The sequence below is a fragment of the Miscanthus floridulus genome, chromosome 8 (assembly GCF_019320115.1).
Source record: "Miscanthus floridulus cultivar M001 chromosome 8, ASM1932011v1, whole genome shotgun sequence".
Taxonomy (NCBI): Eukaryota; Viridiplantae; Streptophyta; class Magnoliopsida; order Poales; family Poaceae; genus Miscanthus; species Miscanthus floridulus.
In genome coordinates, this window is record NC_089587.1 from 94,938,737 (window position 1) to 95,010,825 (window position 72,089).

A 72,089-nucleotide genomic window follows, 5' to 3' on the forward strand; every position below is an offset into this window, starting at 1 on the left:
TTTCAACTATGAAGAGATCACTATTTCCAGCAAGTTCATCTAACGAGTGCATTAGAACAAACTCATGAAATAATTCAATTGATATCACATGTGGAGAACCAGAGAGACACACCGACTTTGTAGAATACCTTCAATAAATAAATGGCATGCCTAGCATTACACCAACAATTCTCATTTGGAGGAAGACTGCCCTCAAACTATGTTTTAAAAATATTTGTTCTCCTTATTTAGCCTTGCAAAAGCCTTCTCAAATATAATTGCATTATCCAGCATGAGATATGTAGCATTCCAACTTGCATCTTTGTCTAAAGACAAAGAGTATTTTCCTAGAAATCTTTTCCTTCTTTGCACGTTTCTTGAATTGTTGTAGCCTCGCTGAGGAGAATCTCACAAACATGTGACTGCAATTCTAATTCCGTCAGTTGAATCATTGGTAACCTCTAATCCACTTTTACAATCAAATTTACTATGTGTGCACAACATCTCATGTGTATGAATTCATGCCGCAACACTGTCCCCTCCCATGATTTACTCAAATCCTAAATGTAGTTGATTGCACCATCATCGAATCTAGCATTGCCGACTGTGATAGTGAAAATATGATCTACACCCCACTCAAGCAAACATTATATTCTTCATTTTCTACCTAGGATCTTTCCTTTGTTATCGTCAACCAAGAAAAAGTTTATACTCCTTTGTAACTGCCACCTATCATCATTCCAATGGGTTGTGAGAACCATATAGTTGAGGCTTTTATTTGAACTCTAAGTATTTGTCGTGAGGCTAACAAGTTTCTTCTTTAAAAAAGATTTATCTTTGCATTTTTCTCTAGGAAAATATGCATGGCGAAGGATTTATCAAATATTCAAATACACTCCAAATATTCCATCTAGAACCACAGTTGCAAGAGACGTCATGCGTATTTTCCTAGAGGAAAAGGCAAAGATGATTTTTTGAAGAAGCAATGTGTCAGCCTCTCCACATATACTTGGAGTTCAAATCAAAACCTCAACTATATGGTTCTCACAACCCATTGAATTGATGACGGATGGCAGTTAGAAAGAAGGACGATTGTAAACTTTTCCTTGGTTGACGATCACAAAGGACAAGAGAGACCTTAGGTACAAAAATTTAAAAATCTTTGCTTGAGTGGGGTGTAGATCACATTTTCACTATCACAGTCGACAATGCTAGCTCCAATGATGGTGCAATCAACTACATTAAGGATTTGAATAAATCATAGGTGGGGACAATGTTGCGGCATGAATTTATGCACATGAGATGTTGTGCACACAAAGTAAATATGAATGTAAAAAGTGGATTAGAAGTTACCAATGATTCAATTGACAGAATTAAAATTCCAGTCATGTTTGTGAGATACTCCCAGTGAGTCTACAACAATTCAAGAAATGTGCTAAGAAGGAAAAGATTTCCAGGAAAAGACTCTTGTCTTTTGACATAGACACAAGGTGGAATGCTACATCTCTCATGCTGGATAATGCAATTATATCTGAGAATGCTTTTGCAAGACTAAATAAGGAGAACAAACAGTTAAAAATATATTTTGAGGGCAATTTTCCTCTAAATGAGAACAATTGGTGTAATGCAAGGCATGTCATTTATTTATTGAAGGTATTCTACAAAGTCACAATGTGTCGTCAAGTGGATTCTTTCATGAGTTTGTTCTAATGCACTCAAAGTCAGATGAACTTGCTGGAAATAGTGATCCCTCAATAGTTGGAATGTCTGGACGTATGAAGAAGTTTAGTAAACATTTGGAGGACAAGAAGGATATGAACAAGTTACTATTTATGCGCTCATCTTGGATCCTCGTTACAAGGTGAAGTTTATTAGTTTTTTCCTTCTTGGGGATTTATGGTCCAAAACAAAGACAGTAGAGCTTATTGGTAAAATAGAAAGTCATCTCTTTCCTTTTATTTGATTGCTATATATGTTGAGTCCGCTGCATGGGCTAGTCATAGCAATTACAATCAACCACCACTACTCATTGACCTGGATATGAGGTGAAATCCCTCTCTTGTTAGCATCTCATTTCTCTATGCACTTGGAAGAAACTGAGAGTAGAGAAAGCAATACAGAATTATCTAGATATCTTGTAGAGAACTGTGAAAAGATTACAAATGATTTTGATTTACTATTGTGGTGGATGTGTAACTCAACAAGTACCCCATACTGTTTAAGTTAGGAAAGAATGTTTTAGCAATTCATGTTTGTACGGTTGCTTCAGAATCTTCGTTTAGTATAAGAGAGTACTCTAGATTCACTTTGAACTTCACTATCAGCTAGCATGGTTGAAGCTTTAATCTGTACACAAAGCTAGTTGTGTTCTTCATGCATTGTGGACATTAGAAAAGTTGTGGAGGAAATTCAAGCTTATGAGGAAATTGAAGAAGGTATTGATGTATGTTTTTATAGTGGAAAATGCTGGAGCATAGGAGCCATCAAAATGATGCACAATTTATGACCAGAGTGTGATGCACATTGTATGAACTAGAAGCATATGCCACGTGTTGCTGTGGGAATTGGGAATAAATTGTAAAGAAATTAAACTGCATATAATTACTTATTTGAAGGGATAAACTATTATAGATTAATGTCATGGTATGGTATTGCTGATGTGGATAAATAAATGCATGTTAGCGATGAAGTGTATTCCTAACGTGTATATATCATAATTGCACTAGTGGGCTATAATTTCTTCTCAGGCCCCATTTGACAGAGCTTAGCTTCACTAGTGAAGCTATTTTTTTAGGTTTCAGCTTCACAAGTAGCTTTCTCGGTAAAGCTAAAGCTATTTTAGAGACTCGTTTGGCAAAACAGCTTTGCATGTAGATTTTCTTTAAACATGCTCTCACCATAGTTTTTACGGCGGCGTGGCGAGGCGCGGCGACCCACCACCTTCACACCTTTACAGCGTCTATGGCGCGCGGCGTGGCGACGCCATACACACATCGGCATGGCGAATACATACATTATAGTCTAGGATATTAGGAAATTATATTGACAAATGGTAATGCAAATGTAGCTTAAAAGGTATAGTCTACAATATTAGCAAATCAAAATAGCAATGTAAATGTAGCAAGGAATTTTAATTACAAGTACATGGGGATCAATAGAGGATAATGGAGATCGATGTGGCTTCACGAAATCGCAGGTAAATATGTTATTGTAGATATATAAATATATAGATTATGTGCTAATTTGTCAAAATATGTAAGAAAGAAAAAAGAAATGAAAAAGAAAAGAGATGGTATGGGCTTTTATTTAGTGGCCCATCTAAAAAAGCCCACGCACCGTCGCATAGTCTTTACCCTAGCACTAAGGCACACAGCCTGATAGCTGCCGCCGTTTCTTATCTTCCTCGCAGCGACGCCGCTCCATTCTGCTCCCTCCCCCACTCGCGCTCGGCATGAAGGCGACGCTCCATCTTCTGCTCCGTCCCCCACTCGCGCTCGGCATGAAGGCGACGGAGGCGGCGCTCAGGCTCGGGCTCTCAGCGACGGCGGGGCAGTCCCAGGCTCGGCGGCAGCGTCAGCGGCTCCTCCTCCCGCCTCTCGCTAGTCACCTGGCGCCCTCGCCTCCGTCCTCCGCACACCGGCTGGCGACCCTGCGTACGCACCTCCCTCTCCCCTCCCGCCTCCGCTGGACCGTCGACGGCGCACGGCCCCTACAAAAGGGGGAGGTCGACGGAGGGCTGCTTGCGGTTGCATCTCGGGCTCGGTCACGGAGGGCTCCAATCGGCCACTCGGCCTATACAGGTACCCTCACGGCCTCACCCTCACCCTCACCGTCTATTGCGCCCGCCACAGTGCACAAAGGCGCCACAGGACGCCAAATCGGCGCCACGGGGATGCCACGGCGCTATGGCGGACGCCATACACGTCGGAGCCGTGGCGTCGCCGTGGCGAGAGCCAGAAAAACGCCACGGCGATATGGCGTCAGTATAGCGACGCCTTAACAACTATGGCTCTCACATAGTCCTACACATGGTCCACAAGTGTGAGGTGAAGCTATGAAAAGCTACTATCACTACGTAGAAAACGTTTTTTAGGGGTGGTTGGTAAGCCTCTGTAGGGGCGATTTTGCCAGCCGCCCCTATAAAAGGGTGGCTACAAATCGCTGATTTGTAGGGGCGGTTCCCAGACCGCCCCTATAAATCGATTTATAGGGGCGGCTACAGTACCAGCCGCCCCCTACAAATCGATTTATAGGGGCGGTCTGGGAACACCAGCCGCCCCTACAATTCAATTTGTAGGGGCGGTTACAGTACCAACCGCCCCTACAAATTATTTTTCCGCTAATTTTTTTTTAAATTTACAATTCAAATTGAACCATGTGAAACTTCATCACAGTAAAGATGATTAAATGAGGCAAATGCATTAGACTCTGTACAAACTGTTTACAAGGCATCAAGGAACCTAAAATAATGAAGACAGGGCCAGATAACATTGTTTGCATTAGGCTCTGTACAAACTGTTTACAAGCATGCTAAACCAAGTTTGTACTCACTTTATCTTGGATGAATGGATTTGCTGAGTTCCTTAAGAGATAGCTGATAATAGCAGCCTTCTTTGAAAGAATTGCTTTGTGAATCGTTGGCAAGCCATCCTAAGGAAACCAGCAAAAGGTCCAATAAAAAATAATGATCTAAAAAACAAAGAAGCCATATAGCTATTTTATAGTCAGGCAGTGGCAATTACCTTATCAAGCGCATTTATGTCCACATTATGTTTTAAAAGACTGTCCAATAGATAGAAATCTCTAGATGCAGCAAGGGTGTGAAGCGGAAGCCATTTACTCTGCAAGGAATAGATACTCGCATTACACCGGAAACTAAACTTGAAATAACAAAGATCATCATAGACAAGTGAAGATACTCGCATTACACCGAAATATAGAAAATACTTTACATCTTAATGAGTTGATCAGCAAGATAAACTATCACTTTGAAGAGAATCACGATAATAGTGTTTGCTTGATGGGACTAACTGGAAAAATAATCAGGCACGCCCCACGCTAATAATTCAGCCAACATTATGTGATATGAATCTACTCAAGAATGTCAACTCAGGAAAAGAAATGTTTCTGCAGCAAAGCAAGAGCTAGCTGACATGTATGTCATATTTTACCTGCAACACAAGATCTGTCTGTTGTTGTTCCCTTCACTGTTAGGTATATCTGCATCAAGTAAAGCAAATAAGAAAACAAAGACATGGAAATATTAGACTGATCCTTGTGATGCCATTTGGTTTGCTCCAAAGCCAACCAAACCCAGCAACAAGTTATATGAACAATTATAGGATAAATTGAATGAAGCGAGCTAGTTCAATGCATTTGTTGGGCACTAGCTCGTTCAATCAGCACAATCTATCAACAACAGACATGGAAAAAACTCGTTCAGTGAGTTCACTAAAACTGGAGTTTAACTACTGCAAAGTCTTGTATTCACATTTCAGAAGGCACCATATGCAAAGTTGTAGACAGAACTTTTCAAAGGCTCTCCTAGGTTCAAAGTTCAACCACCACAATACAGCAATGTCCAGTCTATATGTCTCACTTGTACCATTGCATGACTATTTTTACAAGAAATCAACCTGCTTGACAAAGTATGCTAGCTTACATTGTGAAACTTGAATAACAGCAAATAGCCAATAAACATGTTAGCAAAACACAGTGAAAAACTAGTTTGCTTGTGCTTTCAGACAAACAAATGAGCGCTATGCACATCATAACACTTCCTGAGGTTACAACCCATATGTTTATTATTAACAGGTTTTCCAGCATCATTTTGTAGCTGATCATTTACATGTATATAACAAGCAGAATGGAAAATGTGTACTGGAGACATACAAGATAGAAGTGCCAGACCATGACAACAAATAATCAATAAACATGTTAGCAAAACACAATGAACAACTAGTCTGCTTGTGCTGCATTCTAGACAAAAAGAAATAAGCGCTATACATATCATAACACTTCCACGAGTTACAACCCACATATATTTATATCAATAATAAATGTTGTTGGCGCAAAGCATATACAGATAAATCACTGCATCATCAATTTGCGAAATACAAGCAAACAGATTGTTATACTATCAACCAGAACATGCCAAATAAATATCAACAACAGAAACTAATAGGATAGAAATGCAAAAATGGAATGTGTAACGTCAAGCAAAAGATCATTCAGCACTTACAGGTTGGTGTAGCAAGCTTGAGCGTGCGGAAGCAGATGTCATAGAGAGCCTCATTATCGAGCACCATGCACTCATCTGCGTTCTCAACAAGCTGGTGAACTGAGAGCGTGGCGTTGTAGGGCTCCACGACAGTATCAGACACCTTGGGCGACGGGAAGACAGAGAATGTCAACATCATGCGGTCAGGGTACTCCTCTCTGATCTTGGAGATGAGCAGGGTGCCCATTCCTAAACTAGTACCTCCTCCCAGCGAGTGGTAGACCTGGAACCCTGCAGTATTAAGGGAGAACAATGCATCATAATGGATCAGTAAGGCTGTTAGGCGTCTAGCGCAACAACCACCGAGAGGTACGAGAATTCTACGACAAAATCCGGTCAATTCGTCGAAAATGTCACAAACCGCTTAGATCTAGGCGAAATCGATTAGATCTACAGGCACAACGCAAGTGCAATGGCTCATAAACCCTAGATCCAGAAGGGCTCGTGTCTCCATAACCCCGGAGAGGAAAGGGGCGAAAACATCAGATCCGGTGGGATAGATCAGATAGACAAGACATACCTTGGAGACAGTCGCAGTTCTCGGCCTCCTTGCGGACGACGTCGAGCACGGAGTCGATGAGCTCTGCGCCCTTGGTGTAGTGGCCCTTGGCCCAGTTGTTGACGGCGCCAGACTGGCCGAAGACAAAGTTGTCGGGGCAGAAGATCTGGCCGAAGGGCCCTAAGCGCACGGAGTCCATGGTGCTGGGCTCGAGGTCGATGAGGACGGCGCGCGGGATGTAGCGTCCGCCGCTGGCTTCGTTGTAGTAGACGTTGATGCGCTCAAGCTGGAGGTCGGAGTCACCGGCGTACTTGCCAGTGTGGTCGAGGCCGTGCTCGTCGCAGATCACCTCCTAGAACTTGGCCCCGATCTGGTTCCCGCACTGCCCGCCCTGGATGTGGAGGATCTCCCTCATGGCGACGGGTCGGCGGGGGGGCTGGCTAGGGTTTCGGCGAGGCGAGGCGGCGGGTTTTGGTTGGGGGGATTGGGGGAGGCCGAGCGCGGAGACGGCGGACTGGCGGAGGAGTGTGTGTGAAGAGGGGAGAGAGGGGTGGGGAGAGAAGGCTCTATGCGGTGGAGGAAGGCTCTGTGCGGAGGGGGTACTTCGGATAAACGGCTGCAATTCGCACAGTAGGGGCGGTTCGTGATTGAGCCGCCCCTACAAATAGAAATACCAAGGGCGGCTGATGATTGAGCCGCCCCTATAAATCCGACCCATTTGTAGGGGCGGCTCGTATCACCAGCCGCCCCTGCTGTTCTATTTGTAGGGGCGGCTGGTCTCATGGCTCTCGAACACGCCACTGTAGGGGCGGCTCCATCACCAGCCGCCCCTACAAAAAATTTATCCCGTTGCTAAAAATCATTTTTCACGTAGTGTATTTTTCGCTTCATCCCACCTCATTCTCATGTGAGGCATACATGATAAGATAACGTCTAAGCGTCAGTACTTGACTCTTACTATTAGAGATGTCCTATAAACTGTCGGCTCACTTTGGCCAACTCAGTGTAGGACAAAAAATTATAGTCATGGGTCATAAGATAGTCTTCAACGCCGAATAAATTGCTGAACGACCGCGCTAACCACGTGGCCTCTTTTTACCCGATAGAAACACTGTTCACCCAAACTTTAAATACTTCCCAGACACTATTCATCCCATAACTTTACTGCCAACTTCCTGCTTTACTGTTCACGCAATAATATGGGTGCAGCGGAGCGCGCCGTCCCGTCCTAGTCATGACAAGAGCATCCTGAAGTCCAAGCATAAGTGCCGATGGCACCAGCCAACCAACAACAAAAGCTAACCCAATAATGGGTAACCCAAGAGAAGAAACCCTTGATTTTTCCAGTGCAGAGACCTGATTTTTTTTTATTTTAACCCTTTTTTGAATATAATTTTAAATCTAACACTATCGGTTTTTTTAAAACTAACACTTTTAGCCGCGCCTATTGCCCTGGCGCGGTCAAATGCCTGTGCCGCGCCATGTATAGTGGCGCGGCAGAGGGCTAACGTGGCGTGGGCCGGCCTGGGGGACCGATGACGTGACAGGTCCTGCCGCGCCACTGACCTTGGCGCGGCAGTGCCGCACCCTGTTGCGTGGCGCGGCTGGACCAAATATACCGCCTGAGCAGCCACACCACCTGGCCGCTGCGCCTGCCGCCCGCACGGGCTACCTCGATGGTTGAATTGAAACACGTCGCGCCCGTATTTTGTTGAGTTTTTTTCACGATCGAATAGAGAATTTGATAAGCCAATGATTAGTTTTTCGTCTTTCATAATATGATTATGCACCATTTTAACTAATCAATTACGAAAAATTGTCACTGGCGTCCAGATACGCCGGGACTGCCGGTTCCCGAACGCAGGGTACTTAATCTCGTCGGCAGTGCTGCCGCGACTCAAAGAAACGAATAAGAAGCAAGTTGACAAGCTGCCACATAATATATTCATTGTTTTGACATAAGTTTGAGATAACATAACCAAATAACCTCGCAAGTTTTGGATGCCAATATTCATTTGACCTAACAAACTAAGACCCAGGAGTGTAAGGATCTCTCGGACGCCTCTGTCTCTTTGGATTTATTGGCAACACATTGGGAGTGTAGCCAACGTCGGTATGGTCGCGTCGACGGTGCGTACGGCTCGTACCCTACAGGTATATGATACGCACGATTACTTATAATTCTTTATGATCGTTAGTTCATGGAGCCTACGTATTGAAACAAACTATCTTTGTTAGTACCTGTGAGGCTCCTTGGGTGCCAAGCGGGGCACCATCTAGCTGAGACATGCCGATCTCGTCTTGCGGCCATTCGTCCCACTGGTCGTGCTGTCCGTGGAAGCCCGGGGGTTCGTCGTCGTCGTCATCGTCCTCCTCCTCGTCCTCGGTTGCAGGGTCCTTCCTAGCGCTATGATGTGGTAGTGTACGCACAGCGGAAGTGGCACCCTGTGTCATCGGCTGAGAAGAGCCGGCTGGTGTCCTCAAAGAGGCTGAAGACATGCCACCCGACCGCACGGGGAGTGGCGGTTCCTTATAAGGAGTGTCCATGCAGCTCAACTTCTGAGCTAGCTTCCTGCAGCTCTTCTTCACCTTCTGCATAAATAGACGTTAAAGTTAGTTCATTACCCAAACGCATATACACTAAAGAAACATTTTTGAAACGAACAAGTTTATGTTTACCTCCACAAAAGCCGCGAGAACGCCTGGCCCCTGCCCTCTAGACTCGTGAAGCCGGAACGCTGCTTCGTTGGACAGCCTTGACAATTGTGTCGCCTGGGTACAGAAACGCGGTTGGACAATTTTAAGTACACATACTTAATACCAAAAGATAACAAATTGTACCATTCAAGTATCTTACCACGTATCTTTGAAGCGGGGCTCTCTGTAGCTGTGTGTCCTCCCTAGTGGTAACGTCGTACACATCTTCGATGACATCTTCCTCCGAGTCCTCGTCAATCGCCACGTTAGTGTACGGAGGCTTGATATGTGTCCTCGTAGACCTGTGAAGCCACCGCAGGTACTCATCGAAGGTGTGCTGGTCGTGTGGAGGACCCGTAAGGACCGCATATGGTACCCTGGTCTACCATAAATGGATGTACGAGCTGTGTGTCACGCGCCAATCCTTGGTCTTGTACCTCTTCCTGTGGTCAAACCTGCAACAAAACGATGTTAGTTGTACCAAACACACCTCTGAATTATAGCATTGTTATTAATCGATAACGCACCCGTGCAATTCTTGATTGGTGGAGTAAAGCGGTGGTGGGCAGCCTGTCATTCTTCCAACCTGTCTACAGACCCGGATGGGCAAGTGAATCTCGACCACATGGAAGAAAATAAGAGGGACGTCGCAGTGATACTCGTGTGACTCGTCCCTAGTGACAGGACTCAGATAGCCCTAGAGCTCCAGAGAATCCCAAGGACACCAAAACACTTGAAATTTTGTAATTGTGTTAGGTTGTGATATAGTGTACATCGAAGAAGACACTGCTACGATAGTATAGAGAGCGTAGCCTGGTGCTATGTCAGGACGTCGAGACCGTCCGTATACTCCCTGTACTTGCGCCACGCATTCCCTCTAACTAACTGTGCTTCCGTCCAGATATATAGAACTGTAGAGAGTGTATCATGCCCGTTCCATCGCTGCATTGAACACGATAATGAATTAGCAACAAATAATCTCATCATATCTAACTGCCTGGAAGAATATAATGAACCGAAGTACTTACCGGTAAACCATTATTAAGGGGCCTCCCAACGGGCAATCGTTCCCAACACCAAACCTTGGAGTAGGTAGGAGCAACCCCTAAGGTTCGCATGTCCTGAGGTGCGACGGTAGGCAACGCATAGCTGTCGATACTGTCCATGTCAGGACTGCGCTGCCCCAGCTGTACCCCGCTATGTTCTCCCACGGCTGGCGAAGTATGTCAAGGAAGATACAGCTGATGGTGTTGCCCGAGGCGTCTAGGAAGAGGAAAGCACCAAGAAAGTGCCAGAGCCACACTTCGAGCGAACCTGTCGATCTGTGCCTCCTCAGCTTGTGGGTCCAAGTACTCAAAGCGCTCTGTGATCCAGGACGACGAAACACCGAAACTTTTCCTGTAATTGATCAAAGAAAATGAGACCCGATGCCAGCTGTAAAGCAATGCAAGTATTAAATAGGCTTGAATTACTCACTTATTTTTTTGGAAGCATCGTCGTTCGGTGGAAGAAAGCCAGTAAACTGAGCCACCAGCTCCCTCCAGTGATCGTTGTCAACTATCTCTATCACTAGAAGTCCCCCCAACCGAAGGCCTAAAATAGCCTTCACGTCCTGCAACGTCAAGGTCATCTCGCCACTAAGGTAGGTGGAACGTGTGGGTCTCAGGGCCTCCACCTGTTATAAGAATAGAACGACTGTTAGTTGCCTCCAATTTGTTACAAGAAAGTTTACGTACAAAGAATACACTCGCACCTGTCTACAGCTACAGTAAGTAGTGCTAGGGTCAAGGGGCGGAAGACCGTGGTTGACAACACGGACAAGCTCGAGAAAGCCGGCACGCCGTATGTACGGCGTATAACGCTCGTCCCACTGATGCGTCCTGGTGTGAGTGCGGGGCCTCAAAGGAGGCAAGGACACCTCTGCGTCATTGTTAGTCAAGATGTGTGCTCGGTGCTGGTCGTCGTACTCTACCTCAAGAATAGGGTACAACGGGTGCTGCGTGGGAGGGGCCATCCTGTTATAAATTGATAAACAAAGCGTTAGAGTATTCAAATTAATAAAATTCAAGTTAACATTAGTAAGTTCACAAACAAATCACAAACAAATTCACTAACCTAACTAGCCTAAATCCCTAAACCTAAAATCCTAACTATACTAGATAATAAATACATAATCAATCCATATAAAACTTTGATTCCAAAATTACTAAGTAATCCCTCCGTCTCAAAATAAATACACATCTTGCTTCTCGAGTAGTCAAATATGTTTAAGTTTGATCAAAACTAAAAAAAATGGTATCAATATTTGTATCTCCTAATAAGTTTATTACGAAAGTATACTCCATGCTTAATGTAATAGTACCTATTATGTATCATAAATATTAGTACGCTATTATATAAATTTGGTCAATTTTTTTAAAAAATTTAACTTCAGGAAGCGAGATGTGCATTTATTTAGGACGGAATGGGTACTTCCTCCGTCACATAACAATAGTCGTTCTAAGATATCGCAAAGACACTAATACTCAATGAAAATAGCTTCGATGCCCCTACATGCTCCTAGAAATGCTAGCACTAGCAGACCATCATCAACTCTTTTGCTTCTGCGCCGGCCGCTCGAGGATTGCGAGGGCACGGGGGGTAACCGTAGGGATACAAAAAATACTAACTATACTAGATAATAATAATAAAAATATGAAATCGAGATAGAGGTACCTTAGGAGCGGACGGCCTTGACGCGCCGGCGTTCGTGCGCGGCCGGCTAGGGCGCTGCGCGGCAGGAGTGGCCGGGCGCGGCGTGGGCGAGCGGCCGAGGCCGGGGCGAGGCGAGGTCGGGCGAGCGCGGGCGCGTGCGGCCGTAGGCAGGGCGCTGGCGGCGGCGGCGGCGTTCGGGCGGGCGGGCAGGGCAGGGGTGCGTGCGGGCGAGCGGGCTCGCACGCGGTATATATTTGGTCCAGCCGCGCCACGGATCAGGGCGCGGCACTGCCGCGCCAAGTTCGGTGGCGCGGCAAGACCTGCCACGTCATCGGTCCCCCAGGCCGGCCCACGCCATGTCAACCCTCTGCCGCGCCACCATGCATGGCGCGGCATAGACATTTGGCCGCGTCAGGACAATAGGCGCGACCAAAAGTGTTAGTTTAAAAAAAATCCGACCGTGTTAGATTTAAAATTATATTAAAAAAGAGTTAAAATTAAAAAAAAAAATTCGAGACCTGCAGGGTGCCGCGTTGAGCTCTGCACTGCACGGCATCCCATCTCTTGGAGTGGACGTCTTCTCCGATCCACCTCACAACTTAGCTAGTACCTCTCTTCGAAGCATTTGCACGGCATCGTCGTGATCTGTTTTTTTTTTTTTGAGCAACTCGTGGTCTGTGTTGGTAACATGTACTAGTACGTATGGGTTAATTGGGCCGTTCAAGCGTCGCTTTTGCTTCATGGAACGGATAAAAAAGGGATGAGGAATAATGGATCGTCAACGAAGATGGGTTGGGCCGTGATGAGGTTGTCTTTGAGTTATAATGGGCTGTGAATTTCCATGGGTTTCGTGCTGTGCTTTTCCCCACGTAAAAAATGGTACTGCGCTCTGCTTTCAGACTAGGAATACCACCGCCCTGGAAAATTCGGCTTTGGCTGTGTTTAGTTTTTCCTAAAAAGTGCTACAGTAGCCATCACATCGAATCTTGCGATACATGCATGGAGCATTAAATGTAGACGAAAAAAAACTAATTGCACAGTTTGGTTGGAAATCGTGAGACGAACGTTTTGAGCCTAATTAGTCCATGATTGAACACGAATTGTCAAATAAAAACGAAAGTGCTACAGTATCCCAATTTCCAAATTTCACGAACTAAACACAGCCTTTGTCTATCACTCTCCATTGACAGCGTGCAGCAATAAGGCGAAAAGGATCGCTAAAATGATCGATGCATGGGCATGCATGGCCCAAGAAGATGGGCAAGGTCAAAGAAGGTCTCTGCTAAAGTAGCTAGCCGTCAACACTCACCAAGCTGTCCATCTGTGTTCCTAGCCTGGTGGTGGTCCTGTCTCAACTCAGACATGTTTTTCTAGTGTACACTAGTAATATACAAAAACACGCTTATCATAAAATTAAAGGAAATTGTTAAATGTGAAAGCATCGCGCTTGGCAGTTTCCTGGCTAATCGAGATATCACCATTTATTTCTCCCACCTGCTGCCAACGATTTGCTGCGCTCTAGGAACCATGGATTTTGGTATGGTTAACTCAAGCTCCACGTAATCTCGAAGAAGCAGAATGCAAGTGGAGATCATCATTTCAATTCTCTCTTATTGCTGCTAGTTATATTTCGGTTCTGGCAGAAAAAAAAGGCTAAATCAACCGGCATGGCGCTACCTTGATCACTCGTTGTTGATTGCTAACCTTTACATTTCTTAAGAGGCTGCACCATGGGTCATCTTGATGAGTGGCCGCCAAAAGGCTCGGTGATGCTACCTCGATCAATATGCACAACAGAATATATAATATAATATAATATATAGCAGGCTACTCCCTCCATCCCAGAAAGGATTAGTCACCGACTCACCGATCGTTCTCTGCGCCGGCACGTCCCTAGCTGCAGCAGCTAGCAGGAATCCATGACATAAGATCCCAATCTTGCAGACAGGGCAAGGCTCTCTCATGGTAGGGTTGGTGTTCTTTGGTGGACGAACCATGAATAACCCAAGGTTGGAGTGGTTTGTTGGGTTTTCCCAAAACCCAAAGAGAATTTACTGGGTAGACTGGGTAACCAAATCTGACCCACTTAGGTGCCCCTTTGAATCAAGGGATTCTGAGAATCCGGGTAAAAATAATCCAACAATTTTATTGGATTTCAGGATTCTTAAAAATTGTGAATTAAAATTCCTCTAAAAATTTGAGCTGTTTTGGATGAGATATTAGATATTGTGATTGTGAGATTTTTTCTATCCAGATTCTCAAAAATAGGATTCAAACAGGGCCTTATTACACCCCTACCTGCCCTGTATGATTGTGTGGCTGTGTGTGTGTATAACTAGATGCGCGTATGTGACCTCTTTCTTGGGTCTCTCCTAGCCTCCAAGTCTCACTGCCTGCTGCTGCTGGATAGATTGGACGCACCACCTGCAGCGCACCATAACACTGCTTATCCTCTCTCTTCTCTCTCTAGCTCCCTGAAGCAAAGAATCAAGCGTACGTGATCGATGATGTACGAGTACGACAGCATGGACGCGGCGAGGATCATAGCGTATTTCAAGGGCAAGAGCATCCTCATCACCGGCTCAACTGGCTTTCTTGGGAAGAGTATGTTATATGCCGTCTCTCCTGCAAACTATTAATTAAAGGAGTAGCTAAGTGTAGCTTGCATTGTGTTGTTGTTGAGTTTATCTTGTGTTTTGATTTGCATATGCATACATATAAGTGGCTTGTACATGCATGAATGCAGTTCTTGTGGAGAAGATACTCCGGGTGCAGCCTGATGCAACCAAGATCTATCTTCTTGTACGAGGGAAGGACGCGTCATCTGCAAAGCAACGCGTCCAAGAAGAGGTCATTACTTCACTTTGCTTGCACTTCTCTCTTTGCTTTACAGCGCCTGTTAACCGCGCAGCAGATGCAGTCCTCACTCCGGTCAGGCGGAAGCGGAGGGAGTGTTACAATTTTGAGCGCAACTACGTGGTCTGACACACAGTCACTTACAGGATCGGAATTGGATTAGCATTGCCGGCGTCATTTTCTTTTGAACGAACTCTGCCTTTCAATGGCGCATTTTCTTTTGAACAAACTCATCTGCCTTTCAATTAAGAAGAGAGGTTTTATAGATTTATATACACAAGTGCCAAGGACCAAACATCCGCGAGCAACACACAGGATGGGAGAGAAAAAAACATACAGCTCACAAAATAAAATCCCAATTGTGACTAAGGAGGATGCAAACGGTGAGCTCTTTTATTTAGGTCTAGATTTTCCTTGATCCTTCCAGCAACTTGGGGACCGTGGCATGAGTTACGTCGAAGATCCTGTGGTTGCGCTCCTTTCATAGGTTCCGCATGGTGTAGATAGCTAGGTCGTTGAACGCTCGCTCGCGTTCTTTGGGCACCGATAGTAGTGTGTTCTCCCACCAATCTGCTAAGGTGTCAGAGTGCTCCCAAGAGAGAACGACTTGAAACCATACTACTTGCGCAAAAGGACATGCCAGGCAATGGTGGTAACTGCTCTCTAGCGGCCCGTTGTACAGAGCACAGGTCTCATGGTGAGGCCATCTCCGATGTGAGAGGTCGTCTGCCGTGAGGATTTTGTTTTAAATAAGATTTAGGTAAAGATATTGCATTTGTTTTCCATGTGTACCCGCCGAATGATGTATATTTGGTACCGTCGACAAGAGCCTTAGAATTGTGCCCGCCAAATGCACTGCCAGTGCCATGGGAACAAATGTTTAGCATGCAACCTCGTAAGCTCTATTGAATTAATTATGCTAGCTAGCTCTTCGTTCACTACATACGTACATATTGGTTGACGACCACTACTCGTTCTAAAAAGATAAATTCTAGAATAACAGTACTAGATAAAAAGATACAATTATAGAATAATATTTGGTCAAATGATCTGAAGTTTTGATCAAATTGATATAACAACGTAATAAACTTTATCAACAAATTATTAAAGTATGAGCCATTGTCACTCTCTCCATCAGGCTGTCCCTCACTTCCACCCTTCTTGTCTCTCTTGGTTCATGGCTCTTCTCTGTCTGCTATCTCTCACTTTCATTCCTCCGAAACCCGAGGTAGACTGTACGTATCCTCCTTCAGGAGGACGACGTCAGTCACAAATTGTACATCTAGACTAGAGTTACATTTTTAAGCTCACTACAATTGGCATAAGCAGGTCCAGATGACCGCACAACAATTTATGCATCCACTGCAACACACAAAAACATACCTACTAGTATATATCATTAAATTTGATCTACGGAAAATATATTTCCATAGCATACATAACTGAAGTCATACATGTCGTTGATAGTATTTCCTATAGACTTAATCAAACTCAATTTACTATCAGTGCATGTAGAATATATTAGGGCAGGCCAAAGATATTTCCAAGTCTACAAGACGACCAAACACGTTTTTGCCATCATATACTATCAGTGCATGTGCATGCATTTCATCCCTAGTCACTGCACCCATACGTAGGCCGGCATCTCCATCATGTTCCAAAAAGGCGCCACCAGTGACCAGTCCTCTCCCTATCACTTTCTCTCACTACTAGAACCAACCGTCAACGCTCCTTGGACAAAACCAGTTAATGGCCTATACAGTACTCCTTCCTTCCGTCTAAAAAAGTGTCTCTATGATGTTCGGTTAATTTTTTTTTAAAAAGTATTATTAGATTTATAAAAAATATTATTAAATAATTATATCTATAAATAAGTTTTACTAAAAAACAATATTGATTATGCACCATAAATATTATGACAGCGGCCCTATAAGCTAGTGTGATAGCAGCAAATAGTCCAGCACTCTTACCCGTCGTGTTCATCAGTAATGGTCACACAGAGTACCCGGTCACTTCTCATCATCAAGCTAGCTAGCTACTCCACCCAAAATTGAATTGAATGATGATGAGACATGTGGATGGTTGGTTTCATATACGTAGGCCTTGTTTAGATGTCCCTCAAATTTCAAGTTTTTTCACTCTCTCTCCATCCTATCAATTTTTAGCCGCTTGCATGGAGTATTAAATGTAGGTAAAAAAATAACTAATTACACAGTTTAGTTGGAAAATCACGAGATGAATCTTTTGAGCCTAGTTGGTTCACGATTGGACAATATTTGTCAAATAAAACGAAAGTGGTACTATTTATCGAGTTGCAAAAAGTTACAATCTAAACATGGCCGTACTCCAATAATGCTAGCTATTACATTCTCGTTCCGGCAACGGGAATGGGAACATGGCTGCTAAGCTCTAGACATGCAAGGTAGGTTGGTCACGAACCCGCAAATAAGTTTAATTTTTGCTAGTTGGTATAATCAGCAAAATTTAGTTTATTCGTAGGTTCGCTGATAACTTTCCTAGAGTACTCTCATTCCAGACGAATGCAGTTCCAGGTTTTGGAGAAATTAAACTTTTTTAAGTTTAACAATGTTTTAGAAAAAATATATAAATGTTTATGCCTTCAATTAGATATACTATGAAAGTACATTTCATAATCAATCTAATTTATCAATATCATAATGTTTATAATTCTATATAGATTTAATTAAATTTAAAATTGTTTGACTCCTCGAGAAACGAAAATTATATTCTTTTTAAAACTGGTGGGAGGGAGTATATATATGCTGCGTATATGGGCTCCAAAAATTATATTTAGCAAGGGATAGTTGCCACCCAACAACTAAGAATGGCCAACGACCTATAAGCTAAGGTGTCCAAATATAGCTAGCTAGTTTTTTTTATTACTATTAGCTAATAGCTTTCTGTTTATTCTGTAAGTTGTAAGAGCAAGCCTGATAATACAGTTGGCCTACCTGCTGTAAGGATATTTACAGTCTTCTCCTAGCCCACTCATCTAGCAGTTAGCTCTTCACTATTAATATATAGCATACTTGTCTCTCTCACAAAGTTTCTTGGTTCTTGTATCTAAGTCAGCGGTAAGCTTACAATTCGCTTCTTTTCTCTCTCCTCTCCTTTCTCCTCCACATCAGTATTCAGCCGGCTTACAGCCTGATATTACACTTGCTCTAACGGATCCAAATAGTACTAGCTAGCTTTTTACTAGGCTAATTAATTTAAGTGCATGCCACGATGCATGGGCTGTTGGAACTGTTATCATGATCAATTAAAAAACAGAGGCGACAATAACATTTATTGATGCCAGCTTCTTTTAATTCAGTAGTACCTAAGAGCATGCATGGTCCAACAACATTTTTACAAGCAAAGTGATGTTGAGTACCAACTAATTCCGTGGTGTGTGCATGCATGCAGGTGATTGGCACCGAGCTGTTCGGCAAGCTGAGTGAGAAGCACGGCGACGGGTTCCAGCAGTTCATCCAGGAGAAGATTGTTGCCTTGCCTGGGGATATCATCTACGACAACCTGGGACTGAATACGCTGGAGGCTCTGGCCAAGGACATAGACATCATTGTGAACATTGCGGCAACCACAAACTTCTACGAAAGGTTCTTATTATTCGTGCCTTCAGTAGCAAACTAGGTCAAATAAATTAATAAGTTGCATGCATTGTTAACATTATTTGTTAATTATCTAAATGGAGTACTAGAGCTGGCCAGGCCAGTACTTCAACTTATTATGCTTTGTATATTTGCACGAATAATGTTCATTTGAGAAATAATTATTTGAAGGAACTGTAGGTTACTGTATTTTTTACAAGGTTCTGAATCTCTGACTGTAGCTTTGTATATAGCTGGAGATAGCTTCTGAGAAGTGCCGCCGCTAGAAGATTCAACTATTGCTGCTAAAAATTTAGCTGCCGCTAAAAGCCCGAGATAGCCCCCTATAGCCGCCATGCGCGTGTTCGGCTGGCTGGTTGTCGCGGCTAGGGCTGGCCAGCCCACTCATTCGGGCACTGTTCACATGAACAGTGCCTTTCAGACAGAACAATATTTTTCTCTCACAACAACCTAGCTGGAACAATATTTTAGTTTATTCAACCAGCCAGCCGAACACTCCCATGGGCATGAAAGCTCCGGCTGTAGCTTCTAAGTTTGTGACAAGTATGTCCCGTAGGCCACACTCGTGATGAACTAATGATGATGGTACGATGAAAATGTTATGTTGTTAAATAACTCTCTTATGATTTACTCATATTGTCTTATGTGAATTGATTATTTGGAATTAATCACTGAAGTTTGTTATATTAGTTTCTGTTTTTTTTTCTAAAACCGGTAAATGGCTTAGCTACCGCTATAGCTAGCTAAATCTGTTCTTAGCTGTTGAAGACAACCGCTAAGAGGCTTAGCCCTTTATTTTGTTTAGAAATGACAGCAAAAGCTTTGCCCTAGATGATGTCCCCAGGCAAGGCAACCATCTTCTCCTGCAACCAACTGGGATAAAAACCCAAACTACACAGCCCAACTATCGGAAAAACAAACACCAATACAAGAGAGGCGCAAACTGTCACTGTCCAGCAACCACTGAAACTGACTGCAACTACCGGACTACTGGAGCACCGCTGGTTCTTGCACGGGGGCCATCAGGCCATGGCCGCACGGTACTGGAATAATAATGTCATCCTTATCCCCCTTTTAAAACTGATTTTTTTATGACTTGTGTAGATATGATGTCTCGTTGGACGTGAACGTGATGGGGGTGAAGCACCTCTGCCACTTTGCTCAGCAGTGCGCCAACCTCAAGATGTTCATGCATGTCTCCACTGGTCAGTAGAACTCCCAATTAATCAGTGATCTAAGGGCTCGTTTGGCACGGTTCCCGTTGGCTCCGGCTCCACTACTGTAGTACTATTGTAGCGCGGAGCCGGAGGAGTCTGAAATCGTGGCTTCTCCGACTCCTTATCTTTCTATTTCATTTTCTGCCTCGATTTCCGAAACGGCTCCTGCCACAGTGCCCCAACAGTGTCACTACAGTGTCGTGGAGGAGGAGCCGGAGCACCGGGAGCTACGCCAAAGAGGGCCTAAATCTCCAGCTAAAGTATTTAACGGATGGCTTCTCAAACAGCTAAACAGTGGAGTTAAATGAAGCTATAGCAGGCTATAGCGGCAAAAATTATACATGGACACAAATACAATAGTTTGATCTGTTTCAATTTTCAAATAGCTATAGTCAATCGTAGCGGCAGCTGTAAATGGAGATTTAAAACCTTGCTCCCAATAAAAGACGAAGCAAGAAGAGAGAGCACGAGGTCAATTAATCTTACTGACGGCCGATCCACTTTCGGATGATTTTGGCTGATTTCGGATGATTTAATAGTATTCTGTGAGAACGAATAAGTTGAAAAAAAGCTGAAAAAAGCTGGAAGTAGTTCAGCCGAACAGGCTGATTAACTTTGCATTGGTCTATGTTTGCAGCTTATGTCTGCGGCGACAGGGACGGGCTCCACCTGGAGAAGCCCATCAAGCCCGGCGAGTCGCTGTGTGAGGGAAGGTACCTCGACGTCGACGCCGAGCTGCAGCTCGTCAGGGAAGCCAAGAAGGAGCTCATGGACGCCAGCGATGACGAGCGCAAAAAGACAGAGAGGAAGGCCATGAAGGAGCTGGGCATCCAGAGGGCTCGCCACTTTGGGTGGTCCAACACGTACGTCTTCACCAAGGCCATGGGGGAGATGCTGCTGGGGCAGCTCCGCGGCGACATGCCTGTGGTGGTCATGCGCCCCAGCGTCATCACTAGTGTCCGGGCGGACCCGCTGCCGGGGTGGATGCAGGGCATGCGCACCATCGACACGCTCATCATCGGCTACGCCAAGCAGAACCTGTCCTGCTTCCTCGGCGACCTCAGCGTGGTCGTGGATGTCATCCCGGGGGACATGGTGGCCAACGCGATGATGGCGCACTCGAAGGAGAAGGCCGCGGAGGCGGTGCCGGTGTACCACGTCACCTCGTCGCTGCGCAACCCAGTCAGCTACTCCGTTCTGTACGAGTCCGGCCGCCGGCACTTCTACCAGAACCCGCGCGTGGGGAAGGACGGCAAGGTCATCCCCACCAGGGAGATGCGCTTCTTCCCCACAATCGCGCAGTTCTACCTCTACATGTTGTTCACCTTCAAGCTGCCGCTAGAGGTCAGACAAGTGATAGTATTGTATATATACTCCCTCTAATTCAGAATAATTAATAATATAATGTAAGTATGCCTTTCAAAAGATTGACCAAATAGCAACTGACAAAACAATTATTAGACATATATTAATAGAAAAGAGGCAAGGTAATATGCCATAACAAAGAATTACAAGGCCACAACTACTACACAAACAACACAAAACCACCTCGACACCATCATACAAAACCCCATGCAAACTGCACTCCATAACAAGAGGAAAGAAATGGGTGGAGGGTTCCTTTCAGCGATGCCTTTCAGCGATGCCTCTGGTACCTAGATTCATTAGGCCTTATTTAGATGCACTCATCAACCTCAATTGACATGTATTGAGATGGATTAGGATGAAAAATAATTTTCACCCTAATCAAATCCAACGCACATGAAATAAGGTGGTAAATACGAACGTAGCCAAAAACCCTATATAAAATTTGACAATTAATATTTAATCATGTTGTTTTAAAATGTTACTACGTTTTTGCTAGCTAGTCACACCTTATATTATAGGTCATGTGTCTGTGTCCTAGCTAGGCATCCTACAACCTACATTTATGGCCTATTTGTTTGGGCTTTTTAGAAGCTTTTGGACCACAGCTTTAGGACCTTTCAAAAGACAAAAAGCTCTCAGAAGCCAAAAGCCAGAGCTCCTCAAAGTGAGCTTTTGGGCTTTTGGCTCGTGGGAGCCTTTTGGCTTTTGGAATGTCCCAAAGTTAAGCTGAAACAAACAGGGGCCTAGAATTGGAGGGGAAAATAAATTAAATGTCTTTATTGTGCTTATTACTAATAATTGAGTCTAGTGCGTGCGTGTTTAGCGTCTGCGTCTATACTTGTGTATTTCGAAAAAAAAAATATAGTTGTCTGATTTGTCCCCATCACTCAAGTGAGCTAATGTGCACTGTAGATTCTGCACTTAGTGAATCTGCTGCTTTGTGGGCTCTTCTCGTGGCTCTACAACGACCTCAACCGCAAGTACAAGTTTGTGATGCATCTTCTTGACGTCTATGGCCCCTTTGCCTTCTTCAACGGATGGTAATTAATTACCCGTTACCTCCATTGTTATATTATATAAAAAAGCTAATGTTTCCTATATATATACTTTTTATTGCCCGGTGATGAAGCTTTGATGACATGAACTTGGAGCGGTTGAGGTTGACGATGGTGATGAAGACCCCTGAAGATCACATGTTCAATTTCGACCCCAAGACCATCGACTGGGACCATTACTTCACCAGAATCCACATCCCTGGTGTTCTCAAGTATTTGTGCAAGTGAAGCCTCCCTTTTGAAGCTACCTCGCCTTCATCTTGTGTAAAAAATAAAGCTCTTAACCAGTCTCGACTAAGGAGGCAGCTTATTATATATCTCATTATAAACTTGTAATCTCTGTCTGTGTGTCAATGTCTCAATGATAATAAAAAAGGACGATATGAAATGCCAGTATTTGTTTGTTTCAAAAAAAATGTCAGTCTTTGATGCTAATCAAATTGAGAAACAAAGCTTAGGGTCTATTTGGTTGAGCTATGGCTACGAGGAAAAGTTGTTGTGGGCTATAACTTGTGGAAAAGCTAAAAGCTATTTGGTTGAAACAAGTATAAATTATACCTCCTATCTTTTCTCATATCTTTATCTCTCTTGAAACAACTATGAAAGAGCTCTTTAATCCACCCATTTTGAAAAGCAGCCAAAAGCAAAAAGTAGGGTCTAATTAAGGTGCTTTTAAAAATGTACTACGGAGCTTCTTCTAAAAAAGCAGCCTTCAAAAGCAACTCCTTTGGTTGGGCTTTTGGCCAAAAACCCAACCAAACAGATCCTTAATAAAAAAGGAACGTGGTCTAATTGAAAAAAATAGGCCAACCTAGAAGAAACTATACAATTTTTCATTAAGAAGAAAAAGACACACATGAATTTAAGTCCAAGAGGATTCAAATCTGAGTGGTTGGATGCATGACCACATCTACCACCCAATCATCCATGCACATATTCGAGTTTTCTTGAACTCGAATTTGGGTACACTACTATAGAAATTATTTTTAAAGACACCTACCTTTTTGCGTTGATGCGGCTCTATCGAATTCCGTCTCTAAATATGGTTAATGAGTCTGTAAACCTCTAGAAATTGATTTTTAGAGACAACTGTATATTTTTAGAGGCGGTTCGGCTTGCTAGCCACATCTAGAAAGAGAGACATTGCTAGATCAGTTAGTTGATAATTTAGCTCGCCCCTAAAAATATGCAGCGCATAGCAAAATTTGTAACTTTTTCAAATCAAGTCGAATAAAGACAAACTTTGGTCCTTTTTAGCATGGCTCTACGTGCACTACTCCACCGCAACAACCGGAGCACCAAAACCTAGCTCCGCGTCCATACAGGTAAAACGACTCCAACTCCTCTACTCGGCACCCGGAAGCACTTCTATGCCCATGCTCATGCTCGTTTGGTGCAGCTCCTCCGGCTCCAGTGTCGGAGCGACACCAAACAAAGCCTATATATTAAAGTTGTAGTACTTGAAAAGTTCTACAACTTTATAGTTAAATTTTTTTATTTGAATTCATTTAGTGTATGAAAATCTATATATAGTTATCAAATTTTGTAATTTATTTTTTTAATTTTTTAAATGACTTCGGTGGATAAAATACTTACTTTTAACCGGAGTTATATCAATGACACGCTACAATAGTGGGTGGATTGCACTATAGCGCCACATTTTAGGTTTGTAAGGCGATGAACTCTTTCTCCCGTCCCTCTTATTCTCTCTCCTCGATATCACAAAAATCCTATGTGATGACGCATGAGATTACCAAGATGGACATGGAGTAATCCTATATTACTAATTGGATGCCACCAACGAACTTTTAATATTTATGTTTCTTGACATGCTAGCCTGTGCAATAGCATTCATTGATATATAGACTAGTATAAACAATCTGGAAAAAACTACGACCCTGTTTGTTTCAGCTTTTCTGAGTCTCGCTTATAAGCTGAGCAGGCTTATCTGACAAGCCACGATCTGGAGAATCTGCTGTCTAAATAAGCTGGACGTTTGGCTGTCCTGATTATTTCTGGTAGATTATCTATCCTGGATGTAAATTGACCTATGTACCCCTGCGGCTGATTATACCTCTTTTGGTTCGTCACAATGATGTGAAGATAATGGTGGGAATATTTTTAAAGTTTCATATAGCAATATGGCTCCATTAAGTTGCAATGTACAATAATAGTCGAAAATAACATCCATTTGGGTAATGTAATTGCTACAAAATACTCAAGTTTCTAACAATGAATCACCCAACCAACGCATTAGCAATAGCATCACGGAAAGCACACATATTCATATCATCCGCCGAACCACCACCATCAGCTGAAGGAACTTGGGACCCAACACCACTACTGTCTTCCACATAGGTTTCAAAATGTTCATCATATATAGCATTGTCTCTAATGAAATTATGAAGAGCCATGCAAGCAACGATAATCTTTGATTGCTTCTCAATTGGATAGCTAGGTAACTGCAAGAGAGTGCGCCACTTCATCTTGAGAACTCCAAATGACCGCTCAATCACATTTCGGAGGGATGCATGAGCATAGTTGAACACCTCCTTCGATCCCACTGCATGACGACCATGTTGCCATTCGGGCACATGATACCTTTGTCCCTTGTAAGGTGCTAGATATCCTTTTCTATTAGGATACCCAGAATCAACAAGGTAATACTTGCCTTCAGGTGGATGTGGAAATTTATCCTTGTAGGTGACTAAAGTATCCAAAAATACCCGAGTGTCATGAGCAGATCCAGGCCAACCCGTGACAACAAATGTGAACCGCATATCGAAGTCACAAACCGCCATGACATTTTGTGAAGCATAACCATGTCGTCCAATGTATTTTGCTTGTTCACTTTTTGGTACAGTTACAGGTATGTGTGTACCATCAATGGCGCCTATGCAATCGTTGAAATGAGGCCAGAACCTAGCTTGCTGCAGTTTTGGATGAACTGTACCAAAGTATGGATCCTTAGGTCTTATGATGTCAATAGACAGTCTACAAATTGAGTCAAGTACCTCACTAAACTTTCTACTGATAGTTTCTAAAGAATGACCAAACCTATTTGCAACTTGTCTAAACGATTGAGGTGCACCACATGTCCACAAAAACAAGCCTAAGGCTTCCTTGGTACAAATATCATTAGTTGATCTCAAGCCATAATTTTGAACCAAAGTCCGATGAAGGCGATGGAACACTGACCTTGTCATTCTAAACATGTTATAGCACTGCACTCTATCATTTAGTTGGATTTCAACCCATTGTATCCCTGTCATGACTGGTACATCCAGAACCACCTCCTTTTTCTTTGCAACACTGCTTGTTGACCCCATCAATTCCATTGCAATATATGCAACCATGAAATCCTCATCAGTACCCGATTCATCCTGACTTGCATCCTCATCACTGGAGATGCTCATATTGATTTCAGCACCTAAAATAGGTACACATTATGAAGCATGAGCAAAGGAACAGAGGAAGCATATACACAGAAATAATTATTCGCACAAGCAAAGTCATGACATAAATCATCAAATAATGTACCCATTACAACACTAAATTTTCATCAAATAATGTCTGGAACTGAACAATTTATTTTACTACTACATAACAATACTAAATTTTTCGGTCCTCCCATGCCCACCTCAGCCAATTAAGCCTCCCATTCGGTGTCTTCAAAGTAACGAACACATCACGGTTTTCCTTTTTCTTAAGCAATTGGGTGGCATAGTAGTGTTCATCACTCCCTTCTTCAGCACCATCGTTAATGACTTGCTCCAACATAGCCCCAATCTCATCTCTAACATGATCAACCGCGTGAGAAGTTGCTGAATTTTTACTACTTTGGGCCTTCTTCTCATATGTGTCGACCAACCTCTTCATAAGTTGATCTCTATATGTCTTCTTTTTCTTTCCAGAGGGGGAACCTTCAGCTGGCCTTTTGTTAGCATTTGGTGTGACATGTGGTGAACCTCTCCCTTCGACTCTCTCACTATCACCATCACCATGACCGGCCTCATGCTCCTCACCCTCTCCATCGTCAGGACCACTTCCAGGAACATAGGATGTCTCATTAGTCACACTGATAGCATCAAACATTATCCGCATCATTTCCTCGTGCTCAAGAACTGCAGTTTTGAAACTTATACATCCTGGCATAGCCTGAAACATTAAATGATAACAATTAGAGGATGACATGCCGTTGAGTACTGGCATAGACTAAAATACAAAAGACGACATCTTAACTACTCACCGCATTTTGTTCTGTCCACCATTCATCACTGGCAGAAATACATCCGGTCACAGGATCCCTTCCCAACCCAGTGGCTCTCATGTTCAAGGTCTTCCACTGTGCATATTTCTTCTTCAGTACATCCCATCTGTTCTTCATTTGCTCTTTGTCATATGGCCTCTTTGTTCGCTCAAAGAACTTCTTCACCAAATTAGCATAACCCACACTATTCAAGCAATTATGTGGCCTGTTATGGGCAAGCACTTCTTCTACGCATATTTCATTGAAAACTTTGGCGACAAAAGTATCCCATTTTGCTTGAGGTTTTGATGCTTTTTCCATCTATAAAACACAACTGCCTAATTAAACATCTTGTACTTTGGAACCAAACTGAGCATGAAACAGAGCACTGCAATCCTACAGAACCAAACTGTATTTTGCAAACAGAGCAGACAACAAACAGAGCACTAGCAGTATGGACTGATATAAATTACAAGGTCAGTGTTCTCCAGATCGAAGTGATCCTAAGCACTCGGCACTAGCAGTATGCATTTTCAGACAAGTGAAAGCAAGGACTAATATAAATTGCAGTGCTCATTATTTGTCACACAGGTGCAATTTGTCAGACAAGTGAAAGCAAGGACTATTGCAATTTGTCAGAGCCCGTTGCAAATCGATCGAGTGATCCTAAGCACTCGGCAGCCGCTGCAGCTGCCTGGAAGCAGCTAGCTTTAGCTGCCCTGGATGCACAGGCACACAGGTGCAGAGTCTGCAAGGATTTGTTAAGCACAAAGCACTACTACGCTGGAAATAAAAAATCATCAGCTCACTATCCTGAAGAATACAGCTAGCAGCAGTAGAAGTAGCAACTGCTCGTGCAACCTTTCATTCCTCTGTTGAATCAGAATCACCACCGTGCCGCGCCCATTGTTTAATCCAAGCAACACAGAACCAAATTACACAACAAGCATTGAGCCATAGTTTCAGACAAATGATGCATTTTCAGCAAGCATTGGCACTAGCAGTATGCATTTTCAGACAAGTGAAAGCAAGGACACCAGTGTTGCGTGCTCACCTTGCTGGACAGCAGCCGGTGGTGGGGATGGAGCGGCAGCAGGCAGTGGAGGTCGTCGAGGACGTCGAGGTCGGAGATCCGGAGCGGCAGCCGGCAATGGGGATGGAGCCCTTGCTGGATCCGGAGCAGGCTGGCGCACCGGCGGATCCGGAGCAGGGAAGGCCGCGCCTGGGGAGGAGCACCGACGTCTAGAGCAGGCTGGAGCTCCGGCGGAAGGGGAGGGAAGGCCGCGCCTGGGGAGGAGCACCGACGCCTAGGCTGGTCGATCCGGAGCAGGCCTGCAGATCCGAAGCAGGCTGGAGCACCGGTGGAAGGAGAGGGAAGGCCGCGCCTGGGGAGGAGCACCGACGCCCAGACTGGTCCTCTGCGGGGGGGGGGGGAGGGGAGGGATGACGGCGCCCTGCTGGAGATTCGGCGGAGGCGGAGGGGAGGGATGACGGCGCCCTAGCTGGAGCACCGGTGGAGGTGGATGGGAGGCCCTTCCTTCAGATCCGGCCGAGGGGAGGGAATGGGAGGCGAGCAGGGGTTGGGGAATGGGAGGCGGCGGCGGATCTGGAGAGAGGAGGGAGGGCCGGGCGAGCAGGCGTTGGGGGATGGCAGGCGGCGCCGGGGAGGGAGCGAACGGGAGCACGGTGTCGGGAGGGAGGGAGGGAGGGGCATGGAGAGGAAAAGCCGACGCGATTTCGGAAACGCGGGGTAAGGGTCGCTTTTTCGGATACGCTGCGGGCGACGGGAGATCGCGGAAGCGCGTTCTCGACTGGACACTGATCGCGGGCCGTTTGTGCGGGATTACTTGCTTATTCAGCTCAGAAGCTGAGCATACGCGGTCCCAAACAGGGCCTACATGTGACCGGAACGACAGAACATGAAAGCTCCGGGAATAAAAGACGAAAGTAATAGGTGAAAGAAATCAGAGGCGCTATGGCGTGGTTGAACGTCGCCCTTTTTCTCTGTGCGGTGGCTGCAATTGTGCATTGAAACGCCCCAGCGCATGGCTTTTACATAGCCGAGATGACAACTAGATAGCTGGCCGATGGAGGTTGTTACAAGATTACAACAAACTCTAGCTTATCTATCAAGAATACAACAGATCAATGATTCATTCGCCTAAACAAATCTGAAGTTGTTACTCAAGTACAGGACCCACACATTCATGTTAATCTAACAATAGGATGGGATCCGTGCCTGTCAGCCAGTAGCAGCCAGGAACGGTTAGGGTGCCATCTCTGATATGTTGCCTGGCGACAAACATGCATGCTAACCAGCATTTCATTTCGCTTCTACTGAATTAAGAGATGAAGGGGAGGTTCTGATATTTTACTCGGTGCAGGTCGGTTCCGTGCAATCGGCTGGAGCTACATCCTTGACTGAATGAACATCCTCGCTCTGAAGTTGGGAGTAAGCACCTAACTGCAGCGGGTTGCCCTTCTGAAGAAACTTAATTGGGCCAACTTGCCATCGGTCTCGTGCCCTCTTGGGCCCAATGTAAGTCCAAAATGGGGGCTGGGTTGGGTCCTTTACTTCTTGGGCCTTTACAGAGAAGCACATTAGTGTGACGAGTACAGTTTTTGCGAACCACAACATTTGAGAAATAATTATGACTTCTGTACATATGATGTATGCATGTATGTCTTGTTGGACGTGAACGTGATCGATGCGGGTGAAGCACCTCCGCCAGTTCTCCCAGCAGTGTGCGATAACCTCACAAGATGTCCATGCGTGTCTCCACTGGACACTGGTTATTAGTATTATTGCTTTCGTCGCGTCATACTGCGGCACTATGGAACAACCGTGTTGCAGAGAAGAATTTGTATATTTTATCTCTAAACCTTAAACTCTAAATCATAAACCCTAACTAACAAACAGTGTCTCTATAATCGGTTGTTAGTCTTGCTACTGTAGGCTCCTCGCAAACCGGCCGCAGGTAGCAAGACTAACAACATGCTGTAAAACAATTCCTTTCGTCTTAATGAAATACGGACACACTCCGTTCGTGAAAAAATTAAGGTCTGGCACATCAATAAAGATGTCTAAATTTACCATAGGTGCATAACAAAAATGAATGTATAGGCACCGTTCGCTGGTTTGAAACTTGGCTGAAAAACACTGTTCTGGCTGAATTGGTATGAGAGAAAAACACTATTTCGGCTGAAAAAAGAAGCCGAACAAGCCGAATATGGGGCAAACCGAACAAGGCCTATATTAAAAAACTGATCATAATGTTTCTGCTAACAAAATAATTTAGAAACCATATCTTGTATCAACAATAATTTTAGCGCTTTTTTCTATAATATAATAGGACGTCTCCTACGGCAACCATAATAAACATGTGTGCATGGCCACTGGTAGCATAAAAATAGTTTGGGCGTGATTGATTGCTTTGGTGATAGGGAGCCAGGATAGAGAGGCAGTCTATGATTGTGAGATGCATACTCAAATCATGCACCCAGTTGTGTTTGGTTGTCTTTGTTGTTGGTCCAGTACGAGATGTGATCTTGTTTGGTTGCATGCATGGATAAGAGTTTTGAGTGTGACACATGAACCCTTATACCATGGGTGCATCGTGTCGTCCTACATCGCGAGGGAAGTAAAAATTAAGAAGACGGAGCCGTGCGGGATGGTGGAGGCAGCGGAATGAAACGAAGTAGGCAAAGCGTGTGAGGCGGGGAACCAAACACGACAGATGAATGAGTTGAAGCAGGCAAAGGGTGCAAGAATGGCCTGGTTCAGGCAACCAATCAGCCCCTTTGTGGATACACAAATGTTTGAGGGCATTACCAACTTACTACACTACTGTAATACTAAGGGCACTCACTGTATAGAAACCATAAGGAGTTCATATAGTCTGGATGTAATAAGAAACAATCATTCTCAATGTAACTTTTCTATATAGTGTCCAGATAAAAATCTGGCCAATCATTCATCGTGTGTACACTAGATAAAAATCTGGCCAATTATTCACCTTGTGCAACTTTTCTATCTCACGGAGGATCTAGGGATCGGAGAGAAAGCACACGGTGAATGATTAGCCAGATTTTTATCTAGACACTAGATATAAAAGTTGCTTTGAAAAGGATGGTTTCTTGTTACGATGTAGACTATAGAAACTACTTACGGTTTTTGCATTGTGAACGCCCTAAGTTAGAAATGGTTGCTCTAGTTTTCTTTCTCCCTTCTCATTAAATTGCTTGCCACATCTGCAAATGCTTATATGATAGAATAATTAATATACGTAGAAAATATGATATTTTCTACACCGTGAGTGCCCTAATCTATAACCATACCTATACTAATATTAAGAACCAAAATTTCTGACGTAGTTTTTGGTCAAGCCTATCCATCTTACTTTCCTCTTTAATCGATTAAGGGCACGTTTGGAGGGGCACCGACCGACTCTTGCTCAGGTACTATAGCGCCACTACGGTGGTGCCCCCAAAACCATAGCACTGGCGGCTCCTCCCCGTTTCGCATTATTTTGTGAAAGAGCCAGAGCCATTTTTTTGGTTTGCTATGTATAGGCCGCACAGTACCTGCATGTGGGAGCCGGAGCCAAAACAAACGCGCCCTAAGCTAATCGTCACTCCACGTTTTGTCAGCCCTGCTTCTCCACTTTGCTTCCAGGCATCAGCCCATGGTAAGGCGGTAAAAACTAACACCTAACTATATACTGTATCCTCGAATCTGTCTACGGAAAGAAGTTTGAGTTGGATCGCCTTCATCAATCTAGAAAACAACAAAATCTCAAGCCTCTACCAAAAATCAAATGTACCAAGCAGGGTCCGGGGGAGCGAGGGCGGCAGCGGTCGGGGAGCGCGAGGGCCCGATGCGGTGTCTCAGCGATGAGTACAAGTGCACATGTGGGCATTATTGCATAGGATTTAAGCAAGGGTTTAAATCTCTGACTAAAAGTATTTAGCGGATGACCTTTAAAATAGCTACATCGGAGGCTAAATGAGGCTATAGCGGGCTATAGCCGCTTAGTTTTACATAAACACAAATAGCTTGATCAGCCTCAAACAATTATAGTTGGCTATAGCGATAGCCGAAGATTTAAAACATTAGATTTAAGGCCTAACAGTGTCTCGGTTGGGGTTTCATGACACTGTTTTCAGACTCTCTGGTGTTGGAAACGGTATAAACAAGTTTCATCCACATGAAACCATTTTATCCTCTGAAACTTTTATTATCTCTCTTCATTTATATTATGTCATATCAATTTATTCAATGATCATAAGGCTCTCATGAAACTCTTATTGAGACGGGTCTAATCATTGATGTCCTAGCTAGTTAGTGCTTCATCACGTCTGGAATGTCCACCGGGTGGCCTGTGGATGGATGTGGCCCAGGGTCCCTCCGCGTTTGCCGTGGGCTCGATGCACTCCCATGCAGCACTATTGTGATAGAAGTAGAACATGATCACTAGCCATAGATCTAGCATGTGTATTTGCATTTGGAATAAACAGCGAGTCCTAGAACCTCTACCAGTATGGGATTAAACGATAGAGTGTGAGAGAGAGGGTAGAGGAGGTGCAAACCATTGGCCGCCTTCGAGGAAGACGGGCTGGCCATCGCGGTGCTTGGTGAAGACTCGGTGGAGGCGCTACGGTGAAGGGCGGCGGTGCAGTGGCGGTGTTGGCTAGTGGCGGTGCTTCCCGTCGCTGGCAACGCCCCCTCACTTAGATCGGTTTAGGGTTTTGGGGGTGTAGGTGGGCGTCTGGCGGCTCAGGTGAACTTCGTGCCTTGTGCCCCGGCCCTCACCTCCCTTTTTATGGCGCTATGTGATGGGGGCCCACCAATCATGGAACGGTTGGGCGCCCCTGATCAGGGCGTGGATCCAAGGGCGCAACCTAACATTCTCCTCCTTGATCTCACCTTATGACTTAAACTTAACTTACTTTATCTTGTTCCCATTCCATCACAGATCAGTGCATAGAGCGTGCCTCATCATCATGGTCTGTTGCCATTAGATTAAACAGCTACAATGTACCTCTCTGTTTTGAAATAGATTCTCAACTAGGCTCTTATTGTCCAGGAATCATAGGCTATCCCTTAAACCCATGCTAGCTAAGTGTTCCCTGAACACGATGGGTGATAAGCCTTTTGTAAGCGGATCCACGGGCATCTTTTCTATTCTTATATGCTCAAGACTAACTATATGATCACGGACTTTGTCTTTTCACAATATAATACTTTATGTCAATATGTTTGGCAGCATCACTTGACTTATTGTTGTGAGCATAACATACTGCGGGATTATTATTGCATTATAACTTGAGTGGTTTATGTATGTCGTCTACCACTTTCAACCCAGGCATGAATTTTTTCAGTCAATTCACCTGCCCTATGGCCTCATAACATGCTACAAACTCGGCATACATTGTGGACGATGTAGTGACGGTTTGCTTTGAGCTTTTCCATGATATAACTCCTCCTGCGAGAGTGAATATGTATCATGACGTGGACTTTCTTTTATCTCTCGCATAATCAGAATCTGTATACCCCTCTATGTGCAGGGAATCAGATCTTCTATACGTTAGCATGAGACCCTTTGTACCTTGCAGGTAACGCAAAACTTTCTTTACTAATTTCTAGTGTTCTATTCCTGAATTACTTTGATATCTGCCAAGCAACCCGATAACAAATGCTAAGTCAAGGCGAGTACACACTTGAGCATATTGTAAACTTTCGACAGCTAAAATATATGGAACCACTTTCATTTGATCGATCTCATATTGGTTCCTAGGACATTCCATATCTGTCGCCCTTGACTATGGGAGCAGGTGAAGACTTACAATTTTGCATACTGTATTTCTTTAGAACTTTTTCTAAGTATGTCTTTTGTGATAATCCTAAAACCCTCTTTTCTCTATCTCGGTGAATCTCTATTCCTAAGACGAACGAAGCTTCATCGAGATCCTTCATATCAAACTTTGAGGACAAGAACTTCTTTGTTTCTAGTACTAGATTAACATCACTGCTAGCGAGCAAGATGTCATCCACATACAAGACTAGGAAAATGTATTTCCCATTCTTGAACTTTGCATAAACGCAATTGTCCTCTATATTTTCTTGAAACCCAAACTTTCTTTTTGTACTATCAAACTTCAAATACCACTGTCTTGAAGCTTGCTTTAATCCGTAAATGGATTTCTTCAGGCAGCATCCCATGCGTTCTTTTCCTTCCACAACAAAACCTTTCGGTTGTGCCATGTAAACATTTTCCTCCAGATTCCCATTTAGGAATGATATCTTTACATCCATCTGATGTAATTCTAAATCATAATGTGCTACAAGCGCGATTATGATTCTAAAAGAATCCTTACATGAGACTGGAGAAAATATCTCATTATAGTCTATGCCTTCTTTTTGCATGAAACCTTTTGCCATAAGTCACGCTTTAAACCTTTCTATATTCTCTTTGGAGTCATGTTTAGTTTTGTAGACCCATTTATAGCCTACTGTCTTGGCTCCTTTGGGAATTGTTTCTAAGTTTCAAACACCATTGGTTTTCATTGATTTCAGTTCATCTTCCATGGCTTTAAGCCACTTGGATGAGTGAGAGCTTCTCATGGCTTCTTCAAATGATTTGGGATCACCCTCCATTTGAAATTCCTCACATTCATAAACTTCATAATCATCAGGCATGGCTGATCTCCTGACTCTTTGAGACCTTCTAGGGGCCTCATTAGATGACGCTTGTTCTATATGAGGCTGTTGTTGCTCTTCCTCATATGTGACAATGGGTTCTAGGGGATCCTGAAGGACAGGTTCCTCATGTTCATTCATTGTTGCCATAGGAGAACTAACAACAGGTGCTGTTACTATAATGTCTTGCACTATTGGTACAGCAACAACAGGTAGCGTGAAGAATGGCTCCTGAACCATAGGTGTGGGCACGTATACCCGCTTCTCTTCAAAACTAATTTCTCATGCTACTATGCTCCCCTGACAATATCTTCCTCCAAGAAGACAGCATGTCATGTTTCTACAAACTTCGTTTGTCTGTTAGGATAATAGAAACGATAACCTTTTGACTTTTCTGGGTAGCCAATGAAATGGCAACTGACTGTCTTGGAGTCTAGCTTCCCTATGTTTGGGTTAAATACTTTTGCCAAAGTTGGACAGCCCCACACACGTAAATAGTTTAGTGAGGGTTCCTTTCCTGTCCACAACTCATACGATGTTTTGGGCACCGACTTACTTGGCACTCGATTAAGAATATGAATGGCGGTTTTCAATGCCTCCATCCATAAACTTATCGGTAAAGAAGAGTAACTTATCATGCTTCTCACCATATCCATTAAGATACGGCTGCGTCTTTCAGCTACTCTATTCTGTTGAGGCTCGCCCGGTGTAGAATACTGGGCTACTATGTCATTTTCCTATAAGTACCTTGCAAAGGGTCCATGAACTTGGCCATATTGGGTGTGTTGACCATAGTACTCTCCCCCACGGTTGGACCTTACTACCTTAATCTTTAAATTGTGCTGATTTTTATCTTCAGCCTTGAATATCTTCAATTTATCCAATGCTTCTGATCTTTCTTTAATTGGATAAATATAGCCAAAATGAGAATAGTCATATGTGAATGTTATAAATGAATCATAACCATCCACACTCTTCACAGAAAAAGGAACACAGATGTCTATGTGAGCTATTTTTAAAATTCCTACACTTCGTTTGACATCTTTTATTATTTTCTTAACATACTTTTCTTTTATGCAATCTATGCATTGTTCTAAATCTGAAAATTCTAAAGGCGGAATAATTGATTTCTTAATCAATCGCTCTATTCTTCCCCTTGAAATATGGCCTAAACAATAGTGCCATAATTTCGAAGATACATCATGCACTCTCTTTCGCTTATTTGTTGCATTCATAGACGATGAAGCATTCTCATTCTCGGTACTTACATCATTCACATTCTCAGAAAGTGATAATAAATAAAGCTTGTCTTGTCGGAAGGCAAGACCAACACATTTATTATTATAAACAATCTAACATTTGTCATTACTAAAATGACAATCATATCCATCGTCATCTAAATATGAAACACTTATTAAGTTTCTTTGCAAAGAGGGTACAAATAGAACATCTAAAAGCTTAAGTAGAAAACCATCAACTAATTCTAGAGAGATCTCCAATGGCTTCAACTTTAGCTTCAACTTCATTTGCTACTTTAATTCTTCTTTCTCCTCTTTGCAGGGTCCTCCTCATACGGAATCTCTGTAATGAATTTGCAACATGAACAATTGTACCTGAATCAATCCACCAAGTAGATTTTGCATAACTTAAATACAAGGATTCATCTATGAATGCAATAAAATCCTCACCTCTCTTCAGAAGGTTCTTCAGGAAGTCTGGATAGTCCCTCTAGTAGTGTCCATGCTTCTTTCACTATTTGCACTGATCCTTCTCAACTTGAGCATTGTTGTTCTTCTGATGGTGGTCATTCTGAGGGGCTTTCCCTTGAGGTTTGGCATTTTTATTAAAGTTCTTTTTCTTGTCCTTCATAGGGTTAGCAGAGTCACCCTATAAGGAATTTAGCCTCTCCTCTTCTTGAACACACGTTACGATGAGCTTCTCTATGTCCCACTTATAGGGCTGCATGTTGTAGTTAACAATAAAAGTTTCATATTCCTTTGGCAAGGAAGCAAAAACCAAATGAATTAGGAACTCGTCCTTGAGCCCTAAATCCATTGGCTTCAGCTTCGAAGCCGTGTTGCTCATCTTCAATATGTGCTCTCTGATACCGCCACCAGTATATTTGTCATTGAACAATTTCTTGATCAATGTACTGGCATAAGCCTTTGAAGAGCCAGTGAACTGACTCTCCACCTTCTTAAGATACTCCTTGACAGTATCACAATCTAGGATAGACCCCTTATAGCATCTGAAATTGTGGACTTAACCACCATCAAGCACTTGCGGATGGAAATGTCCCATTTCTTACGTTCGAGATCATACTTCATCCGCACTTCTGCATGATCTCGCTGCCGAGCAGTGAAATCAGCATCAGACTCATTTTCTTCCCTCACCAGGTCCACTGGCTCAGTAGGACACAGGGAGGTAAGCGCTAGGTCATTTTCAGACAGCGCAAGTGCTAGTTCATACTTCTTTTGCCATACCCTATAGTTGCCCCCTTCAAGAGGTGGTATGTGCGGATGAATGCCATTGGGTTGAGTCTGGAAAAACACCGTCAGAGATAGTGAGAAAATATGACATTATAATTGCATGCTTTAATTTAACGTTGGTCAAAATTAAAACATACAATATTCTTATACACTAATTCTACATCACCGTTGGGCAGAAATAGAATTAATGCACGGAAAACTTATGAATAAACATTATAATATTGTTATTATCAACATTGGTCAGAAAAATAATAATATTATAATTTACTGATTAAAATTGACTACTCTTCAAATTAAATTCTTCCGTTGGTTCGAATTTAATTAGAAGATTATAAACTTTAACATTGTAGCGGAAACATTAAAAAAATCATTATCTATTTTTCAGAAGCATTAAACTTTTCTCATATCTACTTTCTGGAAAAAGTAACACGTTGGTGTAATTTTACCAAAAATTTTAAACCTTCAAAATTCATCAAAATTCATTCAAATCTGTTTCTAAAAATAAACAAACTTCAAACGTTATTTGCTGTTTATTTTGGCCTGGCCTGCAGCAGTAAAGTGGCCCAGCAGCAATAGTGTGTGGCCCGACAGCAGCAACGGCTCGTGCGCACGTGCTCACGCGCCTCCCCTGCACCCACACCGCAACGTAGGCCTGGGCCGGGAAAGTGCCTTCCCGCTTGGGCCGATTCTGGTCCGACACGCTCTCAGCCGTCCATCCAAATCCGACGGCCAGGCGTCGTCTTCGGGAGATCAAAACCCTCCGGCCGGCCCGCGCCCCAAACCCTAACTCATTTGTCTTCCTCCCTTTCCTCTCTCAGCGCAGCAGCAGCGAGCGAAAGAGCGAGAGCGCAGAGAGATGATGGCGTCGTTGCTAGCCCCCTCGTCGGCGCGCGCTCCCCAACGGGTGAGCGCGCCGCCGTCGAGCGGCCTAGCGGCGACGCCCTTGGCCAGAGCTCGCATGCACCTGACGAGCAACTGCTTGGCCTTCTTCCCGCGTGTCGGCAAAACAGCAACGCGGTGCAGCGGTGAGGTAAGCCGTCTTCCAAAGCCCTTCCCCTTTCCCCTTCTTCCCTCTAAATGGATTTTCTTTCTCTTCTTCTCGGAAGTTGACCGATTTAGGGTTAGGGTTAGGGTTAGGGTTGCATTAGGGTTAGGGTTGCGTACTGTTCTTCTTCCCCGAGCTGTTTGCGTGGGTTAGGGTTAGGGTTTGAGTTGCTTTTCAAAACCGAGACCCTTTCTTATTGCTTTTCTTCACCTGATTTGGGTTTAGGGTTCGATGAACCCTTTGCTTAGATCTGAAACGGATCTATCACCTCCTTCTAAATACTGCTATTTGGAATAAATAGTGAGTCCTAAAATCTAGCATGTGTGCTTGCATTTGGAATAAACAGTGAGTCCTAAAACCTCTACCAGTATGAGATTAAACTATAGAGTGTGTGAGAGAGAGAGGGTAGAGGAGGTGCAAACCATCAACCTCCTTTGAGGAAGACGGGCTGGCCATCGCGGTGCTTGGTGAAGACTCGGTGGAGGCGCTACGGTGAATGGTGGCGGTGCAGTGGTGGCGTTGGCCGGTGGCGGTGCTTCCCGTCACTGGCAACGCCCCCTCACTTAGATTGGTTTAGGGTTTCAGGGATGTAGGTGGGGCATCTGGTCGCTCAGGTGAACTTCGTGCCTTGTGCCCTGGCCCCGACCTCCCTTTTTATGGCGATGTGCGATGGAGGCCCACCAACCATAGAAACGGTTAGACGCCCCCGATCAAGATGCGTATCCAAGGGCCCAATTGACCGTTGGGCCAATTGGTAGAGATCACCTAGCATGTTACACTTGAACCCGGACCCAAACCCAATCATCCACACTCGGTCGCCCCTCCGCATACGCCCTTTGGCATCGATGTAGGCTAGCTCGTACCATGGTGAGCTGCTTGACGTGTTGCCGAACCGGTGCAATGTCATCCTCGACGCCTCTACCTGCTCGTCGGACAGGCTGAGACTGCACTGCAGCTCGTCGATGACGGCACGCCCTCCCGCATGGATGCAGAAGTGCTCGAAGGCCTTGTGGAAGTCGGGGATGTACGGCTTGAACTTGCCGCTGAGCACCTTCCGCGCGATGAAGGAGAGGGCGAATCAGAGCTGCTCCGTGCCCGAGGGCACCGATGGCTGTGATGTTGGCCTTAGCGCATTCCCAGCGATGGTCATGAGGTCCTTGTTCAGGTTGATGCCAACGATGCTGTTGTCGTCGTCTTGCTGGAACACGCACGTGTACGCGCTGTCCTGCGTGTCGGCGGTTAGCGTGCGCACGACGTGCTTTAGGCGGAACCTTGCCTTGGTAGGGGAGTTCGACAGCAACGCCGCGCCGCCGCCTATGCGGAACAAGCAGTTGGGCAGGAGCATAGCGCGCTCGCTACCAAAGTAGTAGTTGGGCGTGATGGTCTCGGTGGAGACAACCAGCGCGTGCGCGCCTTTCGGAGCGACCTGAAGGAGGTTCCTGGCAAGCCCCACGGAGATGAGCCCAGCGCTGCACCCCATGCCGGAGAGGTGCACGCTGCGGACATCGCTGCGCATCTTGTACCTGTTTATGATCATGTCCACGAAGGACGGCGTGGGGCAGAAGAGGCTGCAGTTGACGACGACGATGTCGATGGCGTCAGGGCTGATACCCGTCTTGGAGAACAGGTCGTCGAGCGCCGAGAAGACGACGAGGTCGACCTCGCCACGCGCGGCGTCGAGGGTGCAGTACTTGTAGGTGGGAATGTAGCGGTGCACGGGAGGCAGGCACGTCTCCTCCCGAGCCCCGAGCGCTCGAGCAGCTTGGTCATGAACCAGATGCTGCGCTCGTTGAACGCGGGCACTGTCTGCTTGTTGTGCTCCAGGAAGGTGGAGAAGGGGAAGCGGCAGTTGGACGCCGTGCGGAAGCAGGCGTAGTCCACCAGGTACACCGCGCGCGGGCGCAGCATGAGGTACGCTGTGGCCGCCGTGGCCGGGAGGAACGCGGCAACGAAGAGGTGCACGGGCCACGTCTCACGGAGTCGGCCGGATAGTTCCTCAGGCCCGAACCGTACCACGGCGACCAGCATGGCGGCCGCGAGCGGCACCGTCACGACGGCGAGGAAGTTGTCCACGACGCAACGGTACACGACCGCCTTCAAGCCTTTACCGAACAGAGGTGGCGAGCTCATGTTGCTCATCGTCGTCGTCGTCTTCTCCTTCTTCTGCGGCTGCGCATGCGTAGGGTACGGTAAGGTACTTGTGCCCGTCGTGTAACTCACGTCCATGGTTTTAAATAGCGGTTTATAGCGGTGCTATGCGAAGCTCCATCAATTACGATGGTGTGTTGCACTGCACGAGATAAAGCAGGCGACGATGACAAAAAGCACCGTTGCGGTCGTCTGTTCAGATGAGATGAAATAAACTGCCGTACGCCGCGGCACCAGCTTGCCAGACGTTTTCCTCTGAAATAATAAAGGAGATGGTCACATCACAGGTTGGGGAGGTTTATGCTCTGCTAGTTTGGCTGATAAGCCATGGCTGAAAGTATGATTGGCTAATTTATTGTGAGAGAAAAATACTGCTCGTTGGCTAAAAAAAGTACAACTTATAAGATAAACGAACATGACGTTAATTGGATGGTTTAGACGACTGTAGCGAGCCAAGTGTGTGGTCGTCGAGTTTGGTTCATAAATTATCCGTCTAACGAATATGGAACTCCAGTTATTATTCAACTAAATTATCTCTCTAACTGACACCGAAGTTCAGTCATCATTCACTTTTGATGACTGCTAGCTGCTAATCACATTGATAAAGCGCACGGCACTCAGCACTTGCCAAAGTGTGCACTAGCTGAATCAAGTTTGATGTGCATAACTAGTGAACATAGCCTCTATGCCATAATTATGTAGCACACAATTCGTTTATTCCTTCTTTACTACATCTAGCTTTTATTATTTTCAATTATTCTGGTTAGAGCATACAACCGATTCAGCTCAGCTGCTCAGGTTGCTATACTCACGGATCGGCATCACACCACGTCCAAGTATACTGTTGAGCCCATAATGAACTAAGCGCAACTCCACCAAATCCTCTTTCCACTTTCCCTTAAAACCATATATACGGCATTAAGAAAACTAAATTATACAATATATAGGTGACATGTGCTCTAGAAGATTGAAAAAAAATCCTATCCCTTTTATAAATGGAACCCACATGTCAGTCAAACAAACGGGCACTACTGCCTCGGTTAATCAATTAATTTTTTTTAAAAGACGAGCCCAGACGCGAGCCCATCCAGGGCCCGGCGTCGAGCCCATCCAGGGCTGCCGCGATCCGAGCCCGCCGCCGTCGCTTCCGCTCCACCACCACCACGCGTCCCGCCATCGCCTCTAGCCGCCGTGGTGGAGCCCGCCGCTGCCAGATCTGCCCGCACCAAGGCCGGATCCGCCGACGCCGAGGCCGCTCCCGCCGTGGTGGAGCCCGCCGGGGCCGGATCCACCCACGCCAAGGCCAGATCCGCCGGCGCCGGGCCGGATCCACCGTGGCAGAGCCCGCCGCCGCCAGATCCGCCCGCGCCGAGGCCGGTTCCTCCGAGGTGGAGCCCGTTGCCGCCAGATCCACCGGCGCCGGGGACGGATCCGGCTTCCCCGTGCGCCGGACGAGCTCGAGGGAGAAGGATGCGCCATCGGTCGAGCTCCGTAGGGAGATGAAGAGGAGAGGGCGCCCTGTGCCAGCTGTGGGGGAGAGGGAAGAGCCGCCGTAGGGGTGGGCGTCGGGTGGGTGCTACCATGGGGGGGGAGAGGGAGAGGTGAGGGAGGCGCTGAGGGAGAGGGAGAGGGCGCGGGGGAGAGGGAGGGGCGCGGGGTAGAGAGAGGGCGCGAATGGAGTCGGCTGAGGGAGAGGAAGAGAGTGAGTGAAGGAAAACCCTAACATCATCTATTTATATCGAAGATGGCTATCGGGCCTCTCTGGGTCTGTTGGGCCTCAACCTTTTTTAGAGGCGGGCATTATAGTCTGCCCGTCTCCGAAAATAGATTTATGGAGGCGGGTACCTTAAGACGACCGCCTCCGTAAATAGGTCATTTTTAAGACGGTTGTCTTAAGGCGCCCACCTCCGTAAATCGATTTTAGGAGGCGGTTGGATTTTGACCGCCTCCGTTAATCGATTTTAGGAGGCGGGCAAATGTGACCGCCTCAGTAAATAAATGTGACCGCCTCCATTAATAGCGCAACATTTTTGGAGACGGTTGGATTTTGTGGCCGCCTCCGTTAATGTTTGGGCACTGTCACCTAAAATCATTTCAGTAGTAGTGTGGAGCATACATCTAATCCCACAATGTAAGCCTCGAATCACTGACAACTCATGCGATTTTGCATTCGACGAATACACTGGAGCATTGGGTTAATCAAGGAATACACGGGAGCTGCCCAAGCACGTCTAATGTTCAGTGTTGGTAAAAAAATAAAAATGGAACCGTGAGTACTCCAAAGTCCAAACCGAACTTAGGCCCCGTTTAGTTGCCAAAAAATTTTGCATAGTGCTCGTCACATCGAATCTTGCGGCACATGTATGGAGTATTAAATGTAGACGAAAAAAAACTAATTACACAGTTGGGTGAGAAATCGCGAGACAAAACTTTTGAACTTAATTAGTCCAAAATTAGACACTAATTACCAAATACAAACGAACAGCAGCCAAAACCTAAAATTTTTTGATCTAAACGCGCCCTTGGCACACCAGAACATCCGACTGCTGGTTGTCACTTGTCAGATGCATAAATCAACCTCAGGCATTAGGGACTACTCATTCTGGAGACCGGACCTAGGCCCTGTTTGGAACAGACTATAATCGGATTTTTGGACGCCCCACCGCGAAAATCTTGAAAATCCTACCGCGTCGCGGTGGCCGTGATTCTCATGACCACCCGTGCGGGAAAGAATCGGAAAATGAACTACACCATCGATTACTCGCATCGCGGCCTCGAAGCCACGTATGGATACCGCACGATGCGGTCACAGATCAGGGTTCTAAACAGGGCCTCAGTGGAAAAAATGAATAGATAACTTTTGTGTTTCTAGAGCAGCTCCAGCAATGACTTATGAGCTAGTTCAAAGCATATTATTTAGTATTTTAATATGAGAGAAAAACTCTCTCTTAATCAAAGTTGTTTGGTCAGTGCCATAGTTTGCCAAGTCTAATCTTCGGCAAACTGTGGTTGTCATAGAAAGTGTGGCTAGTAAACTCGAAACCACACTTATGAGTCTAGGACATGTGGGACTAGGTGCTAAGAAAATATGGTGCACTATAGTTATGGCAGTAAACTAGACAACTGCTGAAAAAACTATGGAAAGACTAACCTTTTGTGTGGCAAGTTTTGGTTACGAACCAAATAGACCTTAGTCTCAGACACATAATCTAAGATTATATGAGAGTGTCATACGGTGTTATTAATGTTTTGAGCTATGCGCTAAAAGATAATATCATTAAAAAACAGAACGGATAGGATTAGGCCGTCCGGATGGCTTTAATCTCTGGACCCAACATGACGGCCTAGCAACCTCACATCCCTCTACCCATGGAACATACAGTACCAGCTTCTCTCCTAAATATCCCTATTACTCGTCCGCTTTCCTTTCTCATTCACCCAGCATAGCTCGCTCCGACTTCCTCCTCATCGTCAGACAATGGCCACCCTCAACACCGCGCCATACCGCAAGCGCCAGCCTTCCTCGTCCAGTAGATCCCAATATGCCTGCTCCCCCCCCCTCTCTCACGCTCCCTTCTCTCCTCATGCCACTCTCTCTCCCTCTCTGGTTGCTATTCGGACGTGCAGACAAAGCCAGCCGAGCTGGAGCTCTCCAGTCATTGTTGCTATCTTTCCTTATGGCCCTCTCGTGCCCCACTCCTAGGTCCACGAATGCCGCCTAATGCTCGTAGTTCCCCCTATGCATGCTCGCCGAGCAAATCTCCCGCCGTCCCCTTTTTTCTGCTCGTCGCGGCCATAGGACAGTAACCGTGGTGAGCCGTCCCTGGTGGCCCTCCATCCAGCCAACCACTCTACCTCCGCCTCCGCCTCGCCTCACCTCCCTCCATCTCCTGCACGCGTTCGCTAGGGTGGATATCTGCCGGCACATCGCCGCCGCTAGTGCTGCCTCCGGCATGCTGCTGGTATGCGTGGCCGGCCCTACACCGAGCCTCCATTCGTCTAAGCACTAAGTAGATATTGTGCTTAAAAGCGAATGTTGCAAGAGTATATTTTGAGTGTTTCAGATATTTTAGATGAATGTTGTAAGTGTTTCATATTGTCGGGGACCTAATACTAGGGTACCCAATGAGGTAGAACTAATAACCATCAAACGTTGACACTTCTGGTCAGACAAGAACACTACTGCGCTTCTTGCCCGAATGACGGAAGATTGGTTCCGCCTCGCCCGACCACCGAGGGCTAGACTCTGCCTCGCCCGACCCTCGAGGGCTAGACTCCGCCTCGCCCGATGGCTAATGGCGGGCTCTGCATCGCTCAACGTCCGAGGGCGGGCTCTGCCTCGCCCGACAGCTAAGGGCTAGACTTCGCCTCGCCCGACACCCGAGGGCGGGCTCCGCCTCACCCGATGACTAAGGGCTAGCTTCGCCTCGCCCGACGACTGCACCCTGATCCTTCATAAATACGAGCACAGGGTATGACAGGACATTCAAGTCAACCATAGTATCGAGGGCCATGCCTTGTACGCCTGTGGGAAGGCACCGCCAGGATACGATGGGACGGGCACTTTAAGCCCTTTCCGACCTAACAGTGCTCGAACAGTGTTGTAGGCGCCGACTTTTGTCCCACAGTGTTGTGGGTGCCACCATCAGTCCTTGAACGCGGATACTAACACAAGCATGCGACAACCACTATGACCTAAGGCAGAATTCACATCACCTACAGTGACGGATGTAGGGTCACTTCACTTCCCCGCCTACTCCCCAAAGGGTCGCAGCTTGGCCCTCTAACATGCCGCACCATCCGCCGGCGAAGGATGGGATGCACCCACTTGCTGATAGAAGCTAGGGCACGACCCTATAAGGATCAGCGAACGCGCCATCTCTGACACGGTCTGCCATGTTAGCAGGGCAGGCACATGGGAAAAGGAAGACCCAACTCCCTCAAAGGACCTTCTCTACCTTTGGTTTTTTCTCTTTCTCCCATCTGTAACCCCTGCTCCCCCTTGGTCTATAAAAGGGAGGGCAGGGCACCCCACTAAAGGGACTGACCTTTTGAGAGATCAGTTTGACACACAACACAACACTCATACAACCAAACAGTGACCGAGCTCTTAGCGTCCTTTCGACCATTCCATCAGAGACTTGGGACCTATCCCTCTCTCGACCGTTTGTACCCCCTACTACGAACCTTTTTCGGTACTAATAACATGAGCAGCAGCAGACTAGACATAGGGACATTCAGCCCAAACCAGTATAAACCTTGTGTCCTTTAGTGCACCATCTGGGTCTAATGCGCAATGATTATAAATTTACTAGCTGGTGTTTGTTCAAAACACCAATAGTTGGCGCACCAGGTAGGGGCCTTTGCGCGTTCCAAATCAAGCCTCGGATGGCTAGCCACGCAATCAGCTGGGTCCCGGGCACACACATGCGTTTTGGTGACCTAGACTTCATCGTCACGGTGGGAGGAGAGTTGGCGTTGGCCCATGCCGCCATCCAGACTCTCCCCTCCGTCAGCTTCAACTACGGGAGGCTTGAGTGCCAGCCCGGCGTCTCCCCTAGACCCCAGCCGTCTAGGGAGGACTGTGCCACCTCACCCCCTCTTCGGAACACTCCACACAGAGCGCCTCAACAACGCTTCCATTCAGTCTCTGCAATGCCACGACGACCATTAGCCACCTTATGGCACAGCGCACGATCCCGCCCCCGCAAACAACGAGTTTGTGGGGATGATTGAAAGCATCACAGAATCCCTCCACGGCCTCCTCACGGAGGGACTAGGGTCGAACTCTGGCTCTGACTCCAGCAGGGGGAGCCATCACCCCTCTCGGGAATGTTTCATGGCAGGTACCCCCGAGGGACACGTCGAGAGCGTTTCCGCGGATGACGCTACCCCGACAGGCAACCTCAATGATGGAACCAAAGGGGAGACAGTGGCCCCACCTCATGTAGGGGTGGAGCAGCTGAGAGCCCAAAAGTGGGAGATAGACAAAGCCGGACAATAGCTTGTTCAGGAGTACGCGGAGGTCGATTGGGGGATCAAGCGCCGCGGGATCGACCTCTGCATACTCCCGAACAAGCTAGTGTCCGGCTTCGTCTATCTCCCACTTTTGGGCTCTCAGCTGCTCCACCCCTACATGAGGTGGGGCTGCTGTCCCCCCTTTGGTTCCATCATCGAGGTTGCCTGCCGGGGTAGTGTCATCCGCGGATATGCTCTCGACGTGTCCCTCAGGGGTACCTGCCATGAAACATTCCCGGGAGGGGTGATGGCTCCCCCTGCTGGAGTTAGAGCCAGAGTCCGACCCTGGTCCCTCCGTGAGGAGGCCGTGGAGGGATTCTGTGATGCTTTCGATCATCCCCACAATCTCGTTGTTTGCGGGGGTGGGATCGTGCGCTGTGCCATTGGCGCACCAAGTAGGGGCCTTTGCGCGTTCCAAATCAAGCCTCGGATGGTTAGCCACGCAATCAGCTGGGTCCCGGGCACACACATGCATTTTGGTGACCTAGACTTCATCGTCACGGTGGGAGGAGAGTTGGCGTTGGCCCATGCCACCATCCAGACTCTCCCCTCCGTTAGCTTCAACTACGGGAGGCTTGAGTGCTCGCCCGGCATCTCCCCTGGACCCCAGCCGTCCAGGGAGGACCATGCCACCTCACCCCCTCTTTGGAACACTCCACACGGAGCGCCTCGACAACGCTTCTGTTTGGTCTCTGCAATGCCACGACGACTGTTAGCCACTTGTGGCACAGCGCATGATCCCGCCCCCGCAAACAACGAGTTTGTGGGGATGATCAAAAGCATCACAGAATCCCTCCACGGTCTCCTCATGGAGGGACCAGGGTCGGACTCTGGCTCTGACTCCAGTAGGGGGAGCCATCACCCCTCCCGGGAATGTTTTATGGCAGGTACCCCCGAGGGACACGTCGAGAGCGTCTCCGCGGATGACGCTACCTCGGCAGGCAACCTCGATGATGGAACCAAAGGGGGGACAGCGGCCCCACCTCATGTAGGGGTGGAGCAGCTGAGAGCCCAAAAGTGGGAGATAGACAAAGCCAAACAATAGCTTGTTCGGGAGTACGCGGAGGTCGATCGGGGGATCGAGCGCCGCGGAGATGATGGGCGCGCACGTGCTGTGGCTCACGACGTGAATCGAAGGATCATCCCCGACAATGAAACCCTTCCTCACTTCACTCGGGCAAGCTAGAACATTGCCACTGCAATGGCTTTGCTCCATGGCCTTCCAGAGGCCGCGATGCCTGAGGATCATCAGGCCCATCATGAAATTCGCACACTACTTGAGCATGCGGTAGCGCAGCAGGCGGAAAGCTCATTGTCTCGGCGACATGAGCTCAACACCAGCCAGTGTACGCCCTCGATGCATCCCACTAGGGATGCATCAATCCACCAAGCACCACAAGGCAGCGCGAAGCACGCTGCGATCCCGGTACATCAACGTCTCAGCCACAACCGTGATACACGCAACACCATCGATGCCCACAGACGCACCTACAGTGACCTAAGGGAAGGAGCCTGCTGTGGCTATCATCCTCGATGCTGCAGACGCTACGACAGTGGCGAGGACTAGAGCCCGAGCCCTGGCCTCCCAGGGCCTCAGGCCTTCAGTTGGCACATCCTCAACGCTGCATTCCCGCCAAGGTATCGACCACCTACCAATATCCCTAAATACTCTGGGGAGACAAACCCCAGACTTTTGCTTGAAGACTATCGGCTTCCCTGTCAAGCCAGTGGTGCCGATAATGATGACTTCATTATCCGCAACCTTCCACTGTTCTTAGCCGATTCGGCCCGGGTGTGGTTGGAACACCTGTTGTCCAACGCAATCCAGAGTTGGGCAGATCTAAAGGAGATCTTTGTGGGAAACTTCCAGGGTTCATACAAACACCCTAGGAACCCATAGGACCTCAAGAACTGCCATCAGAAGGCCAGTGAGACCCTCTGCGGGTACATCCAGTGCTTCTCCTGGTAGTACAACGAGCTCCCTAACATCGCCGATGCTAACGTGATAGGAGCCTTCCTGTCCGGGACGACCTGCGAGTCCTTGGTTCATAAGCTGGGACACAAGGGCCTATGAACTACCAAGGAGCTCTTAGACATCGCCACAAGCCATGCCTCAGGAGAAGAGGCGGTCGGAGCGATCTTTGATCACCTCAAGGGCAAGGCAAGGCGGGACAAGGGTGCCAGTGAAGGCACCTCCAATTGTTCTGCCAAAAGAAAGAATAAGAAGCAATGGCGCGAGGACTCGCTCGTGGCTACTGCTGACTGCAAGGGTGGTCGAAAGCTCACAGAGGGTGCTCTGAACCACTTAAAAAAATGCTCAAGGGGCCATGGCCGAACCATGCCTTTCTTGTAAAGCATCCGCTCAAGGACTGTAGGCTCATGCGAAAGTTCTTGTCTGAAAGCTCCAACAAAAGGGAGCAGGGGAAGGAACCTGCCCCCACTTTGGATGACTCCGAGGAGAAGGACGACGGCTTTCTAATGCTAGACGGTTGCCTCATGATCTTTGGAGGATCAATGGCCTATGACTCCAAACATCATGAGAAGGTCACACGTCGCCAAGTCTACATGATCCAACCGGCCACACCTCCCTTCCTTCGGTGGTCAGAATCCACCATAACCTTCGATCGGACCGACCATCTAGATGCCATCCCATACTCAGGAAGATATCCGCTTGTGGTCGACCTGATTGTCAGCCCAAAGCGCCTCACCAAAGTACTGATGGACGGAGGCAGCGGCCTCAACATCATGTACACAAAGACGCTCGATGTGATGGGCGTCGATCGGATGCACCACCGCCCAATCTGAGCGCCTTTCCACGATGTCGTGCCCGGGAAGTAGGCTATGCCACTCGGGCAGATCGATCTTCATGTTACCTTTGGGGATCGGTTCAATTATAGGACTAAGACCCTCACCTTCGAGGTGGTTGGGTTCCTAAGAACCTTCCACGTGATCCTAGGACGACCATGCTACGCAAAGTTCATGGCCATCCCCAACTATACATACCTTAAGCTGAAGATGCTGGGCCCCCATGGGGTCATCACTGTTGGCACCTCCTTGCGCGTCTATCAGTGCAAGGTCGAGTGTTGTGGCCATGCGCGGCAATCGTCGCCTCTAGGGAACTCGCCGCCCTCAGGAAGGAGGCCGCCGAAGAAGTGCCCAACGTGAAGAAGTCGACCGGGTCATTTGAATCGGTAGAGGGTTCCAAGGTGGTCCTCATAGATCCTAGTAGCTCTGAGGATAAAATGGTACGCATTGGTACCACGCTCTCCTCTAAATAGGAAAGTGTGCTCGTTGACTTCCTCCGCGACAACAAAGACATGTTTGCGTGGAAACCCTTGGATATGCTAGGCATTCCGAGTGAGGTCGCCGAGCATACCTTGAAAATCCATCTAGGCTCCAAGATAGTGAAGCAACGCCTACATCACTTCGATGAGGAAAAGCACAGGGCCATCGGTGAAGAGATATCAAAACTGTCGGCCGCTGGATTCATCAGGGAAGTACACCACCCATAGTGGTTAGCTAATCCTGTTCTTATACGAAAGAAGAGCAGGAAATAGAGGATGTGTGTTGACTATATGGGTCTCAACAAAGCATGCCCAAAGGATCCGTTTCCTTTACCGTGCATAGACCAAATAGTTGACTCTACCTCGGGATGCGAAACCCTCTGCTTCCTTAATGAGTACTCCGGGTACCATGAAATCATGATGAAAGAGTCTGACTAGCTCGTGACATCTTTCATCACCCCCTTCGAATCGTACTGCTGTGCCTGAATGCCATTTGGTCTAAAGAATGTTGGGGCTACGTACCAGCGCTGTATGCTAAGATGCTTCGAGGATCTCATCGGGTGGACCGTTGAGGCCTACATTAATGACCTCATAGTTAAGTCCAAACGAGTTGATCACCTCGTCGTTGATCTTGAACAAACCTTTGCAAAACTCCGAGCAAATGGAATCAAACTCAACCCCAAAAAATGTGTTTTTGGGGTCTCAAGGGGCATGCTGCTCTACTTCATCATCTCTGAACGTGGCATCGAAGCTAACCCAGAGAAGATTTCGGCCATCACAAGGATGTCCCAATTCAGAACATAAAGGGGGTTCAGCGAATCACGGGGTGCCTCACCGCCCTCAGCCGATTCATCTCATGCCTCGGTGAATGAGGTCTCCCCCTTTATCGACTCTTGAGGAAAGCCGATCGCTTTGAGTGGACATCCGAGGCCTAGAAGGCACTAGACATGGTTAAACTGCTTCTGACAAGGCCTCCGATCCTAGTTCCTCCAAGCAACGGAGAACCCCTCCTGCTATACATAGCGGCCACCACGCAAGTAGTCAGCGCCGCCATGGTTATAGAGAGGGAGGAAGAGGGGCACGCACTCAAGGTGCAACACCCTATGTACTTCATCAGCAAGGTACTATCCGACTCCAAGACCCGCTACTCCCAGATCTAGAAGCTCCTATACGTCGTCGTTATCACCAAGAGGAAGCTACATCACTACTTTGAGTCACACCCTGTGATGGTCGCGACGTCGTTCCCCCTCAGCGAGGTCGTCCAGAGCTAGGACGCCACGGGAAGAACCACGAAGTGGGCACTCGAGCTGATGGACCAAGGCATCACATATGCCTCCCGAATGGCAATCAAGTCCCAGGTGTTGGCTGACTTCATCGCGGAATGGACTGAGGTCTAGACACCACTAGTGGTCGTCGATCAAGAGTACTGGATGATGTACTTTGATGTGTCGCTAATGAAGAAGGGCGCTAGCATGGGGCTGGTCTTCGTATCACCCCTCAGGGTCCGCATGAGGTACTTAGTTCATCTCTATTTCCCCTCATCAAATAATGTGGCTGAGTATGAAGCGCTCATCAATGGCCTACGAATCACCATCAAGTTGGGCATCTGACGCCTTGACATCCGGGGTGACTCCCAGCTGATCGTTAACCAAGTCATGAAGGAGTCGAGCTACCACAACGCTAAGATGGTTGCATACTACCAAGAGGTCTGACGTCTGGGGGACAGATTTGATGGCCTTGAACTCAATCACATCCCAAGGCACCTCAACGAGGCGGCCGACGCACTTGCAAATGCTGTGTCTGGTCGAGAACCGGTGCCAATGGGCGTCTTCGCCAGTGACCAACACAAACCCTCGGTGTGCTATGAAGGGTCAGAGTAGGCCGATGATGGCCCATCTGATCCAGCCTCGGGGGCTGACAAACCGATGGCTTCGCCCGGCCCCGATGTCATGGAGCTTAAAGAGGATACAACGACATATCCTGACCCTCTGGACAACTGGAGAACACTCTACCTCGACTACCTCCTCCGTGACACGCTGTCGATAGACAAGATGGAGGCTTGATGGCCCGCACATCACGCCAAGTCCTTCGTTCTTGTAGAGGCGAACTCTATAAATGAAGCCACACCAGGATCTTGCAACTCTATTTCCCCATCGAACAGGGGAAGCTTCTGCTGGGCGACATCCATGGTGGGGTCTGTGGTCACCACACCATGCCTAGAACCTTGGTTGGGAACGCATTCCAACAAGGCTTCTACTGGCCCACTACAGTAGCCGACGCCGAGTAAATCATACGCACCTGCGAAGGGTGCTAATACTACGCTCGGCAAACTCACCTCCTAGCCCAAGCACTTCAGATGATCCCCATCACATGGCCCTTTGTGGTCTGGGGGCTTGATCTGGTTGGGCCTCTCAAAAAGACGCCTGGTGGCTACACCCACCTGCTTGTCACCATAGACAAGTTCACAAAATGGATCAAAGCTCGACCAATCTCCGCAATCAAGTCCGAGCAGGCTATGCTGTTCTTCCTCGACATCATCCATCGCTTTGGAGTACCAAACTCCACCATCACGGACAACGGCACACAATTCACCGGTAAGAAATTCATTTGATTCTATGATAAACAACACATCTGGGTCGATCCGGCAAGAAATTCATCCATCGCGCACCCTCGAACAAACGGGCAGGTCGAGCGCGCAAACAACATGCTCCTATAGGGCCTCAAGCCCAAGATCTTCAACCGGTTGAACAAGTTCAACGCACGCTGGGTCGCCATGCTCCCTATGGTGCTCTAGAGCCTGAGGACAACTCCTAGCCAGGCCACCATCTACACGCCTTTCTTCATGGTCTATGGTTCCGAGGCCATCCTCCCAACCGACCTTGACTATGGAGCGCTAAGGATTAGAGCATATGATGGATAGGGAGCCGAGGCATCCCACCAAGACACCATGGACCAGCTAGACGAAGCTCGTGACATCACCCTCCTCCGTTCAACCAAGTACCAACATGCGCTACGTCGGTACCACAACCGATGGGTGCGGGACCGAGCCTTCAATGTCGGGGACCTGGTTCTCCATCTCGTGTAGAGCAACAAGGACCGTCACAAGCTCTCCCTGCCCTGGGAAGGGCCATATGTTGTCATAGAAGTACTCCAGCCAGACGCCTACAAGTTGGAAACCATCGACGGCGAGGTCTTCACCAATGCCTAGAACATTGAGCAGCTACGTCGTTTTTACCCTTAAATAAACGAATACCTTTTTTATCAGTTCTTATCTTCAAAAAATCCCTAATCTTTAGTGACATCCGACCCCTATAAAGTGCTAGGGGTCAGACCTCACTCAGGGGCTGATATAAGTACGTTTATCTTGCAAACACTATCTGTCTTATCTTTGCAAACATTCTCTGTGTTTTCCCCCTTTTTTCTCATGGTAAGTCCTATAGGCTAGAATTTCGGGAACAAAATTTGAGTATAACTGGTAGGACTGCGGGAAACCCACGCCCGGTGGCTAGACCTCCTTGCTCACCAGCGTGATCAGAGTTGGCGCTCCCGCACTCTGAGTTTTTTGCGACCTTAACTATGAGAAGGGTCGGAAGGTACCAAAATCTCTTTTACAAAAAGAGGGAGAAAAGCCGAAAAGCTATTTGTCGTAGCGAAAGTTGAAAACTTATTCATTTTTTTGCACAAAATTCATTGCTTACAAAGTGATTTCATCATGAAAAGGTCTAATGTATTCATAAATACAAAAGACTGTTCACTCGGGGGCTCCCCCACAAACTTATTCGATTACAGTCTCTGACCAGCTCTACTATGAGTACTACTACAGTCGCCGCGCCACACTCCCCATTGGCGATGTCCTACCACTCTGTGGGATCCTCGAGGGCACCATCATCTGCGACATCAAGCACCACGTCGATGATTGTGGCACCTCCGCCAGAGCGTCCGGGGACTGCGCCATCGTCATCAGCCGTAACCCTAACAAAGGCACCTCCACCAGGGCGACCAGGGACTACGCCATCTTGATCAGCTGCAACCTTGACAACGGCGTCTACGTGGGGGGGCATTTCCCATCGAAGAAAGGTCGCCACGAACCACGACAAAACCGACAACTCTCAACACTCTCCAGTCCACCTCCTCCTTCGGTGGAGACGGCCCCTTCTCGGCAAAGGCGGTCAACACCATCTCATCTATGGTGAATAACCTCTAGCTCGACATCACGCTCTGGATTCTTGAGCGGATCTGTGAGTTGTTCTCTCCCTGGCATTACCCTCTCTCACTTAGGAACCGACGCGACACATGAACGCATTTAGTGGAAAGAAAGAATAAGAGGTAGCGGCTCATAAGCATGCGAAGGAATGGGATGAGAACTCCCCTCCCCCTCCCCATTTAAGGAAGAGGTGCAGCAGCTGAAGAAAGGCAAAAGGTTGGGATGAAAAACTCTCCCCCTTCCCCTATTCAATGCAGATGGGAAATCAATGTTAACAGGAATCCGAGGGGACACGCCTGGACCGACGGGACACGCTCTGATCAATGAGACGTCGCTTGGTCAAAATAGGACATTGCCTAGGCATGGCCCACCACTACCACGCACCGGACATGAAAATCAGGGTGCACCCGCATGCAGGCGACTCTCTGCTTCCCTAGGCAAGACCATGGAGCGACCCAATGATAGAACCCCCATCTAAGGGGGCCCAACGAGCCTCTAGGGTTGATCAGAGGGCCCAGGCAAAACAATGAACGACCACTTAAAGATAAGCACCTCTGTTACCTACTTCGCGTGTTAATTTCGTCACTGAGCGTCGAACCCCGGCAACGGCAGGGGCACGGACACTGCTCGAGGGCTGCCGAGGGTGTGTACTTGTTTAGACATCCTCATCGCCTGACCCCTCCTTACGTTTAAAAAACTAGAGACACGAGGTGCGGGTGTAGAACTTTGAGTAGAACTAGATGAACCGCTAGAACCTACGCCCCGACGGCTTCGGTGTTTTTGTTCACCAGCATAATTGAATTCATAGTTCCCCGTACTCTGAGCTCCTGTATCTGCCTTCTAGAGAGGGGTTCAGAGGGGTCCGCTTGTAGAAACTCCTTCAAGGAGAAGCTGTCAGGTCGCTTAAAGTCAATCGAACGGCTCAAATCGCCATCGAGAGATGGAGATGGAAAATCACGATGCTCATGCAGGTCACGCCGGCCCCATCGCAAAGCTAGACTCGAAACCCGCACGGACATGTCTGGTAAGAGCTTCTTGTTGCTTATACCACCGAGGTAACATTATCGACCCCCACTTTCATTTCAATTAAATCGCACATTAATCCCATCATCCAAACGTTGCATATGCGATCTTCGCATCTCAACACTTTGTGTCGCGCCACAAAGCGGTGCCCGCCTCATTCGATATGAGCGACAACTGACTGAGGTTGGAAGGCCGACCTGCAAAGGGCTCGAGGCCGCCTCATGTCAAACAGAGCCAGGGGAGAAAAACCATGATGAGCTCTAGTGGCCTTGCCTAACCCCGCTCGAAAGCTGATAGGGACATCTTGACCTTTCTCGTTCAATTCTAACCCCGAGCCAAACCCATAGAATCTTCGTTGAGGAGAGGCCAACGGGCCACCTAAGCCTACCGAACGACTCGGGCATCTGTCGGGAGGCGGATTAAGAAGTAGTGGAATGCCATATGAGGGCTCTGCCGACCCCATCAACGAATGATGGACCTAGATTCCACACGAACGTACCCATTAGCGAGCTCATTGAGTGCGACACTCGAGCCGTCAAGGCAAGTGTCGTCAACTTAGCCCCTCTAGTTGCAAAAACCGAGGATGGGGCGACGCGTGAAACATGGCCAACCCCTATCAGACCCTAATGGGCTCGGGGGCTCAAGCTACTCAATCCAAGATCAAGAGATCGAGGTTCGAAGACTGACCCGCGAAGGGTCCGGGCCACCTCACATCAAACAAGAGCTAGGGGAAAAACACAGATGAGCCTCAGTGGCCTTTGCCCAACCCACATTGAGGTGGATAGGGTCATCTCAACCTTCTAGTTCAATCCAGCCTCTAGCAAAGCCCATAGGATCCCCATTGAGGGGGAATCTGTTGGAAGGCGAGTCAAGGAGCAACAGAACGCCACCCATGGGCTTTGCCGACCCTATCGCAAAGCAACGAGATCGGATTCCATCCAAACATCCCCGTTAGCGAGCTCATAAAGCATGGCACTCGAGCCGTCGAGGCAAGCGACATCGCCTTAACCCCTCCAGTTGCGGAAACCATGGATGGGGCGACAATCATGAAACAAGCCAACCCTTGACTGAACCCCCACCGCTCGCGGGGGTGAATAGCCTATTTAAAAATCTACAAATCAACTAGAGCAATTTGATTAGTATGACAAATAGCATAATGCAAACTTGCTCTAGCTCTACAAGGGTTGCAAGCCACCTATCCAACAATTCTAGCTGCAATGATTACTTAGGCACACAAACTTGCTATGTAACTACTCACTAAGAGCTCTCAATCTTGCTACTCTAAAGAGCTCAACTAGATAAATGTAAATAATAAAGCAAGCTCTCAATTCTAATTACACTAAAGAGCTTGTATCAACTAGTTTGCAAGAATGTAAATAAGTGAGTAGGGTGATTATACCGCAGTGTAGGGGATGAACCAATCACAGGATGAATATATATAGCCAATCACCGAGAGAATGCCAAAGACAAGAGACAATCGATTTTCTCCTGAGGTTCATGTGCTTGCCAACACGCTATGTCCCCGTTGTGTCGGCCAACACTTGGTGGTTTGACGGCTAAGAGGTGTTTCACAAACCTCATCCACACAATAGGACACCGCAAGAACTAACCCACAAGTGAGGTAACTCAATGACACGAGCAATTTACTAGAGTTACCTTTCGGCACTCTGCCGGGGAAGGTACAACTCCCCTTACAATCACCGGAGATGGCCATGAACAATCACCAACTCGTGCCGATCCTCCACCGCTGCACCGAGCCATCTAGGTGGTGGCAACCACCAAGAGTAACAAGCAAAATCTGCAGCGCAACACAAATACCAAGTGCCTCTAGATGCAATCACTCAAGCAATGCACTTGGATTCTCTCCCAATCTCATAAAGATGATGAATCAATGATGGAGATGAGTGGGAGGGATTTGGCTAAGCTCACAAGGTTGCTATGTCAATGCAAATGGCCAAGAGAGTGAGCTTGAGCCAGCCATGGGGCTTAAATAGAAGCCCCCACGAAATAGAGCCGTTGGGCTCCTCACTGCACTGAACACGGGTTGACCAGACGCTCCGGCCATATTGACCGGACGCTGGACCTCAGTGTCCGGTCGTGCGATGTGCGCCACGTGTCATTGGCTTCAAACGCCGATCGCCTGATTTCAACGATCAAGTGATGACCGGACGCGTCAGTTAGAAAGTGACCGGACATTGGATCTCAGTGTCCGGTCGTTTCCAGTAAGGTTCCAAACACGACATTTCACGACTGGACGCGTCCGGTCATGCCCGACCGGACTCACCCAACGTCCGGTCATCCAACGTCTCCTCTGTGCGTCTCACGTCAGCGTATGTCAGCACTGACCGGACACACCTTGCTAGCATCCGGTCACAAGGTGCCCAGCGTCCGGTCATAAGACCGAAACGCGCACCCTCTGCTGCCCCTGACTGGATGCACCGGTCCAACCGAGGCTAGCGTCCGGTCACTTACAGTGACCTTCAACTTTTCTATCTAGGGCGCCGGTGGCACCGTCGAACTGTCCGCAATCTACGGGTGGACACTCCACCGGTGAAGAACCTTACCCTTGCTCAAATGTGCCAACCACTGAGTGTATCACCTTGTGCACATGTGTTAGCATATTTTCATAAATGTTTTCAAGGGTGTTAGCACTCCACTAGATCCTAAATGCATATGCAATGAGTTAGAGCATCTAGTGGCACTTTGATAATCGCATTTCAATATAAGTTTCACCCCTCTTAATAGTACGGCTATCTAACCTAAATGTGATCACACTCGCTAAGTGTCTTGATCACCGAAACAAAATGGCTTCTACTATTTATACCTTTGCCTTGAGCATTTTATTTTTCTCTTTCTTCTTTTCCAAGTTCAAGCATTTGATCATCACCATGCCATCATCATCATCATGATCTTCTCCATTGCTTCATCACTTGGAGTAGTGCTACCTATCTCATAATCACTTTGATAAACTAGGTTAGCACTTAGGGTTTCATCAATTAACCAAAACCAAACTAGAGCTTTCAATCTCTCCCTTTTTGGTAATTGATGACAACCCTTTTACAAAGATATGAATTGAGATTTAATTGAATTCACGTTGCTTGCCCAAGCATATCTACCATGTGTAAAAGAATATGGACAAGTTTCATGAACTCCAAATGGTAGTAATTGCTCTCCCTACATATGTGCTAAGAGTTTGGATTGTAGCTTGCACATATGCTTAGATAGGAAATATATGAGTCAATTTCTACCGAATGATGCTAAGGTATAAGAGATGGACCTTTGAAGCATGATACCAACCGGAGTGCACCAATATACCATCCTTAGCACCATTAGTAACTAGACATACACAAAAACTAGAATACCCCATGAGATCAATATTACAAATAAGGGTCTAGTTTTTATAGAATGAACATAGGTCTAGTTACTTTAGCCTATGCATGCTAGTTTTTCATTTCAACATTCAAACCTACAACTAGCATACACCACACAAGCATGGGTATTAAAATTAAGAACTTGTACCATGCAAGCAAATATATGAAATGCACATTCAAATGCATCATACAAGTTTATGAGCTTGCTCCCCCTACTTGTGTGATCCAAATTTTAATTGATCCCTTTCCTTTATCATATCTCTCCCCTTATGTCAAATACTCCCCTATCACTCATATCTTTGTTTCTCTCCCCCTTTGTCAACAATTAGCACAAAAGGGGAGCTCAAATTATAGATAGGTTGGGGTGAAACCATGTGAAATGAGGATCATTGTCCCAATTTGGTTCAATCTAGATCACTTGCAAATGATATTTAACTCGGTTTGATCCAAGGACAAGCTTCTTCACACCTCAAATAAGGGTTATCTTGTACCATGTTGAGTTAAACACTTATAGCTTATTTTCTAGATCAAACACTAGGTTTATAAGCCCACAAACATGTCATATGCTACCACTAGATCATTTCAAACATACACGCAATAGTGGTACCATACAAGCATCGAATTCATTTGATTTTCATGAATGAGCCTAGGACATGATAGGAATGACTAGATGCCCTAAACAAGTCCTTAGCAATGGATGGATGACATGTCAATCAACTTTACCTTGCTTTGCTCAAACAAGAGGCATGTCATATAATGGGGGTGCATCAACACATATTGGAGAAGTCAAGTATGTTCAATTCATTCCTTAGCTTGCAAAACCTATTCTCATTAAGTGGCTTGGTGAATATGTCGGCAAGTTGATCTTCGGTGCCCACACTCTCTATGCAAATGTCCCCTTTTTGTTGGTGATCTCTTATGAAGTGATGACAAACATCTATATGCTTTGTTCTTGAGTGTTGAACCGGGTTGTTGGTGAGCTTTACGACACTTTCATTGTCACATAGCAATGGCACTTGCTTGAACTTGATTCCAAAATCACTCAAAGTAGCCTTCATCCAAAGTAATTGAGCACAACAACTACCGACCAAAATGTACTCTGCTTCGGCGGTTGAAAGTGCTACACTATTTTGCTTCTTTCATGACCAAGACACAAGCGATCTTCCCAATAGTTGACATATGCCCGATGTGCTCTTTCTCTCAACTTTGCATCCCGCATAATCGGAGTCCGAATATCCAATCAACTCAAATCTTGCTCTTTTGGGATACCATAATCCAACATGTTGTGTATGCTTCAAGTACCTCAATATTCTCTTAGTTGCCTTCAAATGACTTTCTCTTGGTGAGGCTTAAAATCTAGCACACATGCATACACTAAACATCACATCCGGCCTTGATGCGGTCACATAGAGTAGACTTCCAATCATAGTCCGATACATCTTTTGATCCATCATGTTGCCACTAGCATCACTATCTAAGCTTCCACTTGTCCCCATTGGTGTACTAATAGCTTTACTCTCATCCATTTCAAACTTCTTGAGCATGTCCTTGATATACTTGCCTTGACTCACAAATGTGCCATTCTTTATTTGCTTGATTTGAAGACCAAGGAAGTAACTAAGTTATCCAATCATAGACATCTCAAACTCACTTGCCATCATCTTACCAAACTCCTCACAAAATTCTTGATTTGTTGATCCAAAGATAATATCATCAACATAGATTTGCATTACAAACAAGTCATTCCCAAGCTTCTTGGTGAAGAGAGTGGTGTCAACCTTTCCCATCTTGAATCCCTTAGAGAGTAGGAAATCCCTCAATCTCTCATACCATGCTCTAGGTGCTTGTTTCAATCCATACAAAGCCTTTCTCAACTTGTAGACATGGTTGGGTTTCTTCTCATCTTCAAAACTGGGAGGTTGCTCAACATACACAAGCTCATTGATGTACCCATTGAGAAATGCACTTTTCACATCCATTTGATACAACTTGATATTGTGGGCACAAGCATAAGCTAGCAAGATCCTAATTGCTTTCAATCATGCAACCGGGGCATATGTTTCTCCAAAGTCAAGACCTTCAACTTGAGTGTAACCTTGAGCCACTAATCTTGCTTTGTTCCTTATTACTATCCCATCTTGATCTTGCTTGTTCCGAAAGACCCACTTGGTTCCAATCATATTATGATCCTTAGGTCTCTCAACTAAATCCCATACTTGGTTTCTTGTGAAGTTGTTTAGCTCTTCATGCATAGCATTGATCCAATCAACATCCCTCAAAGCTTTATCTATCTTCTTAGGTTTAGTGGATGACACAAATAAGAAATGCTCACAAAATGAGGCCAATCTTGATCTTGTTTGCACATCTCTTGAAATATCACCAATGATAGTATCCAATGGATGATCTCTTGCAACATTGGTTGGTTGAAGCACTTGCACTTGATTGCTAGCATTTGATTGATCACTTGGTTGAGATGATGAACTAGCCATTTGTTGATCTTGCACATTGCCATCACTAGTGCTTGCTTGGATTTGATCATGAGAACCACTAGCTTGCACATTTGAGTTAGAGAGCACTTGATTCTTGTCATCTTCAATATCAATCACCTCTCTAGGCCTTAACTCACCAATGTCCATGTTCTTCATTGCATTGACCAATTGAGTACCTCTTACATCATCTACATTCTCATCTTCCTCTTGGGAACCATTTGTTTCATCAAACTCCACATCATGAACCTCCTCAAGAATACCACTAGCCAAATTCCAAACTCTATAAGCCTTGCTAGTAGTGGAGTAGCCAAGCAAGAAACCTTCATCATATTTCTTTTCAAACTTGCTCAATCTAGTGCCTTTCTTCAATATATAGCATTTACAACTAAAAACCCAAAACTATGCTATGTTGGGCTTTCTTCCATTCAATAGCTCGTAAGGTGTCTTTTCCATCATGGGGTGACAATAGAGTCAGTTGCTATAGTAGCAAGCTGTGTTGATTGCTTCGGCCCAAAATGAATGACTCACATTGTACTCACTCAACATTGATCTTGCCATATCAATCAAGGTTCTATTCTTTCTTTCAACTAGCCCATTTGATTGAGGAGTATACTTAGCCGAGAATTGATGTCTAATTCCAAATTCATCACATAACTCATCAATTCTAGTGTTCTTGAACTCACTTCCATTGTCACTTCCAACTTTCTTGATGGTTGTTTCAAACTCATTGTGAATGCCCTTGACAAATAATTTGAATGTTGCAAACACATCACTCTTATCAACAAGAAAGAACACCCATGTGTATCTAGTAAAATCATCCACAATCACAAATCCATATTTATTTCCACCAATGCTAGTGTATGTGGTTGGTCCAAACAAGTCCATATGCATCAACTCAAATGCCTTGGATGTACTCATCATGCTCTTCTTAGGATGTGTATTACCAACTTGCTTTCTGGCTTGACATGCACTACATAGCTTATCCTTCTCAAATGTGACATCTTTCAAGCCTCTAACTAAGTCATGCTTAATCAATTTGTTCAATTATTTCATTCCAACATGACCAAGCCTTCTATGCCATAACCAACCCATGCTAGACTTAGTGATCAAACATGTTGACAATTGAGCTTCTCTAGCATTGAAATCAACTAAGTATAGATTCTCATATCTAAATCCTTTGAATATCAAGTTAGAGCCATCTACACTTATGATCTCTACATCATCCACACCAAATATGCACTTGAAACCAAGATCACACAATTGAGCTACCGACAATAGGTTGAAGTTCAAGCTCTCTACTAGTAGCACATTGGAAATACTCAAATCATTGGATATTGCAATCTTACCAAGCCCTTTGACCTTGCCTTAGCCATTGTCACCAAATGTGATACCATCAATCCCATTGCTCTTACTTTCATTGATTGAATTGAACATTCTTGGATCACCGGTCATGTGTTGTGTGCACCCACTATCAAGCACCCAATGCCTTCCTCCGGCTTTATAATTTACCTACAAAAGAAGATCAATTCTTTTTAGGTACCCAAACTTGCTTGGGTCCTTGTAGGTTAGTCACCAAGGTCTTTGGTACCCAAATGGCCTTCTTCTTTGGGCCCACAATTGGTGTACCAATGAACTTCGCCTTCACACCATTGGCACCCTTATAAAGCATGTAACAAGAATCAAATTTGATTGAGGATACATTAGGTAGCTTGTTCTTGTTAGTCGTGCAATTTTGCTCTATATGCCTAACTTGCTTGCATCTATTGCAAAACCGATCATTGCCCTTCACAAAGCTAACTTTGGGAGTGACAAAGGCCGCCTTGCCTTTCTTGGGGGTATAGCCTAATCCCTCTTTGTTGAGAGAAAATCTTTGGCTACCCAAGCACTTTAGTAAGCAGGCATCTCCACCATAGGCATTGCTTAAGGCACGAGTGAGCTTATTCACCTCCTTCTTGAGGGTTTCATTTTCCACCATTAGTGATGTGTCATTCATAGGTGGAGTGGTAATGGTTGTGCTACAAGAAGTGTTAATAGGAGCAACAATAATGGGTTCATGAAAAAATTCATCAATAAGATCACATGTTAGTCCCACATCACATGTTATGATCACTTGCTCCTTCTTGGCTTCCTCCACTTTGACTTGCTCAATGAGAGAGGAGTGAGCCTTTTCAAGCTTAGAGTGAGCTTTGCCAAGCTTCTCATGGGCTTCCATTAACCTCTCATGAGTGGCATTGAGCTCATCAAGGGATTGCTCAAGAAATTTGACTTTCTTGTTCAATTTCTTGCACTCCTTTCTCTTTATCTCAAAGCAAGTGTGCACTTGCTCACACATATCCATGAGCTCCTCCTTGGAGTACTCCTCCTCATCATCATCATCACTCCTACAAGCATCACTTTCACATTCATCATCATCACTCACATCATATTTTACCTTGGTAGGTTTTGCCATGAGGCATGTCGATGGAGTGTCGAAGATGGAGGGCTTGTTGTTGATGGCGATGCTTGCTAGTGCTCTCTTGATAGATTTCTTGTCATCATCACTAGAGCTATCACTATCCGAAGAGCCATCATTATCCCATGTGACTACATAACCTCCACCCTTCTTCTTCTTTTGGAAGGTCATTCTCTTCTCCATCTTCTCCTTTTCATTCTTATCTTTCTTGTGCTTCTTCTTCTCATCTTCATCATTATCACTATTGTAGGAACAATTTGCTACAACATGATCGGGGCTCTTGCAATTATAGCATCTTCTCACATACTCTTTCTTCTTGGTGTGATCTCTTCTCTTTCTTGCACCATAGCCCTTCTTCTTCATAAATTTTCCCATCTTGCGCACAAAGAGGGCTATAGCTTCATCATCAATATCACTAAGATCATCATCATCACTTGATTCTTTCTTGGACTTGCCCTTGTTCTTGGATGATGATGAGCTAGCCTTGAATGCTATACTCTTCTTCTTCTTGTCTTCTTCTTCCTTGTCATCCCCCTCCCTTTCCACACGGTATGTCTCTTGTGTCATGACATCACCTAGTACTTGGTTGGGGGTAATATCCTTCAATTCTCCTCTTATGATTAGCAATCTTAACATCTCAAATCTTGGAGGTAGGCACATCAAGAACCGATGAGAGACATCATCATCCTTGATCTTCTCTCCCAATGCCTTCAAATCATTGACAATTACTTGCAAACGATGGAACATCTCTGGAATGCTCTCATCTTCCTTCATCTTAAAGCTTGTCAATTTATCCTTGAGGATATACAACTTGGCACTCTTCACCGCTGGTGTGCCCTCATATGTTTCCTCCAATCTTGTCCACACCTCATTTGCTCTTTCACAATCCTTGATTTGCTCAAACACTTTGGAATCAATGGCATTGTATATGGTGTTGAGGGCCATTGTTTTGCATTGCTTGTTGGTCTTGTCTTGGTTGGTGGGATTGTCGGGATCAATGATAGCATAATCATTTTCAGTCACTTCTCATACTTGATCATTGATTGAACCAAGATATATTCTCATTTTTCTCTTCCAATAATCATAGCTTGTGCCATCAAAGAACGGTGGTTTGCCCCCCACATGGTTGAACACAACTTGAGCCATAATTTAACACCGAGGTTGTTAAGCCTTTAATCAAACGGTGACCATGGCTCTGATACCACTTGAAAGGTCCTAATATGGCTAGAGGGGGGGGGGGTGAATAGCCTATTTAAAAATCTACAAATCAACTAGAGCAATTTGATTAGTATGACAAATAGCGTAATGCAAACTTGCTCTAGCTCTACAAGGGTTGCAAGCCACCTATCCAACAATTCTAGTTGCAATGATTACTTAGGCACACAAACTTGCTATGTAACTACTCACTAAGAGCTCTCAATCTTGCTACTCTAAAGAGCTCAACTAGATAAATATAAATAATAAAGCAAGCTCTCAATTCTAATTACACTAAAGAACTTGTATCAACTAGTTTTGCAAGAATGTAAATAAGTGAGTAGAGTGATTATACCGCCGTGTAGGGGATGAACCAATCACAAGATGAATATATATAGCCAATCATCGGGAGAATGCCAAAGACAAGAGACAATTGATTTTCTCCCGAGGTTCATGTGCTTGCCAACACGCTACGTCCCCGTTGTGTCAACCAACACTTGATGGTTCGGCGGCTAAGAGGTGTTTCACAAACCTCGTCCACACAATAGGACACCGCAAGAACTGACCCACAAGTGAGGTAACTCAATGACACGAGCAATTTACTAGAGTTACCTTTTGGCACTCCATCGGGGAAGGTACAACTCCCCTTACAATCATCGGAGATGGCCATGAACAATCACTAACTCATGCCGATCCTCCACCGCTGCACCGAGCCATCTAGGTGGTGGCAACCACCAAGAGTAACAAGCAAAATCCGCAGCGCAACACGAATACCAAGTGCCTCTAGATGCAATCACTCAAGCAGTGCACTTGGATTCTCTCCCAATCTCACAAAGATGATGAATCAATGATGGAGATGAGTGGGAGGGATTTGGCTAAGCTCACAAGGTTGCTATGTCAATGCAAATGGCCAAAAGAGTGAGCTTGAGCCGGCCATGGGGCTTAAATAGAAGCCCCCCATGAAATAGAGCCATTGGGCTCCTCACTGCACTAAACACGGGTTGACCGGACGCTCCGGTCATATTGACCAAACGCTGGACCTCAGCGTCCGGTCGTGCGATGTGCGCCATGTGTCATCGGCTTCAAACATTGATCGCCCGATTTCAATAGTCAAGTGATGACCGGACGCGTCAGTTAGAAAGTTGAAAGGTCCTTGTTTGGTTTTGGTAATTGAGTGACAACCTAGGTGGACTAATTGTGTTTATGTGAGAAACATAGGTGATTAGTCCACACATACATGTGTGTGAGCAACATATGCCATGAAGGTGAAAATGGCTTGGAGATGTTGCAAAGCTCACACATGTGATGATGAAGGAGCTTAAATGCACATGAGACATGACATTGAGTCATGTGATCAAGGTGGAGAAGATCAAGACAAGACTTGGCTTGATGGACCGGTTGCAAGCATGAAGGGCAAGTCGAAGGCTTTGGAGTGATGGACCGCGTGGCGGTGAAGCTTGAGCAAGACTTGGCACCGATGGACGATGGCAATGGTGAAGAGCAAGTAGAGTCAAGATCGATGAACCAATATGATCATGTGATGATATGAAGTGGATCATATCATTGTTGATCGTGTTGGTGCATGTGTTGCATCGACATTGGAGGAGATGGAATGGAATGCGCAAGGCAAAGGTATAACCTAGGGCATTTCATTTCATCGGTCATAGGTGTGTAGAGAAGTTTATGACCGGGTTTAGGATAGATGGCCATACTATCAAGAGGAGCAAACTTGTTTGCATATCGGTCATCTAGTGCCACTCGAGTGATCTAACTTTGCATTGTCGCTAGGATCGAGTGGCGTGTCAAGTTGAGTGGCTAACATCCTTTGGGAAATGATTGTGAAAATGCTAACACACATACACATGATGGTGTACACTTGGTGGTGTTGGCACATTTACAAAGGAGGTGGTGTTTGCAGGGGTGAGATGGGTTTTAGGTCCCTCTCTATTGCGCCGGATGCAAATTCTATTGCGCCGGATGCAAATTCTTGGTGGTTGGCTCTTTGGAGCAAGGATGAAGAAGTTAGAAGTGAGAACGAGTTAGTCGTGAAGATGCTGGCGTCGGTCAACTGACTGGATGCTGGATCTAAATGCACCGGACGCTGGCAGGCTGTGTCCGGTCAGGCTGACGTACGATGACGCAGAAGCTGGAGTGTGACCGGACGCTGGCTGCGTCCGATCAAGTGTGACCGGACGCGTCCGGTCGAGGTCGGTACCTTACTGGAAACGACCGGACGCTGGGGGTTCAGCGTCCGGTCAGTTGAAAGCTGCTGCGTCCGGTCAAGTCAAGTGACCGTTGGAACCGGAACACATGGCCGTCTGTGGGCGACCGGACGCTGAGGTCCAGCGTCCGGTCAACACGACCGGAACGTCCGGTCGGCCTGACCGTTGCCCAGTGAAGGGGTAACGGCTAGTTTAGCCCTTGGGGCTATAAATAGAAGTGGCCTTCGGCCATGGCTGGTGCTGAGCACCTCAAGGGACTTAGTGTCCATGCTTGTGAGTGCTTGGGAGCCCTCCATCACACATATACTTGATAGTGATCATTCGATTGTGTGAGTGAGAGATTCTAGTGCGATTGCATCGTGAGGTTGCATCGAGTGGCACTAGGTGATCGAGTTGCAAGCCGGTGGTGCTTGTTACTCTTGGAGGTTGCCACCTCCTAGACGGCTTGGTGGTAGTCTCCGTCGAAGCGCGCAAGAAGCTTGTGCGGCGCTCCGGAGAAGTGCTTGTGAGGGGCATTGTGCTCGCCTCGTGGGAGCCGCGAAGAGCAACTCTAGTAAAGCATGTCATTGAGCTACCCTCACTCAAGGGGTAGGTTCTTGCGGCGCCCGACGTGCGGGCTTAGCGGGTGATGCTAATTAGCCACCGAACCACCAAGTGAGCGGTCGACACAACAGGGACTAGCGTGTTGGCAAACACGTGAACCTCGGGAGAAAAATCATCGTGTCAACCTTGTTCTTCCCGTTGGTTTGCATCCCCATTACACAAGCTTGCAAATTACTTTTATACATATTAAGCTTGTGTAGTTGCTCTTGTAATTAGATAGCTTGTGTAGCTTGCTAATTACTTTCTTGCTTGTGTAGCATAGAAGTAGCTCCCTTGCGTGGCTAATTTGGTTTGTGTATCCTTGTTAGTCATATTACTTAGTTTGTGTATCTAAGTCTTTGCGCTCTCTAATTAGGCATTGGTTGCCTTATTATTGAGCATTGCTAGTGAGCTTAGTTAGCTTTGTGCTTTTGCTTACTAGCATGTGTAGGAGCTCCCTTGTAGCTTAAAGTACTAGTGGCATAGGTTTGTGCGACCTTGCTTCTAGAATTGGTTAGGAGAGCTCTAACTAGGCCGGCACCTTTGTTGCATAATTGTTATCTTTGCAAGGTGCTAGTGAACATATATAGTGGGGTATAGTCTTGGCTAGACCGATAGTTTTAATTCCGCATTTGTATCGGTTAGCCAACATAATTAATTTTAGAAAAGACTATTCACCCCCTCTAGTCCGCCATCTCGACCCTTCAAGAGTGACCGGACGCTGGATCTCAGTGTCCGGTCGTTTCCAGTAAGGTTCCAAACGCAACATTTCATGACCGGACGCATCTGGTTATGCCCGACCGGACTCACCCAACGTCCAGTCACCCAACGTCGCCTCTGTGCGTTTCACGTCAGCGTACGTCAGCACTGTCGAACACACCCTGCCAGTGTCCGGTCATATGACCGAAACACGCACCCTTTGCTGCCACTGACCGGACGCACTGGTCCAACCGAGGCTAGCGTCCGGTCACTTATAGTGACCTTCAACTTTTCTGTCTAGGGCGCCGGTGGCACCATCGGACTGTCCGCACTCTATGAGCGAACACTCCACCGGTGAAGAACCTTACCCTTGCTCAAATGTGCCAACCACCGAGTGTATCACCTTGTGCACATGTGTTAGCATATTTTCATAAATGTTTTCAAGGGTTTTAGCACTCCACTAGATCCTAAATGCATATGCAATGAGTTAGAGCATCTAGTGGCACTTTGATAACCGCATTTCAATACGAGTTTCACCCCTCTTAATAGTACGACTATCTAACCTAAATGTGATCACACTCGCTAAGTGTCTTGATCACCGAAACAAAATGGCTCCTACTATTTATACCTTTGCCTTGAGCATTTTGTTTTTCTCTTTCTTCTTTTCCAAGTTCAAGCATTTGATCATCACCATGCCATCATCATCGTCATGATCTTCTCCATTGCTTCATCACTTGGAGTAGTGCTACATATCTCATAATCACTTTAGGTTAGCACTTAGGGTTTCATCAATTAATCAAAACTAAACTAGAGCTTTCAGCAGGGCACCCCACTAAAGGGACTGACCTTTTGAGAGATCAGTTCAACACACAACACATCACTCATACAACCAAGCAGCGACCGAGCTCTTAGTTTCCTTTCGACCATTCCATCAGAGACTTGGGGCATGTCCCTCTCTCGACCATTTGTACCCCCTACTACGAACATTTTTCGATACTAATAACATGAGTAGCAGCAGACTGGACGTAGGGATATTCAGCCTAAACCAGTATAAACCTTGTATCCTTTAGTGCACCATCCGGGTCTAACGCGCAACAATTATAAATTTACTAGCCAGTGTTTGTTCGAAACACCGACACATATGGATGTTGTAAAAGTAGATCAGGTGTTTCATATGTTGCAATGGTTGTACACATATGTTGCAAGCGTCTGTTCCAAATGTTGCATCTATTTTTCAAACGTATGTTACAACCGTGTTTATCTGGAAGTTGCATATGTATCACACATACGTTTGCAAGTGTTTTATCTAGATGCTGTATATGTTTTGTAATGGCTTTTCAAGTGTTTTTGCAAGTGTTTCAGATGCGCGTTTGAAGTGTTTTAAACACATGTTTCAAGTATTTCATATGTCTTCACACGTATGTTGCAAATATTTCATATAGATGTTTCAAAAACAGATTGGGTGATGCTATTGAAAACCCACCTGCCGTAGCAGGGGTTCGAGCAGGAAGTAGACGAGGCATCCGAGCGGGGAAGTAGATGGGGCGTGAGCGGTCATCGTGTGGGGTCAGGAGGCGCGCGCGACGTTTGGCCAGCGCGGGCCTCTACGTGGGCACGCATGAAACAGAGTGCACACTACTACACAAATCTTATTCGCGGCGGGCGTTTTAGGTTTTGCGCGGCGGGCAAAGCCGTCCGCCGTGGTCCAGAGGCCACGGTAAATGGGAGATTAACTGCGGCGGGCGAGATATGCCCGCCGTGGTTAATTGATGAAAATAAACAAAAAAAAAAGAAAAAAAAACTCACACCGGGCCTGGATATGGGCTCGGCTGGATCTGGATCGCGCCGCCATGGTGGAGGTCGCCGCCGCCGCCAGATCCACGGATCCAGCCGCCGCCAAATCCGGCCTCCACGAGCTCGCCACCGACGGATCCGCCCGCCTGCCGCCGCATCTAGAGGTGTGGTGGCGGGGAGTGGGCCACCGCCGCCGCGAGGAGGGGCGCACGCCGGCCGAAGTTGAGGAAGAGGGCCGCCTCACACCCGGGGGAGCCGCCTCGCGCCCACGTTGCCCCACGCCCGGGGGAGCCGCCTCGCGCCCGCGTTGCCCCACGCCCGGGGGAGCTGCCTCGCGCCCGCGTCACCGGGGGGAACCGCCTCGCGCCCGTGTCGCCGGGCCCGCGCGCGGCATGCCTCGCGCCCGCGTTGCCCTCCACCAAATCTGGCCAGGATCCGCCGGATCCAGCTACCATCCTCCTGGATTTGGCAGCCCTCCACAAGATCCAGCCGCCCTCGCACCACCACGGCCACCTTGCCACCATGGAGACGAAGTGTCAGCGGAGGGAGGCAAGGGGGCGCGCCGGCGGAGGGGGGCAAGGGAGGGCTCGCCGGCCTGCTGTTGCTGCGCGCCGACGGAGGGGAGAGACTAGAGAGAGAGGGGGGGAGGGAGCGCGTCGCGGGGGGAGGAGCGCACGGCGCGCGGGTCGCGGCCTCGCGAAGAGCGTCGTGCGGCCTCGCGTGGGGGGGGGGGGGGGGGGGGGGGGGGGGGTGGGAGCTGAAACCCTAAGTGTTGGGTTTTATACTCGGACTTGATGTTGGGCTTTCACTGGGCCATATGGGTCTCGGCCTTAATCGAGGTGTGCCTCATAGGACGTCCGCCACGGTAAATAGATTTACCGTGGCGGACGTCCTTATACGTCTGTCTCAGAAAATACCATATTTTCCGTGGCGGACATATAAGGACGTCCGCCACGGTAAATCGATTTACCGTGACGGGCAAAAGTGCTCGCCGCGGTAAATAAAAAATGCCCGCCACGGTAAATCGCGGGCATTAACCGTGGTGGACATCCATTTTGTCCGCCACGGTTATGTTTTTAGGGTGTCACGCAAAATCATTTGTGTAGTAGTGGCATGCGATGGTGTCCGGATGCGTGCGTCCGTCCGGATGTCCGAGCGCTAGCACTGCCGTAAAAAAAATATCTTAGAGCAAGTAACTGGTTCATACTATTGAGGGTGCCCTTCTTTGGGTGCAGGGTTGCAAGCTCCACCATATTAAACTCACCACTAGAGAACTAGCGGTTTTGCTGGCCAAAATCGATTGGACACTGAGTAAGAATTCGCCCTCCCACGCGAAAGCCAAAAAAATTGACGACGTCCTAGAGTCTCAGGAAAAAAAATAACCAGCATAGTTGGAAGCTCCGGCACCAAGTTAGCCAAAATAACAAGCCTAAAGTCTAGCTAGCCAGCAGCAAAATTGTGCTCCACGTCAATAAAATCTATGCTGGAGGGGCAAATAGGAGAGAGATTACCAAGTGGGCTGCTGGTGAAACACACGACTAAAACGCATGAAATGAGAGAAAAAAAACGCCTGAGCCGGTATTTTTGTGCGCCTTCTTCCCCTCTCCCGATCCTTGAGCCGCTAGTGCTAGTCCACGCGCCTTGCCTCCCCACACACCCCGCTGAACCGTCCAACAAATCGACTTATCATGCCCAGAACTGACCCCTGCACGCCAAATTGAAGGATATGCCCAAATCGACTCCAAAACACCATCTCGTGAACCCTAGACACCAATCCAACCCTTTACGGGATGAAGCAATAGATGGAGCAACACTAACAGTCATATGCTTTTGGCGGCAAAGCACATGGCAGGAGTATGCTTATACCGGCGGTAAGTTTATGCTTGTGTGGCAGCAGGTTATGGGTGACCGGGGCATACTATGCAGGATAGATACAATTTCCATCAGCATTTTTCTACCCTGTCTAATGTTCATGGTTTGTGTTAGAGGCCATTATTTTTTTAGGTAAATTTTGTTGTGGGACATCAATGAAGTATGGTATTGATCAGTTTAAAATTTGCCGAGTACCATTATAAAGTCACAGTTATTTACCTCAGGATACCCACTATTATTTTATTTATTTTTTAGTTTTGGAGAGAGAAGATATAAGTGTCTTTTTTTCCTCTTGTCTTCAACCTCTAGCGTTGTCATTGTCACATGGTGGTCGGTGCTGGAGGTATTGATTTCGTTGTTTTGCATAGCCTGATGTGTTGTCATTTGTCACCAATAGGATCCACATTTTTCTTGTTTATTGTGGCATTGAGCATCTTTAGGCCCGTTTGGCCAGGCTCCCGCGTGCTCCGGCTCCTACACTGTAGCAATACTGTAGCTAGAGCCGGAGGAGAAAAAACGAGCTTCTCCTCCTCAGAACGGTTCTGTGAGAGAGGAAACGAAGAGAGAGAAAATCGGCTCTGATGAACAGTGTCCGCACATGGCGTGAACAGTATCGCAGCAGAGGGAGCCGGAGCTGCACCAAAGAGGGCCTTAATTTTGTTGCATATCATATATAAAACATGCAGGTATAGCAGGTATCTTTAATTTTGTTGCATATCATATATAAAACATGCAGGTATAGCATGTACGTGAGTATGTCAATACCCTTGTGCAACGTTTACCATTAGATGTAGAAAGAGAAAATTCCCCCTTTGTCATTTTTTTCACAATGTTTCTTATTTCTTTCATTCCTTTCTTCGATTGATAGACTAGTATTGTCGGCTCTGTCTCGTTGCCTACTACGTTCCTTAGCATCGATGACATGTGACTACATGAGTTGAATGCATTTTGAGTTTTTGACCACCTACATTGAGA

The 72,089-nt window shown here is 46.4% G+C and overlaps 3 protein-coding genes, 1 long non-coding RNA gene and 2 pseudogenes across 4 annotated transcripts; 1 reads left to right on the forward strand and 5 right to left on the reverse strand.

Moving 5' to 3' along the window:
• Positions 1–6,054: 6,054 nt before the first annotated feature.
• Positions 6,055–7,173, reverse strand: LOC136472985 (tubulin beta chain-like; annotated as a pseudogene).
• Positions 7,174–9,219: 2,046 nt separating this feature from the next.
• Positions 9,220–9,894, reverse strand: LOC136472986 (uncharacterized). Its single transcript, XR_010762457.1, has 3 exons — positions 9,616–9,894; positions 9,438–9,530; positions 9,220–9,350 (listed from the first exon to the last, which is right to left on the reverse strand). It is a non-coding gene; the product is annotated as an uncharacterized lncRNA (long non-coding RNA).
• Positions 9,895–14,490: 4,596 nt separating this feature from the next.
• Positions 14,491–22,676, forward strand: LOC136472987 (fatty acyl-CoA reductase 1-like). The gene is made up of 7 exons (XM_066470689.1): positions 14,491–14,753; positions 14,896–14,999; positions 18,435–18,628; positions 19,745–19,845; positions 20,495–21,201; positions 22,138–22,265; positions 22,355–22,676. The coding sequence occupies exons 1-7, from the start codon at positions 14,654–14,656 to the stop codon at positions 22,506–22,508; spliced, it is 1,488 nt and encodes a 495-aa protein (XP_066326786.1). The 5' UTR covers positions 14,491–14,653; the 3' UTR covers positions 22,509–22,676.
• A 1,841-nt stretch (positions 22,677–24,517) lies between these two features.
• Positions 24,518–25,495, reverse strand: LOC136469601 (protein ALP1-like). Its single transcript, XM_066467727.1, has one exon. The coding sequence runs from the start codon at positions 25,493–25,495 to the stop codon at positions 24,518–24,520; it is 978 nt and encodes a 325-aa protein (XP_066323824.1).
• A 353-nt stretch (positions 25,496–25,848) lies between these two features.
• LOC136472988 (L10-interacting MYB domain-containing protein-like) lies at positions 25,849–28,207 on the reverse strand. The gene is made up of 3 exons (XM_066470690.1): positions 27,584–28,207; positions 26,530–26,850; positions 25,849–26,438 (listed from the first exon to the last, which is right to left on the reverse strand). The coding sequence occupies exons 2-3, from the start codon at positions 26,848–26,850 to the stop codon at positions 25,893–25,895; spliced, it is 867 nt and encodes a 288-aa protein (XP_066326787.1). The 5' UTR covers positions 27,584–28,207; the 3' UTR covers positions 25,849–25,892.
• Positions 28,208–31,870: 3,663 nt separating this feature from the next.
• Positions 31,871–39,892, reverse strand: LOC136472989 (3-ketoacyl-CoA synthase 5-like; annotated as a pseudogene).
• Between the last annotated feature and the right edge of the window lie 32,197 nt (positions 39,893–72,089).

Coding starts and splice junctions, on each gene's coding strand:
- LOC136472987 (XM_066470689.1), top strand. CDS start 14,654: ATGATGTACGAGTACGACAGCATGGACGCGGCGAGGATCATAGCGTAT. Junction 14,754..14,895: donor AACTGGCTTTCTTGGGAAGA/GTATGTTATATG, acceptor GCATGAATGCAG/TTCTTGTGGAGAAGATACTC. Junction 22,266..22,354: donor TTTGCCTTCTTCAACGGATG/GTAATTAATTAC, acceptor CCGGTGATGAAG/CTTTGATGACATGAACTTGG.
- LOC136469601 (XM_066467727.1), bottom strand. CDS start 25,495: ATGTTTAGAATGACAAGGTCAGTGTTCCATCGCCTTCATCGGACTTTG.
- LOC136472988 (XM_066470690.1), bottom strand. CDS start 26,850: ATGGAAAAAGCATCAAAACCTCAAGCAAAATGGGATACTTTTGTCGCC. Junction 26,439..26,529: donor GGTGGACAGAACAAAATGCG/GTGAGTAGTTAA, acceptor TTAATGTTTCAG/GCTATGCCAGGATGTATAAG.